The following is a 72,089-nucleotide window of genomic DNA, read 5'->3' on the forward strand; positions in this document are numbered from 1 at the left end:
AAGCTAATAAGGCTAATGACAGAGGATCCTCTGTTCTCCTTTCATGTCAGCCATGAAACAAAAATATCTGCCCTCCTTAGGACCGAATTGAAAGACAAATTTTAGCTTCTCGGGTCGATCGGTTAGCTTTGGAAATCGAGAGGTTTTTTTATCATGAGAGGAAGCTCTTGGAGGCCAAAGAAGCGGGAGGGGGTTGTTTGGCACCGCCTGATGTCTCAAGTCATTAAGGACAAACTCTTCAATCAAATCAACACGTCTGATCTGACACGTTTGTAGGTTTAATAAAATGCAAATAAGTTAAAGAAACAAAAAAGGTTTATTTTATTTTATTTATACCCCCGTGCCCGCGTGGGTTTTCTCCGGTGGTACAGAAATTGCATGGATGGATGGATGGATGAATTCTGTTGGGGAAATTGGGGGACCACAATGTAGATGTAGATGGGAATGTTAGACCAAAGATGTTGTGGATTGGCATGAAGACCAAGTAGGATTTAAAACTGGATGGCGGTATTGTTGTAATTTTAGTATTAATAAAGAGGAGATTGATGGTTGAGACCTTATTGAAAGCCGCATATGACCGTCTCAGCAAACGAGAAAGGACATGAACGGGGTCAGACAAAACTGGGAGATGGCAATGTTTTCTTTGTGCAACACTGACATCTTGTGGCTGATCAAGACATCACAGTTATAATATAACCTGTGCAAAATAACACGTGCATCTCTGAAAGCACATGAGCAAACAGTAGGAATTAAATATATTTGTGTTTTCTTTTATAACACCATTGGTATGTTTTTCCACATTGTAGTGTGAATAAAATGTTCAAAGACAGAGTTTAATGTCTATCTAATGTAAAAACCTATGAGGATATATTGAAAATTGTGGCGGGTAATTGTGAACGTGTTGAGAAATGCTCGCACCCAAACTTCTTATCGAAATCTTCCATGAACTGACATATCTTGCATGTAAGTGAATTGGTTCCTTATGCAGTGAATGAACAAACGGATGAATGAATGAATGGATTAATCGATTCATTAATTAATTACCGTTTTTTTCTGTGTATAGTGCGCAAAATTTAACTAATTTATTGTCCTAAAATCTGGGGTGCGTATTATACATGGGTACAAAAAAAGAAAATGTTTTTTTTTTTTTTTAAATTTTTATTTTTTTTTTAAAAGAAAGTCATGGTACAACAAAACCAACAACAGGACTGACCGACAAAGTCGTGGAACAAAAAGACAGGGTGACATTACCAAAGACAGGAACAGAATGACAGTAACATGCAATGATCCAACGGTGAGCGGGGGCAGACAGGACTTAAATACAAAACACGTTACATCGATTGAGGTGACACAGGAAGAGAGGGGCGACGCGAACAGAAACTATGGCAACCTAGACACATAGCAAAACTGGGGACGAGACATGACAAATCTCCCCCGAAATAAAACTCACCTTTCTTCTTGTTTGTTGTCAATCGCGCATCGCATTCAGCCATCCTGCCCAACACACTTAGTAAAATTCATAATTGACGACACATCGTTTGATGCGATGGTGCAATCCTTGATGGTGTGTTATTGTCAAATATTGTTTGTTTTTTAATCTCCATCGCAAACCGGACGTCATACGGAGGCCGCCATTACAGATGCGCAGAACGGATCCGCAAGACACGTCAGCTATATAAAGAGCGAGAGTTGTTTTCTTCCTATTAGTTTCAATTCACAGTTTAATCAGCAAATAACAAAATGCGTATTACATGTAATATTTTATTTCACAACACTTTGCCTTTTTCCTTTCGTCTCTGCTGTTCACTTCAAACACGCTCCATACGACCGCAATGCTCTTGTATCAGACGCTCGCTCGATCACCTGCTAGTTTGCTGTCTGTCACAATGTACCCTACACAAATCCGAAACATTTGTTGCGGCTCCGAGTCACGACGAGGGGCAAGTTTTGGTTTCCAAGGGTGTTTTTATTCCTCTTCAACGTCTCTCCCATACAGAGCCGCCTCTTTCCCGTGCGCGCACGGAGCGCGGTGGTGCGTTTAGGGGCAGTCGGAGAAATCAACGCCAACAAAAAAAATGACATCCAGCCTAGTTAAGACCATACCAAAGAATATAAAAATGGGACCCATTGCCTCCCTGCGTGTGTGACGATAATTGGGACTTAAAAAAAAAAAATAATAATTTAAAAAAATCATAGAAATTGGGTGCGTATTATACATTATACATTTTCCAGCATCAGCATGCCATTTTTAGGGTGCGTACTATACATGGGGGCGCACTATACACGGAAAAAAACGGTAATTAATTAATGATCCTTAAATCTGTCTGTAAGTAAAGCCAAAAGGAAGCTCCAAAAAAAAATTCATCCGGGGGCTGATGGCTTTTAAAACCCTCTTATTCTAGTTTTGTTTTAATTTATTTTTCATAGCTCTTTTCTTTGTTCTCATTATTTTGATGTTCTGCATCTATACTTGTACAATAAACCTGGAAAAAAATATTTAATATTCAAATAGGTTTTGATTATTGGTTGTATGACAGACAATGTAACTATTTTAAAGGCGTATGATGATTTTCTATCGGCACTATAAATGGACAACAATAATCCTTGCGTCCTCACACAATGGGATGCAGTGACAATTTATCTCACGTTCTTAAATATATTACAATCAAAGCTAAATCGCTACAATTGTGTTTTGTTTGCTTCCGCTGTCGGTAATGAAGTTGTTTGGTATTTTATGTAAATTATTTAATGAAACATGTATTTACTTATCCATCCTCTGGTGTTTGATTTGGGGAGGGAGTGTAGCCTCCACCCACCACCGTAAGAGAGAGCGAGAGCGAGGGGCGGACAAAGCCAGAGAGAGAGAGAGAGAGAAAGAGCCGGAGAGAGAGAGAGAGAGAGAGAGAGAGAGAGAGAGAGAGAGAGAGAGAGAGAGAGAGAGAGAGAGAGAGAGAGAGAGAGAGAGAGAGAGAGAGAGAGAGAGAGAGAGAGATTGTGTAGCGTGCATGTGCGGCGCGTCTCACCTTTCAGTATCGCGCGCGCTCCCCAGCTTTGGATAACGTGCGTCATTTGCATTAACATGGAGGGCTGCATCCGCTGAGAATCAGTGTTGTAGTTTTTGTTATTTTTTTTATTTGTCTTTATTTTGTGGACGCTTTAATTCCACGTCCGGGACAGTGTGAACTCCGCCCCGCCAGCACCTCCACCCCCAAACCTCTCTGGAGGGGATTAGAAACACAAACCTGCTCGGTAAGGTCTTTAACTCTCATTAACAAGACTGAATAACAACTACACTGTAGGAAATTGCAATACACTGTTAAAAATAAAATAAAAATCATTGCGCGGTTGTTCTTAAATTCTGCCAAAATTCTGTCTCGCCTTGAGGTATAAGTAGTACACGTTAAACGGAGCTGATTGCTAAGAAAAAAAGGTACAATACAAATTAAACAGTAATGCATTTGACATTTTATTATGTTGTTTCTTAAATCTTAAAAGTGCAAGGCGAGAGGAGCATACTCCTTTGAGGGTACTCCAGCACAGCAGCCAACTCTCTGACAATCCATTAAATATGTTAATAAACCATATGCCTTCCACCAATGTGTGCAATGGATGCTGTATATTCCTCAAAAGTGTCTATTAGTAGTTACATAACGGACAGCTAATCTACCTCAGACCTAACCAAATAAAAAACAACAGTACCATCAAAGTTGTATTTAGTGATTAAGTAGCTACACCTCCACTCATGGATAACACATGCAGGAAAGTCCTGCCACTGCTCAACTTTACGTATTTAGATACACTAAGTGATATGATGAATGGAATGCACATACATAACGACGATGGCGGTTTATTTGGGGATTTCTAAGATTAGAGACAGTCTGACAGATGGGTGGTGCTGAAAGAACTGGAGCTCTATAAGAAAAATGAACTTAATACCCAAGATGTCTCACTGCTGACAGGAGAAAGAAAACACTCTACATTCTCTAAAAGTAGCCAACGTCTTTATTCAGCAACTTCAGAAGAATTGATGACTACACAAATAAATCACAGTCAGTTACAAATCAATAACTTCATTCAGTGACCGACTGTATCTCAAGTGCACACACACTCTCATGCATTTTATTGGACAATGTTACTTTGAATATTTTGCTGCATCATTCCTCCCTGAACCAGGCAACTTTTATTATTGCTATTCCATGTGCTCAAAGGACGTGTACATTTTTGTGCCACAGCAATGTATATAACTCATGGCCGGATTTGGGATCAAAATTACCATTGAGACTTGAGAAGAGATCAGATGAAATAAGATGAAATGAGTGCTGCCAAGTTCGGAAGGCCTTCTCATGCTTTATTAATTTATGATGTTATTTTTAGGCTCGGATACATTTTTGATGCATTTATCAAGTTTTCTACTCGATGAAGGCTCTCGGTGTGCATATCACTGTTTGCATGATGTTGCAACACCATTTTGCTGCTGATGATGACCATTTTGCAAACATTTATACATAGACACAATACAGCAAGTAGCATTGTTATTGATGGGCAAATTTAGCTCAGCTGAGTGCAAAATATGATGGAAATTTCGGTGTGCTATTGCTTGTGTGAATGTGTTGCGCAGTGTAACGTCGTGCCGCAAGAAGGTTTTGGTACGAATGCAGGTTGCCTCGGTTCTGACTTTTTAAGCTCTAAAATCAGCAGAAAGACTGACGCTAATGATATGAAAACGAGTGCATCATAGATACGCAATAATATGAAAGTGAAATACGGTTGATTATTTTTGTATTCTCAAGCGCACTGCCTTACTGTGTTCGTCGTTTCCATAGATTGAAGGAACTGAACCATCAATGAAATAAAGTCTTTCGGCGAATCCTTCTCTATACTGACAAAAGATTTCTGAAACACTTCTTAACAAGCAGGATTTTGCCCACAAATGTGAAAAAACTGCTTGAAAAATGAAATTTGACTACGCACTTTTTGAGGTTCTGATGCTGGGGGACGGTGCAATGAGTTGTGTGGCTTGATGCATCCAACAATTGAACATTTTGATCGCTCCACTTCGGCATCCTTCAGTTGTTTGGACTCCAAAAATCTCTCCGAGTAATAAAGATGGCGGATTTGCGAAACCATCTGGCCACACCCATTACCTTGCTTGGTAGTCCCGCCCCAACGGATGTGATGTAATAGATAAAAATACGTAATAGAAAACGAAGAAAACTGAATGGAGTAAAAAATAGCCCCTGAACAGATCAAAAAAATATCTCTGCAGCACCTGGAGGGATAGATTACACTTTTCTACAATCTTGGTGACTCCAAGTACACAATAAAATGAGTATAAAAGCAAAAAAAGGGGATTTTCCATGATATGCCTCCATGCCATTCATTTTTAATTAATTTTGAACTTTAATCACAGAATGAAAACACACAGAAAACATAATTATGATTATGAGGTGTGGTTACTGCAAAAAATGTGATGGATTGGATTAATGCGAGCGGCTGGATGGATTTTCGGGTGCTTGCATCACAGGTGCTCAAGTGACGCACAACGCCAAGGATACATTCACATGCAGAACACAAGCACATCCAACCACTTGAACAGAATGATGCGAAATGTGACAACTCATTAGCATATTTTTGACTTGAGTAACTGTTGTTAGAATTATTATTATTCTTTATTCAAGACTGTAGTTTCAATATATAAAATATGTGTTTTTTGACATTTTGTCAGCAGCTGATTAGTTGTTCCTACGCATGGTCTGAGAATGTTTAAAATTTGTTTGCAAAATCCGCACAAATTCAGGTACAAAGATATTGATATACCACTCATTATTACAAATTAGTACAAATTGGAAATAAAAATATTTAATTTGTCGACTTGACCCTCCTGACCTCTTGGAAATTCTTAATAAATGTGAGCAGGCTAAGTCAGTCAGGGGAGGATTCTCCAGGGGTTAGTCACAGTTGACCAGTCTTTTGTAAACACAACTAAGAAATTCAGAAAAAGCACTTGAGAACTGGTCCATACATACATAAGAAATCAGATGGTCACAAACTGGCTGGTCACAATTGCTGCATATGAAAAAAGTCCAGTTACTACATGAAAGTACTTGAATACAAATTAAAGCTAATGGCGCGACACAAAAATATGTCACAGACTTGAAATTATTTGTTGACAGCGCTATACAGCCAGTTCCAAAATGCCATCTGCGCCGATTCTTCAAGGTGACCCTACACTCGTTTCTGCCACGATGATGACCTCTTTGTCACTACTCAAAGCTTGCTAGCATAGATGAGGGTGAGAGAACATATTAAATCTATAAATATGGTGAATATTTCTCTTCACCACAAAACTACAATTGTGATGGCATTTTTTCCTTAATTGTGAAAAAGATGCAAAATATTACAAAACATTACAAATTCCTATGAGCAAATCTCTTCTTTTCTCAATTGTGAAAAAGATCCAAAAGATTAAAACTCCTATTGAGCAAGTCTCCCTGCAAGTTTCAAACAGAGGCAACACATTTGGAATATTGACATTTTTTAACATTTATATTAATTTTTTGTTTTCGTGTGAATGAACGAACGGTTCTTTGGAACCTCATATATAATGTCTCCCTCCTTCATCTCTCAGTCTCTTTCCTCATCTGTACGCTCGCTGACATGTCTGTAAATTGTTGGCAAAGTGAAACGGCCGCATTATCCGAATACATTATTAATGTGTGCAGCCCCTGACGAGGACACACCCACATTGAAACACTCAAACACAAACACACTCTAACTCACCAAACCTACATTCACAAAAAAAAGTCACATACAGCATGGCCTTTTGTGTTCAAATGCTAATGCTTGCTAGATGGATGAGAATATAATTTGTTGAGTGCAGCGTACATGTCAAGTATTATTTTCTGTTAGTTTCCAGCATCCTCACAGCATGATGTTGCCACCACCATCTTTCACTGATTTTGGGGTAATGAGATGATGGATCAGTGTTAAGCCCCCACTGAACTATTTGCTGCTCAACTGATTAATAACCTCCTTTCCTGGTTTATTTCACTTTAACACAGACTTTTTTGTGCATATCCGTCACATAATGTTAAATTGGAGGTTGTAATTTAAGAAAGCCAATTTGGTAAATCATTTTTCAATGTACTGTAAATATTAATTTAAGAAATAGGTTTAAAAAAAAGCCAATTGGGTAAATAATTTTCCATTACACTGTCAAGTCAAGCAATAAAAAACAACAGAAAAATTGACTACAGTGAGAGCTACAGGAAAGAAAAGTCTTGAGTCAGTATTTGACAGTTGGGCTGATGGGACTTTTGCCAGGGCTTTGCGAGGTCCTCATTAAATATGCATGGTGTTTGGAGCTGGGGCAAGTGGGACTCAACAAACAGCACAAAGAGCCTAGCCTGGCAGGACCATCATTTTTTTCCCCCCTTCTCGCTTGTCTCCCCAAGCTGTCTCCTGTTCTTTCTCCAAATTCCGGATTCTTTTCCCTCCCTGATGCCTTTGTTCGTTGATTGGTGGTCTATCCCACTATTTCTACATTAATTTCTGCTGAGATGTTTCCCATTCTGGTTTCTCTTTTAGTTGCTGCTTTTTCCGAATATGTACTGCTGCTGCTCTCTCTCTCTCTCTCTCTCTCTCTCTCTCTCTCTCTCTCTCTCTCTCTCTCTCTCTCTCTCTCTCTCTCTCTCTCTCTCTCTCTCTCTCTCTCTCTCTCTCTCTCCATCTGTGTAAGCACAAAATATTTGAGTAGGGACGTTTGCAAGGAAGTGTTACTATTGTGCAGCAGTATGCAATGGTTTGTAGAGTAAGCGCAATAGAGAGGCAAATTTGAAGAACGTCCGCAGCACGTGTCAAACTCAAGGCCCAGGGGCCAGATACGGCCCGTCACATCATTTTATGTGCCCCCCGAAGACAAATTGTGCATCAAATTCGTGTGTCATGACTAGAATTGCAAATTGTCTTCACTTTTAATAATATCTTTTTTTTAATTATTTGACGAGTTTTTACTCGTCTGATTTGAAAACGAGTTATTTGTCAGTTTGTTTTGTAGCTTTTACTGTATATGATATGAGGTGCTCATACATTTATTTGGGTTGACAGCCATAATGGCCCTCCGAAAAAAGCTATGACTGCAATGCGGCCTGCAAAAAAAATGAGTTTGACACCCCTGACATAGGGAGACAGTTTTCTATGTATGTGGATTTTCCATGCTAGTCGCTAATAGCCTATTCTACATTTAGAATAAGCATCCACCTACTTCACAAAACATTGAATTCATAATCAGTTCGACTACAAGACTGGACCATTTAATGTCTAAATGGGAATATAGTTTTTTGGAAACTAAAAAAGGCACTCCTAAAATGCTGACTTTGTTATTTTGAGTTTTGCTCAAGTCAGGTTTAAAATGGTTATAATAGGTAGTAGCTACACATAAAAAAATCAAAGACTTGGAAGATTGCATTGTTTTGGCGCCTTTTAATTTATTGTTGTTTGATTTCCTATGCACTGTAACTGAGTTTTATGAATTTGTTTGTCATTAGGTGATGAAGGCTGGTCCTCTTCAACATAATGATGGATGAAGAAGTAGGATGGGACTTTAAGTGGCGCCCACGTGGAGCCCTGACACAAAGGGCTGAGAGCAGGTGTGTTGGTCTGTGAACCCGAAACCTTTTATAGCTGTATATAAACAGACAAATGACAAGATTAGACTATTAGCAGAATGTGGGATAAGTACTGCATGGGACAGACAGCAAGAGGGAAGTGTGTAGTGAACCACAGACACTGTCTGTGATCCCGTTTAACTTTGTCCATTGCCCTAGCCAGACCTGTAAGGTTAAGGCGAAACACATTCTAATCTGGCTAAGCGTGGGTGACGCACAAAGTCTCTGTCATTGCCTGCAGACATACACTACTTGGTAATCTCATTTGCCAGCACTGTGATTTTATTGCATTCAGCATATATAGCATAACTTTAATTGCTGGGTTTAACAAATGGTATGATTGCTGAATAGATTTGTTAACAATCTACTGCTGTCATAAATCAACATTATATTTAACTGAAATAACATGCAAGTAAGTAGTATTTTAAATGGATATAAGGACCTCCTGGTTAAATGACAAGGTGTCTGTCTATCAATTGCATTTATTGGTGAATAACACTAAACAACATATCTACAATAACAACAACATAGTATGTACAACAACAAGAACATATTTACACTAGCAAAAAACATACCGTGTTTTCCGCCCTATAAGGCGCACCTAAAAACCTAAAATTTTCTCAAAAACCAACAGTGCGCCTTATAGTCCAGTGCGCCTTATATATGGACCAAATTCCTAAATTTAAACTGGCCCAAAGCATTGTGTCATGAAATCAATCATAAGTGGCCCGCTGAAGACTATGAATCATGACTCAAAAAGACTATGGATCATTATTTTATGATTATAAAGTAATTTGTTCCGTCTGAAGTTGAAATAAAAAAGATAAAATGGAGAATGATTTGATTTGGATTAAAAATCTGACATGATGCATTAATGGTGCGCCTTATAGTCCGGTGCGCCTTATATAAGGATAAAGTTTTAAAATGGGCCATTCATTGAAGGTGCGCCTTATAGTCCGGTGCGCCTTATAGGCCGGAAAATACGGTATATATACTAAAAAATTTTTTGTTTTATAGTAAAAAAGAAAGTAAGTAAGTAAAAAAAAAAAAAGACGAAAGAAATATGACCATCGGCATTTGAAAAAAAAAAAAAAAGGTCTTCACGACCGTGGCGAAAGCGCGCAAAAAAAAAAGTATTCCTCCATAAACGTGCGTTTTCGTTTTGGCATTGTTTTGTATCCACTTGCTGGCAAGCACTGGCCTACTTCCTCCTCATACACACACACGCAATCAGCAAGGCGGCTAGATTTGAGGAGAAGGGTGTGACTTATTTGCAAACGATTACAGAGAAACCTGGAATAGTGTCAAATGGAACGGAGTGGCAATTCTTTTGACAATGTACTATACATGTGAGGGAGTCCAACAAAATCCAATTTTTGAAATTCGCCCCGGACATATTTTTGGGGCTGAAAAGTAGGATTACAAGATTTTAAAAAATGGTCGGTGTTATGAATATAGGTAACGTTGTTGATGTAATTGTTAACTGCCTCTACATGTTTTTTCCCAATTAAGAAGCTTCTCACACCAGTTTGGGAGAAAAGATACATGTGCTCAAAAAAAAAAAATCCTCTCCCACTGAGTCATCTTTTTTTAATAAGGCAGCCAAGGCCATATGTATGTGTGGCTGTCCTCTGTATTACAGGAAGCATGTTTATTACACCCCCCTTCCCCCAGAAAAAAAATATTTTTATGAAAATTAATCAGCTCACCACTTGCCTATCCCTGCTAAATGGTCTTTAAGTGTGAATGTGAGTGTGGATGGTTATTTGTTTTCATATCTACAATGACCTGCTGTCATTTCATGGGTGTACCCAACCTCGTGCCCTGAATCAACTGGGATGGGCTCCAGTTGCCCACAACCCTAATGGCAATAACTGTACAGAAAACAAATGCATGGGAACTCTACATTAAGGCCTACAAGACTATGATCAATATTCTAGTAATATTCATAAAAATGTGATGTCAGGAATAGAAGTAGCTTTGTCACAGAAAATCCATTATAAGAAAAAATATGAGATTCTTCCTCTTCTGTTTTTATTTCTATCACAACATTAATTGGTGGTAATCTTCCATTATGGTGTTGTATTAGTGGCTGAATAATGTAACCATGATAAACACATTTTGTGACTCGAGAGGGGAGTCAGAAAATATTGTGGCTGATATCAAAGGCAATAAAAGATATTTGTCTATGTCTTCTTAACCTGTTACCATATTTTCATTTTCTGTCCTTCTTTCTTCTATGCTTACTTTTTTTTTTTACATTGGCAACTTACCCGCTGATTTCCCGCCTCATCCGCTTGTTCCTTCTAATGGATGGTGCTAATGCCATCATCAGCAAAGCACGTCTGCCAGAGATTGCTTCCTGCAGCTGTGGAATACATCACAGCCTAGATGAGATCGAGTCATCCTTTATTTCGATCCTTTCAAAAATATTATACCCTTATTATAAACTACTATTCATGAGTATAGCATATCCAACATGTATTACTGTGTATGTGCATGTTAGTTTTATTTTATGCCAATTTTGCCTTGTGGAACTTCTGATCAGCATTAGGGAGCTGTTTGATCCTGTTTAACTGACAACAGGGTTTTCAGCTGATCTATTTTCCTCTTAATGTATGTGATGGTCCAGTTCTTTTTTTCTTGATGTCTTGATTAAAAACAAGCGTTTTTTTTATGCATTTGATTTTAATTGAATCAGTAACACATAATTGTGATTCTAGCAAACTTGACCTCTTCTCAGGTAAATGGAAGTGCAAGACAGGAGTCGCTCCCCTTCCCGCAAGACCAGCAGGGTGGAGCAGGTGGTGGGCAGATTGCTGAGACGTTCACGGGAGTTGGGCAGCAGGTCTCATTCGTTGGGCAGGTAAACCTTTGGATATAAAATGTTACATCTGAAACGTATTTCCAACCAGTAGTTCAAATGTTACAACTAATAGGGAGGTACGTACATGTTGGGCCTGGGTGATAAATCAATGTCAGTATGTGTTGTGAGATAAAAAATTAGCAGTAAGAAAACTCTCATCTCAAGCTGTGCTACAATTGCCACAATTACCATCGAAATGTTGAGCACAGAAATGTGCTTTGAGCGCACTTGCAAAGCTCCTTTGAGCATAGCCCGATGGGTGCTTATCTGCTGAGTGCCAACTGGAAGAACTGCAAAGTGTGTGTTCTGTGGCATATGCGTATATACAATCTAAAGTGTGGCTTGACTTTTAAGATAAATGACCTGTCACCTCAATGCAGCACATGCAATAAGTTTATGTATTGCAAAGAGGGTTGCATGACTAATGTAATTAAACTCAGTGTCCGGGCCATCGGGTGCCTACATACTGATTCTTGGAGACTTCACTCTTGGTCCTCTCTCCCATCTACTACTAATAATAAATCCTCTTTAAATGAAACATTTTAGTCTACGGTCTAAAAACTGAGTTGCAGTTCACCGGAGCATTTACTGCTTTTGTTTGTTGTAGAAGTTACAGCTAGCAGTTTGCTCTTTTTTTGCGTGTTTCATTTTGGATGTTGAGCACTATCACTTTAACGTTTTACATACGTACATCATTCTGAGAAGATAAAAAGAAATTATTTTCACATCTCATTGATCTTGTTTCCAGCCTCCAGTTGCTTTTTAAATTGATAGGGAGGGACTGAAAAGGGAAATGAGAAGCAGGCAGTGCTCAAAATTGAAGGAATTAAAAATGCTGATTGTCTTGACTCGCATTTTGGAAAGTCTAGTTTCATTTTCCTACACACAGTTTGTGAGATGCTTCATTTTGCAATAATGTGATAGTTTTTCGCACTCTTAAAGGTGCTAATTAACAACTTGATCACAACTTGAGCACAAAGCACAAAAAGGACAATGGGTACCAAAGTGACAATGACTCACTCACTCGTTTCTGTCCACTTGCAGAGACAGAGTTGCAATAGATGGGAGGCCAGGAGAGTCCTCTGGCACAGAGGAGCGGAACTATCCCTTTCGCTTGAATGTTTTGATCCAGCGGGACTCAAAGCTCAAATCCCATGGCCTCACACTTTCTTCCCAGACACCTATCGTGGTTCAAGAAGTCACCCAAGGTATGAAATGTGAAATGTGTCGCTTTTGCTCTTTGTTCATAAATACAATTGTGTTCAGAGGTTTACTTCCACACATCATGATGATGTCATATCCATTGCCATTCATCAACAGAATAAGATATGGCTTCCTGCTATCAGCTTTGTATTCAGTTAAACATGCCTGCATTTCACACTTTTAATTCCTGGGTTGTTTGCAAATGTCCTTACCTATTTTACTTTCCCCCGAGGATGATTCTTTGCCTCTTCTACTTCCAAATCTGGTCAAATCCAAATAACGTATTTGCAACTGATGATCTTGGCATCTGTAGTTGTTTAGAAATGGCTCCAAACATAGACAACTATTAAGCTGACAATTCTCCTTCTTAAATCTTTAGGTCATTAGACTTTCTTGTTCACAGTATTGGCCAATCAATTATTTGCCTGAGGCGCTTGATTGTTTGTTGTCTGCAATCCAGTGCTGAAGTCAGGAATGCGTTAACTGAAAATGAAACAAACAAATCTTTTCAATGCTATTTCCCTCAGTGTTTGAGGTAATAATTACAATTGAAACAGGTCGCACTTCCTAAATTTCTTTAGTGAAATGAAAGAACCTGAAGTTGTGTACATGATGCTACCTACACAAACTCCCACAATTGTGAACATTTTATGCATTCAGGTGGTCCTGGAGATGGCCGTCTTGTCCCTGGCGACCAGCTTGTGAAGATCAATAATGTTGTTGTCGATGACCTGACACCGGAGCAAGCAGCTGAAATCATCAGGTATGCACTTACACTGGCAACTTCATTCAACCACAACACACAATGCATGCATGAGTAGCAATGTAAACACCTAATTTAAATTGAGTTACCTGTATTTCTTTATTAATGTATGTCTTTCCGTTCTTTTTCATAGAGAGTGTCAAGAGTCATTGTCTCTGACTATACTCAGAACAATGTTGGTAAGTCACAGTGTCTCACCAATGTCATACACACATATTTGTAAGCAACAGGCATTGTTGAAATTTGATTTATCAGTGTGTAAAATTTATGTGAAATTTGTTCTGATTTTAAATTGGGTTTTTAGTGCAAGACAGTCACAAATATTGAGTGGAGGATACCCCATAGAACAAACTGATGATTTAGCATCAGGGTATAAATACAACCATATTAAATGTGCTTTGCGATTGGTCCCCTGCCTACTGCCCAGTCAGCTGGAATAGGCTCCAGCATGCCCGCGATCCTCGTGAGGACAATCGGTTCCGAAAATGGATGGCTAGAATAATTAATATGAATAGTGTGTGAATTGCCAGCAGAGCTAGACTTTAAATTACATATGGACAACTGTCTACGTTGAGTGACAAAAAGGTGAAAAAGATTGACAAAACATATACTGAGGTGGCCAGTTACAGAAATGTTGTCGGTCCATCGTCCATCATTCGTCCACGACTTAGGGACCCTTCCATCCTCATCCGTCTGTCATGCATTCATAGTGGTCCTCATCTGTAACCTGTCATTGTAAAGGGCTTCTATCAACGGTCCGTCCATCCACCGTCAGTCCGGAAAAAAAAGTCTGGGACAGAATGCCCACCTCTGTGCACAAGCTGTATCACAAAGGTTCCGGGACTAGTGTCACAAAACAAAATTTCTAATCCTAAAAATAGAATGCAAAACTATTTGAATGTTAAATCTTCCCTTTCAAAGAAATCCCCCTGGAGTCGAACAAACTTTCCCAGTCTTCTCTGCCTCACATTCATCCGCTCAATTATTCTGGGAATCTCCGTATTGCAGTCATCCCAAACATCTGAAGCAAACGCTGCAGAATGTATGACTTGTTGATTGTCTGCCCCACATTGAAGAGGAACCCACATGGTTTGTAGTTTGCGTTGGAAGACTTTTGTGAAACAAGTCCTTGAACTTTTCTCATTTACTATATACTGCATGTGTGTGTTCCTTCATATCGTGTGGATGCAATGAATAATGTTCAGATGTATGCTCTTATTGGGAACAAACCTATAAATCATCATGTTATCAAGGCTCAGGTTGAACATCTTACTGCACAGCTCTCCTGTCACCAAGGTCCTGCTGCTATATCCCTCTTAATTGTATGTGTGTATGTTGGTTGTACTGTATATGTATGTTGGTGTGCAAGTGTCCAAGCATTGCACTTCAGTCAGTATATGAGGAAGCAAATTTATGTCTTCACTCATGTGAAGGGGATCACTAAATAAATGAGAATGGGCCTCAATAATTCTTTGCTATGCCGCTGCTGATGTTGTAGCAACTCTAATCTCATTTGGTTCATAGCTTTCTACGTGTATAGTATGTTAGAGTCCACGCACTCTGAGTTTCAGTGGCATGTGACTGAAAATATTAAATTGAATTGAATGTTTCACATTAATTGACTGAAGACTATAAAAGTACCGTATTTTTCGGACTAAAAGTCCCTCCGGAAAATAGGTCGCATTAGCCATAAAATGCACAATAACGTGAAAAAAAACATATATAAGTCGCTCCGAAGTATAAGTCGCATTTCGGGGGAAATTTATTCTACAAAATCCAACACCAAGAACAGACACGAACGAGCAACAACAGGCTAAAGGATAGGTATGCTAACGTGACATAAACACAAACAAAGAGCTGAGAACGGGCCTGCCGTAACATTGACAATTATCTAAATACCTATAACGTAAATAACACCTTTATCAAACCATCTGTGTCACTCCAAATCATTAAATCCATCGATCGTCTTTTATGTCAATGCCGGGTGCGAGCCGCTGACGGCGGTTGCACTTCAAAATATTCCGCAGTCCCATATAATTATACACAACAATTTTATCAAAACAATCTTTGTCACTCCAAGTCCTTAAATCCCGTGATCGAATCCTTTGTCCTTTATGTAAAACACCGCCGCATATGCGCCGCGCCGCAGTTGCAGTTCAGATTACAGTAATCCCTTGCTACATCGCGGATTTTTGAATTCTGAAAATTGTGAATAATTTCACATATAAATCGCTCCTGAGTATAACCCACACCCAAACTATGAAAAAAAACACGATTTATAATCCGAAAAATACGGTAATTATTGTTTATATTGTTAGTGTCAATCGCGTTGGTAGCACAGCGGTATCGTCGTTAGCTCAACTGCTTCACAGTTTTGAGGTTGGGGGTTCAAATCATGGCTTCAGCCTCCTAGAGCTTGCATTCATTTTCTCCTGACACTCGGGTTGGCTCCCACATTTTGCAACATGCATGTGAAGTTAATCAAGGATATTTTGCGTAGCTGTAAGTAAGATGTAAATGATTGGTTTTCGATAATGTCCTGTTATTGACTGGAATAGGCTCCAGCACACTCAAAACCCTAATGAAGACAAATGCCATAATGAAAGGTGTGGCTTCACCATAGCAGTATGTTTGCACACAATCCTTGCTGAATGCCCACTTTGAAGAAAACGTCTTACCTCTAAATTTTAGTTTGTTATTCAAAGTACATACTATGACTTGCATCATATTGTCTGCTGATTAAATTATGAAAATATCCCGCCATCGTTTTAGTACCTTGTATATCTTTCAGGGCCCTAAGTCATCATTTATCACGCCTGAGAAGAGGGCCAAGCTCAAGTCCAATCCTGTAAAAGTTCGCTTTGCTGAGGAGGTGGAGTTCAATGGGCACGCTCAGGTTAGCGTTAACACAATCTCCGTTTACAGTACTTTTATGCCGACGCTCTTCTCTGTGAATGTTTGTTTTCGGATCTGTTTTTGCAGATCTGTGACGTCTGCTCATGTGAACTCATCTGAGATATATGGGCAAAGTCAGAGTATATTGAAACACCTGGTTGACAAATATCTCAGTTGATGGTCATGTGGACAGACCCCTGTTGGATCTATTTTTAGCATGAGGATTATATTTTAAATCAACATGTATATCGATGAGCAGGATGTAGCAAGTGTCCTGTAAATTGTTCGTGTTGTTGTGTGAATATGTGCTCAGACATATACTTGCTTGTATTCTGTCCACTCAAGATAAGTGATGTCTTTTTTTATCACACAAGCCTGGCTCTGGCTGCTTCCATTCTGTTACCGGATGTGAAATTAGCTGTATGGGAAAAACCACTGAGGCTGGAGTGCCCATTACTAATCCCGGAGAAAATGCAAGTCGATATTTGCCTCATTGCCCAATAATGACTGTGATTAATGTGCACAACAAGTAGATCCATGTTAGGGAAGGAGCACAACCAGTTCTGGGTATTGTCTACTTTTGCCTGAACTCAGCTGGACAGGATAAGCGGTATTAAAAATGAATGAATGAAAATGACTAAATAGTTCCGCATGTGAAATACTATGCTTTTGTCTAACTCGTTCTTTATTTTCAATCTTTGTATGGCTTGCAGGGCAACTCACTGCTATTCCTGCCTAATGTTCTGAAGGTATATCTGGAGAATGGGCAAACCAAGGCTTTTAAATTCGAGCCCAGCACAACAGTCAAGGTAAGTTTAAACATATACATTCATATTATTACTTGTGTAAATGAGATATTTCCTAAGCAAGAGATAAAAGAACATAATGGCAAATGGTGGCAATGGCCACACCTTGTCAGTCTCGAGCCATCCCACTGGCCGTCCCACATCTAGCCAAGGGCGTCACCAGGGGATGACCATGGTCACCCCTGAAAATGTATTGTTATTAGTCTGTGCATCATTAGTAACAATAACACAGAAACCAAAGTGAGGCCAAATTATCGGAAATGTAACCTATTGCGAAATTAGTGTTGCAATCATGACAAGCCATGTCCAATGGCTTCTGCACCAATGACATTTTATCAAGACACTTTTTTTTTGCCAAGTAACCATCACATAACCCATGCTGGTTCCCCCCCATCACTAAACTTGCAACTGCAAGGTTGATTTTTATTTATAAAGTGCAACAATGTTTATCAACCTCTTATATCGTGTATTTCTATTCCCATTTTTGTTGTTGTTTTCATCAGGATATTGTGATGACGCTGAAGGAAAAACTTTCTCTGAGAAATATTGAACATTTCTCCCTGATGCTCGAGCAGCTGTACAGTGTCACTAAACTCCTTCTGCTACACGATGAAGAGAAGATACAGCAGGTATTGCTACGACACGACACTCTTTACACGCTTCGCCGAATGGATGTATTGAAGTTTTTTGTAGCAACATATCTTTCACCTCTTTGCAGCAGGTTTAATTTCTCATTTCTTTGAACAAGTTGCACATCTTTGGCACATCCATGCTAATTATGTCAAATCTTTGCTATTTCCAACATTATAAATTACTAATTTGCTGTTGCTCAAAATTTATATTATAATTATAATATATTATAATATAATTTATATTAGAATCTCAGTTGAACTGTCTCACGCCCCGCAAAATGTTGGCATTAGTTCATCATATGTCTTTATATGGAAAATGCTTATGTCATTATTGCCTTATTAAGATTATTAAACATAATTGAGATTATTTCTATGCATTTCCATTCGATTTTTTACCCTAGTGAATCTTGACTTTCAAACAAAGGGAAATGTGCGAAGCATTAGCTCACCCAATGATAAAGCAGTTTTCTGAAATAGCTCATAGCAAGTGAAGGTAATGTCATGTGGATGAGAATTTGTGGCCCAAAGGGAGTAAGAATTTCTACAGTGATGCACGTACAATTTGCCCTGGGGAAATTGTCCTATGGTTACATAATGTCTACATTTTCTTTTCTTTTTTATAATTAGTGTGTTCTTTATGCTATGCCGTGCTCTCTTTTGTTTTCTCAATGACAATGGCCTAGTTTGTCAAGAAATTATAGTGGAAAGATTAAAAGTGAAATGTGAATCTTGCCCAGTGTCTTGCAATCAGTTTTCCACCAACCCACACAAAGGAGTCATTTTCAATTTAGACTGTTAATTTTGTCATCAAAACTTAAGCATCAGTTTAAATTAGAATATCCCTCCAGAGCACATTGTACGATGACATAAAGACTTGTTGTTCTGATGGCACTGACAAGAACAGTGACACAAATACTTATTTTCACTTTTGGTTTGAGTTCAGGTGGTCCAGAAGAAGGAGTCCCGTGACTACAGATGTCTATTCCGTGTTTGTTTCATCCCAAAACTATCTGAGACTCTGCTACAAGATGATCCGTCTGCCTTTGAGTATCTTTACTTGCAGGTATATTGTGGAAACAGTAATCTCTACTGCTAGCATTTTAGCTTCTATATGCCCAAACTGACATATTTGATATACATTACTTTGATTTGCTTGTCGATACTTTCTCTCAAATTAAAGGTTCCACGCTAAATATGTTTATAGGTGTGTTGTATTTTGAAGCTCTTCCTTTAATATAACACTCAAGTGTACTCACTTCAACAGTTATTTTCATGACCCTGCCAACCATTGTCCACAACTAGCTGTATGTAATGTATGTACGACATGGTCATGAGAGTCCGTAAAGTGTAAATAGATTTTTTCATAAATGGGAATTAGGATTAAGATGTAATGTTACCATGTAGAACACAGGTGTCAAACTCAAGGCCTGGGGGCCAGATACGGCCTGCCACATCATTTTGTGTGGCCCGCGAAGACAAATTGTGCATCAAATTCGTGTCATGACTAGAATTGCAAATTGTCTTCACTTTTAATATCTTTTTTTTAATTATTTGACGAGTTTTTACTCGTCTGATTTGAAAACGAGTTATTGGTCAGTTTTGTAGCTTTGACTGTATATAATATGAGGTGCTCATACATTTATTTGGGTTGACAGTCACAATGGCCCTCAGCATTTTATCCAGGTCAGATGAGCCTAATAATATGATACAGGGTTGGTTTTGAGGTAGGCAAAAAAAACAAAAAAAACAGGTAGGTAACAGGTTTAACGCCAATTAAATGGGATGAGAAAAGGTGCTTGTAGATTTGGTTTCATGCACATTGAAACAATCCTGCAGGGGTTCACGTATTCTTCAGGTTTGAGCCGGAGACGTGAGAGGAGTATTTTGGAGGAACATAATAGGTCACGTTCTTTTACTAATTTAAAATCAATAGAATGATATTAAAATAAAATTTGTGGGAGGCCATTGTGAGCTTGTTGTTGTTGTACTGTACAATCTACAAAATGATACCTTTCTTCCACTGGACAGAATAGCCTGGCAATAGTCCAGCCTGTTTAGGATAAAAGCAAATGGGTGTAAATCAGAAAATATGAGGCTGACTCATGTGTTTCTGTTTGTGTTAGGGAGTGAATGATGTCCTGCAAGAGCGTTTCGCAGTGGAAATGAGGTGTAACACGGCTCTACGACTTGCCGCACTGCAAATTCAGGAGAGATTGGCGAGCTATGGACTGTCCCCAAAGACCAGCCTGAAGATAGTCACGTAACGATGCACATATTACGTCTTTACATTGTACCACATCCAATTTAACCGCTATATTGTAAATCAACAGTGGAGTTTTAAATTTTATTTGAAACTTTTTTAAAAATCTGTGGAGTATGTATGCAACTTTAATTCTCCTAACTGATCACGTTATGTTTTAATGTGTTTGCTGCAGTAAAACGTGGGGTATTGACAACTTTGTTTCATCTACATTGCTGAGAAACATGCGAGAGAAAGATTTGATGAAGGCCATTAGCTTCCAGCTGAAGAAGAGCCAATCACAACACGAATCCAAACAAAAGGGCCTGACAGTCAATCAAGCGCGCATCAATTATCTGGAAGAACTAAGTGATCTCAAGTCTTATGGCGGGAAAACCTTTAGTGCAACTATGATGGTAAGAATTTTACTATGGTTATTATGTTCCCTGGCCGGCAAGGAGTCCGGGGTAAAGCCCCGTCTTACACAAAGTCACATTGTGGCATAGCCTTCAGTTCACCCTGCCCTTGAACCTAACAAGTGGTGTAGAACATTGATATACAGTACGCATTAAATATGCATCTATATGGTTAACAAGCTCTCTGCCCTCGCTCCAGCTCCAGGACAGAGAGTCCACAGTTACACTGTTGGTGGGCGCCCGTTATGGAGTGAGTCAGGTGATCAACCACAAACTGAGCATCCTTTCCAACCTCACAGAGTTTAACAACATCACACGCCTCGAGCTTGTTCCCGAGTCTGAAAAGGTCGGCTTGGTTAAAATATACCTGCAGGACATTATGGTAAGACCTGGAACATTTACTCACACACATTGCTATTACTATGTGTAAATGTGGATGCGCATACATTGATTCTGATTCTGATCACAATCAAGTCTCAAAGGGCTTCACATGTACAAAAACTGACAATTATTCTCAAACATCCCATGATCCCAGAAGGGCAAGGAAAAACGGAAAAAAAAAACTACTGGGGGAAAAATAAGAACCCTTGAGAAGAGATCGCAGATAGGAGGATTCCCCTTCTAGGATGACCAGGCTGCAATGGATGCAGAGAGGGCACATAGAACACATAATATAAACAATCCAAGAAAAAAAAATAGATGTCCAATTAAAAGTGAAGAGCTGCAGGAGGTGCGCTCAATTGTCCTGGCAGTGTCTTCTACAGCCTTTATCAGCCGTGGAGGGGGGAGGGGGGGTGTCAAAAACCCAAACTCCCGCTAAATTGGCCACCACAGGTTAATTAAAAGGCCCTGGCATAAAAATGTGTCTTTAATTGTGTTTTAAATATTTCTATTGAGGTAGCAGTTCTGATATCTATCGGTGGGTCGCACCCCCGGCCAAACTATAAAATGTACTCCATCCATCCACCCATCCGTACATACATACATACATACATACATACATACATACATACATACATACATACATACATACATACATATTATCATAAAAATCATGAAAAATCCCTAAACAAGCCGCCGCACTGGACTGTAAGCCGCAGGGGTTCAAAAGCCTGTGAAAAAAGTAGCGGCTTATAGTACGGAAAAAAGTGTGTGTGTGTTTGTGTGTGTGTGTGTGCGGGAGTGTGTGTGTTAGTGTGAGCGTGTGTGTGTGCACGTGTGCGTGCGTGCGAGCGTGTGTGTGTGTCTATACGTATATGCATACATGCCTACAGTTAAACATGGAAAGCTTAAAAATACAATACAGATTCTTTAAAGTTCAAAAAGAAGATAATTTATTTAATGTATCTGTATTGTATTGATTATAGGTATTTTTTGAATTATGTAGATCTGCAGCAGCTGGGGAAGAGTGATTGCATACAGCGCACAATGGCTTATGTGTGTGTATACACGTATATTTTTTGTGATTGATCAAGTCTGTCCTTACATTGCAGTTTGTGTTCCTTATTTTTCTAACCCCCCCTACTTCTTTGACCCGTTATTGCTGCTTTCTCTCATCCTCAGCCGATCACACTACTACTGGAGACAGCTGCAGCGAAAGATATGTCATGCCTAATAGCAGGATACTGTCGAGTATTCGTTGACCCCAATGTCAACATCTTTCCCTGGATGGACGTCCTAAAAAAACACAGAGTGTCTGCTGAAGAGGGTACACGGACAGCTCATATAATCAAATGAAATACTGTATATTTCCAAGACGTCCCATTAGGCTTAGCGTAATAAAACCTGGAAGCAATTCAAACAGTATTGAATGCATTCAGCTATTGAATGTCATTTTTCATTTTGGTCCACAGGTTATGTTTCACGTTGTGGTAGCGACTCGGACCACTCGTCCGACTTAGACATGGAGCCGCCTGTCACCCATCCGTCTTTCAATGCCAAACGCCGCCCACGTGTCAGATCCTCTTCAGAGCCAGAGGCAAGGAAAAGGCACGTCAGGAGAAACAAGCATGACAGTGAATGTAGAAATAAATCGTCAGACAAAAGGGAAAAAGACAAGAATGATGCTGATACAAAAACAGAAAATCATCTATCTGAGTATGAGAATGAGTGTAACAAACTGCTCAAGGAGAAAGCAGCTCAAAATGTTGGACAACCAGAAATGGATTATAGGAAACTTGAAAATGAGCCACAGGAATCTAGGTTGGGAAGTGGAATACCAGAGGACCAACCATCACAATCAGATTCATGTCATACTGACTCTCGTGTTGTTACCAGCCCTTCCAGTGATTCTCTCGACCTCCTCGAGGAAGATGACTTGATTTCATGCTCCTCTTCCTCTTTGCTTCCAATTGTGTCAACACAAAATCATGCTCAAATTGATTCACCCCTTGAAATTCATCCCTATGCTCCCCCACACTCTGAAGCCAACTCACTGGTTCCTCCACCTGCTCATTCCCATCCTCTTCTTCACTTGACATCCTACAATAGTGATGAAGGGGACAACAGAAGGCCTGATGACCTAGTTGATGCCCAACATTTGAAAGCTGCCCCCATCTCACTTGACATACACCTTACCAATCAGTCCACCAGCTCTTACACTGAAGAGGACAGGATATGTTTCGCTGAGCTCTCTCGTCTTGTGGACTTCCTGCCGAGCCCTCCGGAAGCCAGTGACGAGGAAGAGGCTGAAGAGAAGAGCTTGAGGAAAAGGAAAAATATGGTGATTGACAACAAAATTTGTGAAGGTTATGTTTCCAAACAAACAGGCAGGAAGAGCAGTATTAAGGGACACCCACAGTCCCCGTCCTTGTCCTCAGCCTCTTCCCACTCAGATTTTGTGTTTAACTTTGACCAGAGAGATGCCAGCTGCTACTACAAACTCTGCTCCAACATCACCCCTGACAGTGCTCGTAGCCTTTCCCAGCCTGTGAATGATACTCAGAAAGGAGAAAGAGAGAAGAGGGTGGAAGAGCAGCGTCAAGTTAACGAACATGAGTCAGCTCCAGTCCTACAGCCACCACCCGGCTTTGGAGACAGCAGCTCCGATGAGGAGTTCTTTGACGCCAGAGATGGCTTCACGTCACCTGATGACCCAACGTCAGGCATGGAGCTAAAAGGTGACGGTTTCCATTATTGGTTCTCAAGTATAATTCAGTGTGTTTGGGGTGTATAACAGCTGATGAGAAGCAAAGTACACCCTCTACCGGTCACCAGTCAATCGCAGGGCATATAAAGACAAACAACCATTCACAGACATGAAAAATGTTGGGTGCTTAATTAACCTGACATGGTCATTTTTGGAATGTGGAATAAAGCCAGAGTTCCCAGAAAAATACTTGAAATTTAAAGGCCGGAGGTATGATTCAAATCTCATAACATCAAGGCAGATATGCTAACCAGTCATGACTGTGCTGTCTGTTCCAATTCTAACTCTTGTTAATAAATAGTACCGTGAATTTTTGATACCAACTGTGGATGTGGATTGGGATAGCATATAATGATTTTGCATGTTTTACTGTGCTTGTGCACAGACACACATATGACAAAATTCATATTAAGATTCTAAATTGTCCCGAGGTGACTCTGTATGAATGCTTGTTTGTCTATATGTGCTATGTCATGGGTGACCAGCCCAGTTAGTACTCACATCTCCCCTCAAGTAATGAGTAATAGGCTACATCTCACCAATGACAATGACGAGGATAAGTGGCAGCGAAGATAAATCGACAGTTAATATGACCCGAAATATTGATTGGCTGATTAATAGCTATCGAGATATCATGTGAACTTCAAACAATGGAAAAAATCCTCAACAATTTTTAAATGGGAATTATCCAGCATGCCAATTATTTTAGTATGTGTATTTTTAACTGTGTATGGCAACTCTGTGGTTTGGTTTATTATCCCATTGATTTTGAATTTGGAAAAACAGTACTGTATTATAAGAGTAGGCTGCATATCTACAGGATTCTGCCATCTAGTGGTTGAAGCTTATACACCGCATGATTATTATTATATACTAGTTATCACTAACATGACAACACACAAACACATACTATGTTGGATGTCGCATGCATGCATTGAGGAGACAATTTTGTTTTGTTTTCAATGAGAAAAGGTTAATTGTGTGAGTTTAAAACTTACATGTAAAATATCTATGGTATTTGGAGTTAAGTAGTTTATGTATAGTAATGGATTGAAAACACTTTATAAAAGTTTGTCTGTTGTTGTTTTTTTTTCTTACAGATAATAGCACTGAGATGAAGTTGGATTCTGTAAGCTCACTCGACCTGAGTGACATCAGTGTCTCTATGGCAGATACAAAGACTGATGAAAAATCAGAGGAGGAGCAAAAACAAGACAAGAAAGGAAGTGGCAAGAAAACATTGTATGACCTGAGAAAAAGACACCGAAAGCGTCGTTCCTTCATGGAAACCGATTATACCTCCAGGGTGTCGTATCCAGAACCCCGCCCAACATCGATGCACGACCAGGCCCATTCCACTCTCAGTAGCAACTTTGTGACCGAAAGTAGCAATGCCCACAGACTGAGTTCTGAGCCTCAACCTTTAGAACAAACTGATAATCCAAGTTCTTCTGTACTGTACTCCATGACTTATTCTGAAGGGGAACCAGCACAGCTTGAGTCAAAACCCATTCCCTCTTATAGTGGAACCAATGAGCAAACAAGTGACCTCCTGGAGTCAGGCACCAGGAACAGGAAACAAGAAATGGAGATGGAACCTGATGCGATGGAATCAAAATCTGTCATAGATCACATTAAAATAGTCGCCCCTTCCATCACTGTTGTGCGATGTCGGTTGGATCCAGAAGCGAAGGAAAGTGCTGACTGTAGAGATGAGAGACCAGAGACTGTAAAAGATCAGGAGGAGGACGGAGAGAAAAAAACTGAGGAAGAAGAACAATGTGTGACAGGGAATGGCCCATCCACTTCAGATAAGCTCTTGTCGAAGGTTACTGAGAACCAAGACAATTCAAATGGTCCAATGAACTGCAGTGAGGTCAAACCTTTCATCATGACTACATGGCTGACAGAGTTGAATGACAAAAGTGTTCACCCGATTGCCCATGTTCAAAATTCACATGCAGAGGATGATGGTACGCTTTTATCATTTTGCCCCCCACCACCTCCACCCCCATCCCCTCTGCCCCCAATGCCACTTTGTCACAATTCCCAAAGTGGTTCCTTACCTAAAGAATGCCCAGAAAGCCAGACCGAAACATCTTCATCCAACTCCGAGGAGAAACAAAAAGTCAACAGCTCACAGTTACATTTAAAAATTACACCAAGTGAAGATGAACCTACTGATATGATTACAGTAGCTATGACTGCTTACGATGAAGTCACTGACAGCATGAATTCTGATGTTTTTGATGATAATAACTTGTCAACTGCTTATATTGGTAACAATGTTGACAAACATGATTGGACAACAGCTATAACTTGCACCATGGGTGTCGATTCACCTACAGGCAAGGATCAATCTGAGATTACTATTCAATGTCGCAACAATTCAACCATTTCCACCCATATGAAAAGTAATGAATACACTCACACTATAAACTCCATCACAACTAAACTCGGAGTTGCAACAAGTGTCATCAATCCTACAATTAATTCAGGGACTGGATTAAAACCTGATATTTCAAATGCTTTATGCATGGCTGAAACTAATAGAGAAGAATACACTTCTCCAAGTGTTGATTCTAGCTCACTTCAAGCTAACACTGCCGTGGCCCATGATCCACCCAAAGAGCCAATTCTGCCAACTCACTTCATCTTCCAATCCTGTTCCCCCAGCATTATGGGCCGTTTGTCTGCCTCCACCCTTCGAGGGAAGATTCAAATGTTACCTCTTTATTTGTCACGTTCCCAAGAGACCCTTAACCAAGTTGGGTTGGAAAATGAAGCCCAAAGTCCGATTAGGGACGGTGAGGGCAACTTTCATATTTCACATACTGTAAATAACATTCATGATGTCAAAGAAGTTAAAGAGACAACAACGGAGGAAATGGAGTCAGATGATTCAGATACAACTGTTACAGGATCAGAGGTTGAGTGTGAGTTCTTTGTTGAAACAGCCTCAGCCAATAACTCGACTGTAGAACTAAAGGAAACACCAGCCAAGGACTTAGTAGATCACGAAACAGCATCCTTACCTGTCCAGGTTGAACCTGAACCACAACATAAAAATATATTTCTCCCTGAAATATACGAGGATACTCTGAATCCAATAACAGAGCCTCCAGTTTCCGCGTTGAGTAGCCTCCGAAGAGATTTTAATGTGGACACTCCTGGTCCTATAATTGTACCTCCAGAATCAAAGATGAGAGATACAAAGCCTGATGAAAGCATACCAGGACAACAAGTAAGCACTCGCTCAACCCGCAGCCCTCCTTCGATTGTGGTGACAACACAAAATCTAAATGGGCCGTGTCTGCATTTTCATAGTCAGTCACAAATTGCGCAAAGGACCAGCAGTGACAGGCCCTTGATGGGTCTTTGTAGGTCAGCAGATCAGACAACAGACTCATTGCACCCACTTTCTTCAGGCTGCAAGGTTTTTACCTTCTGGGAGGATCCATCCCAAGTAGGGGAGGAAGGGTCTACTCCAAACTTGAAACCCGAGATTGGGTGCACATCTGTGCTGACGTCCAGGTGTGAGTCACTAGTTGAAGGATTAAATACGGATGCTTGCGGTTGCCCAGCAGTCTACACCAACTGCTTCAGCAGAGAGGGCAGTTTTGATGAGGACTTGACCGTCTATGAGTTCTCTTGCCAAGGCAGTGGCGAAACGCAAAATTCAAGATTACCTCTTCCACTCATGACCGATCCTCCAACATCATCTCTTCTTACATCTTCTTCCATAAACCCTCCCTACTATCCACACATTCTACCGTCCTCAGCAACGTCTGAGCTCAGTCCCCTCCTCTCACCTCTATCTGATGCAGAGTATCTTCATACTCAAACCCAAAAAGACACCATTAATCGCCTTAGAAAGCAACGTTACCCAGAAGCGCCCGCTGGCTTCCAAGTTTTACGTGCGGATGTAGATCAGCTCCTGTCTGTCCTGGAGAATAGCAGTGCTGATCGATCTGTAGTTGGTCGAGGAGGTTTTCACCCTAGGGAAACGTGCGCTTCCCACTTTACGGAGAACAAGCAAATGCTCCAAACTGAGGCAAGGCGGTTGACAACATACTGCCAAGAAGTGGTTGTCATTGGCCAGAGTCCAGAGAAAATGCTCAACGCTCTGGCTGATAGTTTCCGGACCCTGGTGGAGTTGGCTGGCGCATGCATATGGTTTTCTAGTTGTGACAGGTGTAAACAAAGGAATGCAGAAGCAGTTGCTGGTCTGCAGGACGTGGCCCGCTCATTCAGGGACTTTTGTCTGGCAGCAGAGCGAGCCGGCAGAAAGCATAGCTGCCATGACCTGAGCACCAAGCTGCTAGCCAAACAGTGCACTGCACTCACTGCATCTGTCTTCTGCCTCACTCAAATCTTCCGTACTCTCACTGCACTGTGAGGCGGTAGGTAACAACCCGTGGTGCGAAACCTCAGCTGGCATGGTTATGGGTGGAATGGTGATGTGCATGTTTTTACTGACTGTATGATGTGCACAACCCCAAAGGTTTGCCAGTAACCCACCTGCACTCTGCCTAAGCAAATCTGCTTGCGTTACAGTGTAGATTTGTACTAGAATGTATGTGTCATTACGTTTATCAAATAATTTCCCTGATTAATGCTACGAAAGTGTTTTAAGCAAGGAATGTTTAGCACAGGTGTCAAACTCAGATTGACCCACCACATCATTTTATGTGGTTAAAATACCAAAATTGCAAATTGTCTTCAATTGTAATCATGTTAAGATATTGCAATTTTTATTTTTTTACCAGTTAATCGTGTAAGTGTGAATAGTTGTTTGTTTATATGTGCCCAGCGATTGACTGGCAACCCGTTCATGGTCAGCTGGGATAGGCTCCTGCGTGCCTGCGACCCTCATGAGTAAAAGCAGTTAAGAAAACGGATAAATGGATAATGTCCCTGGATTCTGATTTTAAAAACTAGTTATCCATTAGTTTATTGTGTATACGTAATAATATGTTGTAATCAAAATGTTTAATCTTCCTCCCAAGCTATGATGTGGTCCATGATAAAAAGTCTACCACACTGATAAAGTGTAAGAACATACTGTATTTGTAATTGTTTACATACTTAGATTTACTCGTTGGAGTTTTGGGTTGCTGTAGTGGTGGGCCTTTTACTTTTACTCTAAGAGCCAAAAAAATTCAACAGTGTTAAAAAAACAAATACAACACCAAATGCTTCACAAAATGTATACGCATACTACACATTTTTGGATGTTTTTACGTTGGCCATAATATTTTGTTCAATCTTAGAATTTAAAACTTAGGGCCAAAATATTCATAAAAAGGTGTGTACTGCAAGTTACAGGTAGTATGTGTTTCCATTTAGGGCTTTCGGTAAGACATTTCTAGAATGTTATTGTTTACAAAACCAAAAACAGTGAAATGTGCTTCTGTGAAATTACTACACAGATTAAGCCTACCAGTATTTGTTTTGTGATTTTTTTAACCATTTTGCAAAATGACTGCATTAATGATTAACCTACTATCAAAGTGAGGTTGTACATTTATTTAAATGATCTCTAATTTAATTGGTATGACTTTGGAAAGATTAATATCATCAGTTAAGTAGTGGTTGCTTTTGCTACCTCCAGTTGAAAATAATGATCTTGACTGTCATGTTAGTCAACCAATTTTTGATTAAAATTGATAGCACTTTAGTGTGGGGGCCGAAGGAATGACTATTTGCTCATTTTAACAACAATGTCATTAACACTAAGTGCATTTGTAGGATTGATTTCCTAGTATGGCAACAACTCTTGGCAACCTCGTGGACTGAAAATAGTCAATCGTTGAGCCCAAATAGAGCAAGCAGTGACTATTAATTGTATGCTTTTGCAATATTTAATTAACAAAGAGCTCAAGGGGTTCAGAGAACACCAGTCACACTATTCAGCCACTGGCTGTTTTGTGATCTTGTGATCTTATTTATTTGTCACAAAATTGTATGCAAATTTGACTGGAGCATGCCTAAAGAATGTCTCAGCGCAGAGGGACTGGGAACATAATTGTATACAATGGCTCTTGTACCTGAATACTGTATTTCTATAACTCCACTGTAATATAATAGAGTCTGACTGAAACTGTTACTTTCATATTAAAGACAAAGTTTTTATTGCTATCATATGTGCTCCAGAAGCATGCAGTTAAGCCATACTATGCGTCATTGTATCAGGGATTGTGTCTGAATGGCTGAATGATAATTTATTGCCCTTGCTTTGTACTGCTCTATTGTACTATTAAAATTACATTCAGATGTTTTTTTTGTAAAGTGTTTCTGGCTGTGATTTAATTTAAACCATCAAACAATTTAAAATTCAGTATACCGTATTTTTCGCACCATAAGGCGCACTGGATTATAAAGCGCATTGATTTTTTTTATTTTAGAAATTGTTTCATATAAAGGGTGCACCAGATTAAAAGGCACATAAAATAGAAGCTATACTGCAACAAACTGAGGTTGACTTGGGTTGCGGTATGCATCCACTAGCCAATAACCAATGAGCCCTCTGTAAACAATCGCGTTTCTCAAACTATCTCCTACAAAATGATCGGAACTGACTAAAGTTCGATCTAACACATTGGTACTGCTTACTTATGTTTTCCTTCCATATCGATCCGTAAATTTACTCGAAACATTAACGGAGGAGCCTATTTTGAAATGAAATAGCCTCGTGCGTATAGCCGCTATCATCAGTAGCCACCCGCAAACTCCCATGATCCTCAGCTCGCAGACTCCATGAGCCTCAGCAAAGTGTTGTGGCAGCCCCATGTAAAACAATCACGTTTCTCAAACTCGCTCCCATAAAAGTGATCGGAACCGACTAAAGACTGATTTAACACATTGGTGCTGCTTATTTATGATTCCGTTGGATATTGATCCGTAAACGTACTCGAAAACATTAACGGAACAGCCTATTTTGAAATGAAATAGCCTCACAGGTACAACAGCTATTCAGTGACGCCCCCTGACCACGGTTGCCGTAATGCTGGGAAGCGATGCGACCTTGTAATTTACTAGTTGTACTAAAACGTTTTGGCAGAGCGCTGTATACAACCAGTATGGATCAACAAATTCATCCATTGATCCATATAGTATAAGGCGCTCTGCATTATAAGGCGCACTGTGGTTTTTCAAGTAAATTTCAAGTTTTTAAGTGCGCCTAATAGTGCGGAAAATGCTTTTTTCCTTAGGGTCAATAGGAACCAATCTGAATGCAGTTTCAAATACTCAGTATTTGTTTGACATCTTGATACATTTGATAAAAATGGGTACATGTTTAGACTGCATATTGTGAATGACAAACAGAAATAATATTTCTCTGACATTCTTCATCAGAAGATGGCCAGAGAGTGGCCACCATGGATCTGCAACTGAATATGGACCACTGGAGACTCTGAGACTAGCTCCAGACCAGATGTTTCCATCCACTGTCCTTTCAACAAATAAATTGTACTTGCACAAAGCCACCACTACATAATTTAACCATATTCTAGTCCCAGTGAATTTTCACTCATGAGGGTAGCACAAAGCCGCCAAATTACACTTATCAATTAGAGTAATGTGAAATATATTGCAGACAATTAAAGAGACACAAAAGCCAAGATAGTTCATTTTTCACTAATTTGCCCAGTTTATGTATTTTTTTTTTTTAGAATGAAAATGAAAAAGGTTAGACTTAGACAATCACTTATCAATCAGAGTGATGCATCTGGAAATGTGACATATATTGCAGACAGACAGACACAAAAGCGAAGATAGTTCATTTTTCACTAATTTGCCCAGTTTATGTATTTTTTTGCTAGGAAAATAAAAAAAGTTAGCATTTTCTATTTCCCCCATTCATTTTGGAGAAACAAGGAAATAACAAATGCCTTTTGAAACGTCCACTTTTAATGTGGAATTGGGCAACACATCCCTCCCCTCCATGTCTTGGTTGATGATGTCACAGAAGGAAGCGATCACAATTGCCCCATTGGAAATTATTGTACAGACTATCGTTTAAAATGTGCGAAAACAGCTATCATTTGGCACCAAAAGGTACATGAACATGGGCTACTTATGACTACTTCAACAAATCACAAGGTTTAATCTCTCTGTGGCTGATTTAAGAGATATGATCAGCCTCTCTGCAGCTGAAGTGCTCTGTCACATCTGTCTGTTTCCTTTCACCAGTCACCAACATACACAAACACAACGCATTCCGAGAGGCTTTACATAAGCTGAATTGCTTATACGTCGTTACAGTATATTCAATTGAAATTGGTAAGGGTTCATTTGACTTACGTACATTTCCCCAGAAGTCCACGTATAGGGTACCACCTCCGCCGCCAATCCGAAAAATATGCGCTTCAAACGGCCACACTCAGCTGAAGGGTCGGCCTTCTTGCTGGAAGTCCGGTGCTCCTAATCAATAAGTCCACTGCCACTCTGTTCCAAAATACCATTAAATCACTTGAGTTATTTTTTTCCAGGGGGAAAATACTCAGCATAAGCAAATTCATATGAGTGGCTAATCTCATGCATGGATAATCGGTATTGGCAGCATAAAAACTTAATTGGAACCCCTTTAATTTGTCTAAAAATACCAATGCACTCCATACTATTTTTTGGTATCTCACAACATGTAAAAAGTTAGACAAAAAGTCAAGGTCACATTTTTGACCTCATTATGTCTAAACATTGTGACATTTCACCTGTTGACTTCCGGACCCTATTTTCATGCCTGTGAGATGAGTCTCTTCACAGGAGAACTGCTCTTTTGTATTTCTTTTATATATAATTCTCCCCTCAAACTTAGATTGGGAGATCAATGGCTTGCTCAAGGGTACCTCAACAGTAGTCAGAAAGCAGACTAGCATCTCTTTTTTTTTCCTCGCAAGGGTTATGGTTATTTGTCTAGTATCTAATGCGGGGGTAGCCAATTAGTTTTGCAAAAGGCCACGTGAGAAAGTCAAGTGAGAAAAAGCATGTTGCAATGTCCCGAGACCCAAGTGAGGATGAACAATTCAGAAAATGGATGGATGTTGTGTTTCAATAAATTACTATATGCGTAGATTTGATATCTATTGTTACAATTAGTAAATTAATGTTTTTTTTTAAAAACAATATAAGCAGGCGTTTAAAAAACAGCTGTACACTTTGAAAAATTATAACGTTAATTTTGTGTCCTAAACGCCAAATCATATTAGTTGTTCTTAATCAGGAATCCCAAACATAATAAGTAGAACATTTTGATATATTGATTTGCAGCGTTAGTAGTCCAAATCATGTTGGCCTTGTTTTCCCTCCAACATGCAGGAAATAAGAATGTTGCTCACATTTTGGACACAATTTTGTTTGTCATATTTGAGGGGGGAAATTGTTGCTTGAGCTGTCGAAAAAAATCGCAAAATCCAGCCAAAACGTCATTAGGTTGTATTGCAGACACAATTTGTAGCCTTGCTCACGACCTTGCTTGTACTTCTGTTCACATGCGTGAACTTAAAATAAAAGTGCAACTTTTAAAATACAATCACAACCCAATTTGCACTTTTCTTTCACTGTGGCTGGTGGACACGGCGTATGTGTCCCCCGTGGCTGCACTTTGTCCAAGTCTGGCCTAATGGGACAGCCTTATGTTCATTTGATTTATGTTTCTGGGCAAGGCATATTTTTCAGGACAACTCTGGTTGAAGTGAGTTAGGTGGGTCCAGTTTCCGTTCATACACATGTAGTTGAAGTAAAACAATTTATTATTATCTTGATTATTTTTAGATAATCTTAAAATATGCTTTGGAAAGACTTCCTCCTCTCTGTTATCGAGTTTTCCCATAATTCAGCAATGACTGTGTACCTGTTTCCTGAACAGATCGTCTGTTTGTTTGCATAAATCATTCACAGCACAGTAAATAGTTTGCTCACTGAAGGATGGGAAGTGAGCAACCAAAATGAGAAACCTGAGAGTCTAGGGATTGATTTATTTATAAAAAGCTTCCGTAGCTCATTCTCAGAACAGCATCCTCAAATTTCCTCTTAGATTTAATATTTACAGTACAGAGAAAAAACAAAAGGGGAAAAGGCTCAGGTAAATTTAAGCTTGCTATTTAAGTCTTTAGGCCAAGCATCACACCTATTAACATTCGTTTGAAATGATTATCAACAACAGACTAAACTAGACTTAATATAGTGTGTATAATTTTAGTAAATTATTCTCCTGCGTATCAGCCGCGCTGGATATGTAAATCAGCCCATCTAGCTGCGGTGAATATCTGATGGCACTTGTGCTAAAAATCCAGACAAATGTCACTTGACCAATGAGCAAATCTGCATTAGATGAGATCATAAGTGCGTGTGCAGTGTGTGCAGCGTGTGCACTGTGCGGTGTGTTAGCAAGAAAAATGCAAATGATGGACAAAAACATGCTCGTGACAGAGTTGATGTGCATTAATGATATTTGTCGCATGTATACCTGCACATAAATGGTTAGTAACACATGAGTACTGTAGAATATATCTTTTATTCAGCTAAATTGAGAGTGCCATTGCATTCATTGGGAGCAGTGATGCTCACTTTCTAACTTTCGCTTCTTTGGTTCTGCCATGTTTGATATCTTGGGGTACATTTCTTCTTTGTCTACTTTTGTCCTTTTTTGGTGGAGCAACTGCCTTGATCAACAGTAGTACGTAATAGAGGGGTAGCTCTCGCTGGTGTTAAAATTAAAAAGTACACACTAAATACACTCATGCAAGCATTGAAGTGCGAACCATATCCTATTCTATAAACTTTTTTGTGAGCCAATTAAAAATTGACCAATTGCGGCCCATGGCCCGTAGTTTAGACATCCCTGTCATTTTACAGCAGCGCCAGTCCAATTTCCTCATTTCAACAAGGACTTTGCCCTCGACTGTTGTTTCCTTGTCAGCTGTCTGGAATGTTTGCTTGGCTTCATTATGTCAAGTGAATGGAGCTGGGCAACCAAATGAGGCTTGGACCAGGGTTTATTGAACAAACTCAAAAGACAAACTATAGATGCTCGACTAGGGACGTGGATAACTGAACAGAAAAACTAGAACAGAACAGACTGGAGACTAGAAACAAGAAGACACGAGACAAGAACAATCCGACAGGGAGTAACATTCAGACAGGACTTAAATACATGACATATATTGTGAGCACAGGAGGGGAAGGGCGGGAAGAGACATGTGAACCAAAACTATGACATTAAACAAGGAAACAAACTTTGACAGATCTTGACAGTACCACACACACCCCTCAAGGGACGACTCCCGACGTCCCAGAAAGAAAAAATCCAAAACTGTCCAACAAGGGGCGGGAGGGAACGGGGAGACGGCCGCACGTCACATGCCGCCAAAGGTCGACTGGGTGACGCTGGATCCGCGCCGCCGGAACTGGTGACGGCCGCAGCATCCGTGCCGTCGGAACTGGGTCGGGGGGCGGCCATGTGCCTTGCGCCGCTGAAGGCCGACTGGGTGACGGCCGCTGGATCCGCGCTGCCGGAACTGGTGGCGGCCGCAGCATCCGCGCCGTCGGAACTGGGTCAGGGTGGCGGCCGCATGTCACACGCCGCCGAAGGCTGACTGGGTGACGGCCGCTGGATCCACGGCGTCGGAACTGGTGACGGCCGCACCATCCGCGCCGTTGGGACTGAGTCGGGGGGCGGCTGTGCGTCACGTGCCGCTGAAGGTCGACTGGATGACGGCCACTGGATCCGCATCGCCGGAACTGGTGGTGGCCGCAGCATCCGCGCCTTTGGACCTGGATTGAAGGGCAACTGTGCATCTTGCGTCGCTGAACTGGGTCGGGTGGGGGCCGCTCGTCACACACCGCCAAAGGCCGACTGGGTGACGGCCGCTGGATCCGCACCGCCGGAACTGGTGGCGGCCGCAGCATCCGCGCCGTCGGAACTGGGTCGGGGGGCGGCCGTGCGTCTTGCGCCGCTCGAGCCCAGCTCTGTGGCGACCATCCGACAGTTGCGGGAGTCGGCAACAGTTCGTCCAAGCGCTGGCCGCTGAATTGGTCAAATTGTTCTGTCATGAAGTGAATGGAGCTGGGCGACCAAATGCAGCTTGGGCCATGGTTTATTGAACAAACTCAAAAGACAAACTATAGATGCTCGACTAGGGACGTGAATAACTGAACAGAAAAATCAGGACATAACAGACTGGAGACTAGAAACAAGAAGACATGAGACGAGAGACGAGAACAATCCGACAGGGAGTGACACGCAGACAGGACTTAAATGCATGACAGGTATTGAGAGGCAGGTGACGGCGATTGCATAGATCGTGAGCACAGAAGTGGAGGGGAGAGCACACAGACACCCGGACCGAAACTATGACGTTAAAACAAGGAAAACAAACTGTGACAGATCTTGACACATTAATGAGGAAATACCAAGGCAAAACTTGTGAGGCATGTAATTTTAGAGTTAGATAACCTTCATCTATGCAGAGCTGCAGAGCTTTTTTAAATTATGTATTATGATGTACAGGAAAACTGGTCACCTAACGTGTGAGTAGATGAGACATTCAGTACATGTAGTTGTTTGTAACAACTGATGTAATTGGTAGTAAAACACAAGACTGATACAGGCCAATCCCACATTGTTTAATATTGAAAACATGATCTGCTTTGTGTTTGTATGTCATCATGTAATTTGTGATCGCAACCCAGTGTTGGGATTTTGTCAACTGTATGTAATCCGCCCCTACTGTGGAGAAGACTTGTGTTACAGGTCTTTCCACATGCCCAAAGACCAAAAACCACACATGCGCGCACACGCACGCACACGCACACACACGCACACACACACACACGCACACACACACGCACACACACACACACGGTCGCGCATACTCTACACTTGATTTGCTATAACACCTGACGAACACCTAGTGGGTGTGGAGAGACTGTGCCTTTCTATATCATTGGCCTGCCTCTTTCTGTCTCATTGTTCTTGTCTTGTTCTAGTAATGAGTCACCGAGCAGCGGCAGCCGCCAGCAGACATTGTTGTTGATTTATACGACACAATCATGATGGCAGGAGAGTGTGTGCCCAATGGGCCTGACTTGAAGGGAATGGGTGAAGAGGAACTCTGGGAACTTATCAATGACAACCGCCATCGGCTGTCCCTGGGGGTACGGCCGTGCATTCTGATCCCGTACCTTAGGCAAGCCAGGGTTCTCACTGAGATGGACGAGGATGAGATCCTCTCCAGCCACAACCTCACCAATCGCTCAATGAGAACAAGTAAGATGCTGCTGTTGTACAATATACTATAATATATACATATATATTTATATATATATTATGTAATATGTCTTGTCACCGTGGAATAGTAGGAAACACAATTTTGATCTCTTTGTGTGTCTTGACGTGAAGAAATTGACAATAAAGCAGACTTTGACTTTGACTTGTATTACCTGGTAAACATTGTGCTTCATTTTTATAAAATGAACCTTTCACCTCCTCCCTACTTAAAACTTAGACAGACTTACTGTAAACTTATGACTTGTAAGTGTAGTTATTGCAAATACATTCTAAAATTGCTCTCTTTTTTCAATTAAATTAAAACTTTATTTTCATCTATTGTCTGCTGCCATGAGAATTTATTCTCAATTGCCTGACCTGTATAACAAAGTTCAATAAAGTCAATCAGTAATCATTATGAACCCCCCCCCCCCCCCCCACACACACACACACACACTGTTTGCTGTTTCCAGGCCATATGATGGATCTGTTGCGGACCCAAGGTAGGAACGGTGCAGTGGCTTTGCTGGAGAGCTTGATGATCCACTACCCAACACTCTACACTCAAATTACTGGACGCAAACCAAGCTCAGAACCCTCAAGATTCAGTGGTTTGTCAAATGTCCGCTAGTGCCAATGAGTTTTATATTCCATATTGCTTACTTACCCTATGTCTTGGTTTTCTGCGCAGGCCTGATAAAGTATTCTGAACTGACTGAATACCTTATCAGAGCAGTAAGCGGGATGCAGAATGAGCTTTCGGAAGCTCGCTCTGATGCTGGAAGAAAGGGTGCTCGCTGTGCCTCACTTGAGTCTCAGCTTCAGAAGATAATGGAGCGCGAGGAAAAGTCCAGATGCCTTCAGTTGGAATATGAACGCATACATAGACACTTGTCTTCACTGCAGGATGAAGTTACACAATTGAAGGACGAAAAGTGTGATTTATATGTCCGCTATACTGCAGCCATTGAGGAGAAATCAGCTGTGAGCATGCGCCTCCATGACCTCAACTTGCAGGTTGGTAGTCATCACTGTTTTTGGTTAAAATAGACCAACCCTATCATACACCTGATCAAGGTTTGTGATGTCACTGGAAAGTTATCAAGTATTTGCCTCCCACAATTATGGTCTAAGAATAGCTTTTTGGTTTTGGGCCAATTCTTCTGCATTGTAATCTCAATAATGTTGCATTTGTGTATAAATGCTGTAGCAGTACAAATTTGAGTAGTGGCTCAATTAATGATGAGTTATTTAACATGATGACAATGTTGTTTTTCTCAAAATACATGGCATCTAAAAAAGCAAATGAAAGTATGTTCACAACACTACCAAGAGGGCAAATAATCAACACAATATTATTTAATAATTCACAATAAAACTCCTATTTTCCGGACTATAAGATTTTCCGGCTACTTTTTGCACAAGCTTTGAACCCTGATACACTCTTTGTGTAGCCCGTATCGCATTGCCAACCTTAACCCTGTAAGTCAGGGGTGTCAAACTCATTTTTTTCGCGGGCCGCATTGTAGTCATAGCTTCTTTTGGAGGGCCATTATGACTGTCAACCCAAATAAATGTATGAGCACCTCATATTACATACAGTAAAAGCTGCAGAACAAACTGACAAATAACTCGTTTTCAAATCAGACGAGTAAAAACTCGTCAAATAATAAAAAAAAAGATATTATTAAAAGTGAAGACGATTTGCAATTCTAGTAATGACACACGAATTTGAAGCACAATTTGTCTTCGCGGGCCACATAAAATGATGTGGCGGGCCATATCTGGCCCCCGGGCCTTGAGTTTGACATCGGTGCTGTAAGTGATCCCAACATAATTAGTTGTGTGTTGCTAGTGTTCCCTGCACATAAAGTTTATTATAATCTTTGCTGAGCTTTATACATGTTTGTATGTTTGCAGAGCTCCTTCATCTCTGTCAATAAATGTTATCTTGATAAAAGGTATGCGTCCCCCAAAGAACCATCTCTTTCCTGACAATCCTCTTTGTGTATATTCTCTCACAAATGGTAATTAAACATTAAAACACCTGCGGCTTATAGTCCAGTGCGGCTTATTTGAGCGAAACAAGATTTTCCCCTAATTTTAGCTGGTGCGATTTATAGTCCAAAAATTACGGTATGTTTTCACTACCCGAGTCTGATAGTCAAAATCCTGAGGGAGTATTCGCCAGTAAATAATGAATTACGACGATTTAATGTAAAACTAAAAACAATGCACTGACAGGTTGTCATTTTGCCTTGCTCAATAGCAAAAGTGCTGTATAAACCTACCTATGGGCGTTCTGTCATTTAAACATCACACCTCAAACTCGAATGTCGAGCAAAAATGTACACTTCTGAAGCCAAATCTGTCCAAAACTATTCTGTGTTTTATCATTTCAGTCAACCTTTTACTCATGTCTGAAAAAGTGTTTTCAACAAAGTGGCTCTTCAGAAATTTTTGCTGTGCATAGCAATCCGCGCACATCATCTTTTGTGGTTGCCCCAGATTACATACTGTGATAACAAGGTCTCTTTAATTACAATGTATTTGTCTTGCATGGGCTTCCCTACTTGCATGGGTTTCTTGTGGGTACTTCAGGTTCCCCAACATTCCAAAAATTGTTGTTTGATTTAACGTCGCTCGGATTGGATAGCAACCAGTCCAGGGACTCCCCTGCCTTTTGAGTCATTTCTTCCAAATGATGTCAAATCAAAATTTACTACAATTAAGCTGTAGGAACCTTCCATATATGATCAGTGGAAGCACAATAAGCCTCCGTGGCAAGAGCTGTGAATACTTATGCGCATACAGTTCCTTAGTATTTTTTTTATTTTATTTTAATAAAGAGACAATTTGCTGAAACAAATGTAGTCATGTAGTAGAACAGTTGTTCTTCAAAAGAAACCGATAAAACTTCTTACAGATGCAGTCTGGACAGTACGTGTCGAGTGGATAATCACATTGAAAAGTCATTTGCGACTACCACTGCTGTTGTTGTTTTGTACCTTGAGATGTAACAGTGATGTATCACAATTGTCAATATTTTGTCTCATCCCTACTTACAACAGATATATCAACTGCAAACAGAACTGCAAAAGGCCAAAACAGAGAGTGACTTGCAGAAGCAGCGCTCTCTGAAAGCTTTCCCTGTAGCTGAGGAGTCTCAGCTGCAAGAGGAAGTCAGGAGTCTGCACTGCCAGTTAGTCAAGATTGAGAAACTGAACCCAGTGAGAAAAATACTCAAAGATTCTTTTAGAAGCCATCATTATTTTTATCTGCAATGTTGGTGTTTCATCGACTCTCACTCTGTCAGGCTCATCAGGATATTCTGGCTCAGGACCTGGCTGAGGCGAAAGATAGCCAAGTGGAGCTCGTAGATCAACTCAAGCGATATACGGAAGAAAATGAACAAATGCACAGAGAAAAACAAGAGGTGAGTTCAATTGCTGTGACTGGAACTAGTGTTTAGAAATTTGATGCCTTCAGAGGTTTCTTGTTCCAGCTAACAGGTTGTTAGTAGATATTTTGTGGCTTGTGAGATGGAATATGTCAGTCAGGATTCTAGGAGTTCTTGCTTAGCAGCTACTATGTTTCCTCGAGACAGACAATGAAGCTGACAGACAGACGTAGCAGCTTTCTGTTTTGAGGTAGGCAGTGAACACTTGACTCTGCAGTAATGAAATGGAGGAACTTGTCCTGCAAATACATTTGTCACCAGTTACGTTTCGTTTATTTATTTCAAACATGTGAAAAAAAGAAGAATAAGCTTATTGTACACAATAAAGGACATGACAAAATACATGCATATACACATACAGACGTACCTACATTCATACATATAACATATAGCCGCAAAAGAACCATAAGTCACATTCACATGTCTGAAAAGGAGTAGGAAGAAGTATAACTTATACACAGTTATACACGAATGAAGTTTCTCTTATCAAATGTTATGTCTCTATAAAGTGACAACTACATTTTGTGTATCATTGTTCAGCTTCTGGATCAGAATGAGTGTCTGACCCTCCAAGTGAAGCAGCTGACCCAGGACTGTAACGTGCATCAACAGACGAGCACTACGATCCAGAACCAGATGAGAGAGCTGCAAACAGAGAGAGACCAAGTAAGCAAGACTCAACAATGTAACTATTTATTGGACACTGTAAATTAAGCTGAAATATAGATGACACTTCCCAGCTCACCCGGCACACAAAGAGTTTTTAACACTATTCCTTTTCTCAAATACAAATTAAATTGATTTCTTTCCTTTTTTAATGTTTTTTGTTTGTTTGTTTGTTTGTTTGTTTTTGCTTCATTTGCTCTCACTGTTTACATGTTCAAAATAAAGGCTTATTCAGCCAATCAATCAAAAAACACACTAAATTAACATGTGTAATTGCAATTGGTAAAATGTTTCCTACATGAAAGAAAGCAGAAAGAAGCAGCCAACGACAGCTTCAGATTTCTGACAATTATGTTTGCAGGTTTGAATAATACAACACTTAAAATCACCCAAGAATTACTCAATTTTCCAATTTGATACTGTGAATCAAAATACAATAACTAATTGATGCAGCAGTCAAAACCATAAACTAGCAGTCTTCATTAAATTCAACCATTGTGAAATCTGTGATTTCCAGCAAATAATCAACTACTCACTTCAGTCAGGCGAGGTTCACTTGAAAGTAGCAGCCATTAAACAATTTCTAAATAAGAGAACACTGGTTAACAAATTGTAGACCCATCTCAAATCATCCCTTCTTAAGAAAGATTGTCAAGAAACTGTTCAACTCTGAATTTTTTTACAACTCGAATGGGCTTTTTATCAACCTTCAATCTAGTTTCTGTCATCATTGTATGATAAACGATTAAACACTGACACTGGGAAGGTGTCAATGCTAGGCTTATTGAATGTTGTTCGATACTGCTGATCGTAGGTTATGGTTGAAAAGGTTGGAAACCTTGGTAGGATTGAATGTAACTGAGTTGCATTGGTTTCCCTGCATCCTAGGCATACCTTTCCAGAAACAAGGCCCAGACCCAGATCGCCCGCATCCTGGCTGAGAAGGACATCTTGAGGTCTCAAATGATGGGTCTCCAGGAGAGAGTCTTTTATGTGAATGCCAAACACAACATAGAACCGCAGAGCTCTAATGTAATTTTGGACTAAAAAAGCACTCGCAGAGCAAAATAACTTCTAATGACATGCCATTTTCTTAAGCAGAGTGCTGTTGGCTGGAAGCATCATAGAGTCAGCTCTGAAGAGTCACCGTTCCGAAACAGACGAAGACTTTGTCGCATGGATGCAGTTAGTCCTTTACCTTTGGCTTCACTGAATCCCTTTACATTGGAGGTACAGTATGTGAATGAAAGTTAAGTTACTGTCAGAATTGGTGTTCAAAATTACCCAAGAGTTGTCAATAGGGTAAGCAAAGGGTAGTAAGTAGATTCCTTAAGTAGATACCTGACTTTGGTGTGCCTTTAATTAAGCATATATATCAGAGTTTTAAAATGTTTATGTTTATTTACACTACCGTTCAAAAGTTTGGGGTCACAAAATTGTTTGGGTGACCCCAAAACTTTGAACGGTAGTGTATATATTTATTTAGATAATTATTTATAGATTATATATATAATCTTCTGTGTAAATTTTTTCATAATATATATGTATACTTATATTCATAGATTATATATAATCTTATACAAATATAAGATATAATTTATAATATTTCATTCATAATATTTTATTATAATAATATTTACACTACCGTTCAAAAGGGAGTGTATATGTGTGCACATATCAACATTTATCTTGAAGTGTGAAGATGCAGTGGCAAGCGTCCGATCCCGAAATGCAGAGCCTCCCAGTCCTCAGTCTCTCCGCAAAAGAGAAAGATCTCTTTTTGTAAACAGCAGGTAAGTCTGCGTCTGTGAGTAAAATCTTACTGGGTTTTGGTTATTTAAAAGTAAACTATTAGCTCAAAGGCCCCTGGCAAAGTTTTACAAACACCTGACAAATGGCAGGAGTTCAGCATGTCTTCGTTATATAATGACAAAGCAACGTGTCAATGACGTGAGAAGATAATTTATTTTCCTCTGCAAACAATGTGATCATCTTGGCCAGTCAAACCTGTCTGAGTTGCTGCAAATGCCTCAGACTCAGCACGCACGTGTTTACCAAACTGAATTCAGTTTTACATCTGGAGGGCACTATCTGAACATCTCAATTCAAATTGTTTTCAAATCCGCTCGCTTTCATGTGTAGTAAATACATTTTTTCATCACATTTTATCTGCAGTCTTTACGAACTCATTGCATAAAGAATCATCAAATGCAGAGTCAGAAACTAAGTACAGACTGCAGGGATATCTGATTCAAATCAGATTCCTTCTCAAATTCAATTTTTAGGGCTGGCTGTCCGCATAATTTTTAGCAAATATCCAAATTGGATTTGACTTGGTTCAGACTGGGTCAAATAATAGAACCATTTGACGGGCTGTTGTTCCAACGACTTTTGAACGGAGGCGTCGTTCACCATGCAAGGTGTTTGACGTCATATAATTGTGCCTGTAAAAATACTTTCGGGACTTTTTTCAATACATACCCTTGAGGTTTGCTTGTATGTTGCAATCTACCCACAGTCCGATAAGGCAATCCTCCTCTTTCCAGGGACCGATGTTTTCTAATTCTGCTATCTGCGATATACTTTATATTCTCCGCTGTTTGATTGTTGCCTATGTGACAATGTGTAACTCCATGGTCAAGTGGAGTCAACGTGTGAGCCAAGAGTGCTATATATAAGGATAGCCAAACAAGGAGAAAACTCTCAGTAGCACAGTGGGCTAGCTTGAGTCACCTATTTAATTGTGTGCCAAAGTGGCCTAATCTAACAGTATGAAGTTGAACTTCATTGTGTTCGTGTGTTAATATGTGTGGGTCTGTGAAAAATCTGATATCATCTCATGTGTTTTATTATTTTGCAGCCCGGATACAGTGGAGACTGATGATTCTTCATTGGACGATTTTGAGTTTCTTCCCACAGGTGTGTTTTGTGTTTACATTGACATTCCTTTTGTAACGCATGTGATTTTGCATGGACAATATCAATCCTGTTTGGAAAGTATCTCATTCTTGAACCTTGAAAGTTTTGTTAGACTTGTGGTTTTTCGACTTACATGCAAGAACCATATTTCGAAACTAAAACCTGACTACTTACCCCCTCCCTTCTACTGGCCCCAATGTCCATGCAATATTTCAGAGGCACGTCAATCAGGACATCCTAAGGTGGATCACAACCACCCCCAGTTACTTGCCACCGAGGAGATTTTTACCTTTAGACCCCAGACTCTGCTTCCTCATGGGATGGCATAACAGGGGAATCGAGGAGCTCTATGATAATATTTTCCCCACGGATTCACAAATGTACTATCTTGAGGTCAGCAGCACCCAATGCACCAAAATAGTGGGTATTCCGAACTGCATTTGTTGCACAGTCAACCTATCCACCCACTTGAAGGCAATGGAAGGCAACCCTTTGTTCACTCACGGTAAACAGCAATCAATGTACATATTAGCGCTAAGTTGTGGGGCAATAAGTATGCTCACACCTGCTGAATGTCTCTTACCTTGAGCAACTCCAGAGTGGATGAGAGTCCAACCTCTCTCAAGAGAACTGGTACGAGAGCCCAAGCTGTGTATGGACTCAAGCTCGACTGTAGCTAGTCGCATTTTTTCTGCCTCGCACACCAGCTTCCCTGTCAAAAAGATGACATTCCACACCCCTAGAACCACCTGTTTTTGATGGATGACCCTTCCAGGGTTATCAAGCCACAACTTCTAGGATCACTGAGACACAACCCTTCCACCAATACATGCAAAGTGTACAAACATGAAATATAACAGCACGGTGGATCCTATCGCTTCACATGTCTGCCTCACATTGACGACATCCAGTTTGTGGGAATGTCTCTATGGAGTTTGCTCGTCATCCCTGTGCTTGCACATGTTTTCTCTGGATACTCCAGCTTCCTCCCACATTCCAAAGACAACATGTTAGGCTCAAGTCTTCACGAAGTGACATAATATTAAGGATACATTTTTTGTCCCCACATTGAAACAACATTGATGTCAAATCTTTCAACACCATCTCTTCTGTTTAGTGCTGACAGAAGAAAAAACTCCAACAAGAGACAACCAAGAGACATCAAGACAGTGTGCGTCTGCTGGGAACAAAGGCACATACAGGTGAGGCAGTCCTACAACAGTCACATGACTCTAGGCATCTTTTAACCATTGATTTTATTGGTCAGTCACCCAACTACAAAATATATTGTAAGAATTGAAATCTAAATTTTGAATCTTGAAACATGGGGTAATAAATAAACACTTCACAGTTTGTTAAAAGGCAATTCTCCCCAGTAAAGGTTTTCACAGGGATTATTGAAATGATACAGTAGTCAGAGCGGAATAACGACGAGGCTGACGTCAGGGCGCACGCGCGGCGATGTTGACAAAGGACGAGGAATTTGATCGATGGATTTAATGATTTAGAGTGCACAGATGGTTTGATAACATTATTGCTTATATAATAGTTATTTGTTATATAATATTTATATCGTTATATGGGCCTGTGGAATATTTTGAAGTGCAAGAGCCGTCAGCGGCGCGCACGCATTGTTGACAAAGGACGATTGATGGATTTAATGAATTGGAGTGACACAGATGGTTTTATTAACGTGTTATTTATGTAATAGTTTTTTGAATAACTCTGAATTTTACGTCAGGGCCGTTCTCAGCTCTTAGTTTGTGTTTATGTCACGTTAGCATACCTATCGTTTAGCCTGTTGTTGCTCACATGTTGTTGCGACGCTGCGTGAGCAGCGCGGCGGTTGTTTACATAAAGGACAAAAATTGACTCGACAGCTGCTGCTGACACGACGTTGCGCTGCTGTCGTCACTTGAAATTCAAATTACAGTAATCCCTTGCTACATTGCGGTTTGTTTATCGCGGTTTCACTTTTTTTTTTTTTTTTGAACATATATAAGTCGCTCCTGAGTATAAGTCGCCCCTACACCCAAACTATGAAAAAAAATGCGACTTATAGTCCGAAAATTACGGTATATGAACTATATATAGTAATCCCTCATTGATTCCAAGACCAAAAAACAAACCCGACCTACTTATGAGACACTGTATGAGTGTCAACCACGCATCCGCAGTGCTACCTCGGAAAATGGATGGATGATGGACATCTCTGGTTGCACGATGTGCCTCAGAAATAAATTTTAGCCTCTTTGTCAAAGTTCACAATTAGCAATTTTGCATCTTAGTTTGTGAGTCAAAATTCACATTTTGCGCCTCAAACAATCACAATGTTCATGTGGCAAAACACAGAGACCTAATTGGGCATGAATTCCCCCATTTGTGGAACAGCCTTCCGGAGAACCTCAGGGCTACAAAGAATGTACTCATTTTTAAGAAGAGGCTCAAGACCCACCTTTATGAATGGATGAATTAATGGATGATTGATTGATAGATTAATTAATTAATTAATTGATTGATTGATTGATTGATTGATTGATTGATTGATTGATTGGTGAATGTGCTTTACTTTTTCTTATTTTCTCTAATCTTTCAACAGCCTGGATAAAAATGCTGTACCTCCATTCCTCATGCGTTCACGTCCAAAAGCAATGCGCATTAGTGGCCGCATAGTCACCATTGCCTTCCAGGGAGAGGCACTGCTAAGTCAGATTGCAGTGGTAGGAGGTAATAAGACTGGAGTCTTTGTGCATGAAGTAATAGAAGGGAGTGCGGCACATACTGTTGGTATCACCCATGGAGCACAAATAGTGGAGGTGACAGATTTAATTTATTATTTTAATTATTATTAAGTATTTATTATATGTTTATTCTTATTATTATTATTATTATTATTCCATTATTATTACTGTATCTGAGGTGTTTAACAACACACTGATCTAATTTATTATTTTAATTATTATTAAGTATTTATTATTATTATTATTATTATTATTATTATTATTATTACTGTATCTGAGGTGTTTAACAACACACTGATTTAATTTATTATTTTGATAATTATTAAGCATTTATTATATGTTTATTATTATTATTATTGTTATTATTATTATTCCATCCATTATTATTACTGTATCTGAGGTGTTTAACAACACTGATGATTTGCAGGTGAGATACCAACAGGACGAGAAAGCTCTAAAGATGGTGTTGGAGGATTCCACTTTAGAAGAAGCTCTGTGGGCACTTGGTCAGGTCACTGGTCTCTGCCATCTCTCTTTGCGTCCAAGGCAAGATGGTATGTCCCACAGCATGTGCTTGAAACCCGTGGCTTGGCATTGTCTTGTTTGCCTTTTCGGTAATAATTGTCACGGATACGGGGTGGAAATGGAGCAGGGCGACCAAATGCAGCTGGGACCAGGGTTCATTGAAGCAACTCAAACGACTCGGAAAACTGACATGACTTACTGACAAAACCAACGACAAGACTGACCGACAAAGACGTGGAACAAAAAGACAGGGTGACACTACCAAAGACTGGAACCAAAAACACATGACAGTACACATCAATGCTCCGACAGGGAGTGACACACAAAGAGGACTTAAATACAAGACAGGTAACAAGAGGCAGGTGAGAATGATCGCACTGATCATGGGCACACAGGAGGGCAGGGGCGAGCACACAGACACACGGACAAAACTATGACAACATGGACGTAACCGGGGACGAGTCGTGACAAATAATGATGCCTTCATAGATGTGCAAAGCAATGCAATGCCACTCTGGAAGTTCATTGTGACCCATCATCACCAACCCTTGCTTGTTTTGTTGAATGTACAACCCAAATGTATTCTGACATTTATAGTATTACTACACAAATCTGGATCTGGTACAAAAGTTAATCCACCAAACGGTGGGTACATCCGTGACACAGTCTCAAGTACAGTGTTTCTGCCATTATTTTTTAGGTACATAGGTAAGTATAACAAACACTATGGAGAGTCACTGAAACGTCAACAATTCCATTAATTAGCTTCGACTTTGTTTGACATTTTTTTCACAACTCAGCTCACTCATTTTATAGAACTTTGTTTTCTTTCTGCATTTTCTCCAGACTATGAGGCATTGCTTCAGCAATTGCAGGACAGTGAGATATCATCAGGTGACTCTTTCTACGTGCGCGTCAACGTGACCATCCCTGCAAGTCACAAAGGGACACTGAATGTATCTTGCAACGACATTCTACATGTGACCAACACAAGACCGACAGACACCGAAGACTCGTGGTATGCGAATCAACTTCATCCTTGCCAGATTCTGCCCCTCCACAGTGGATTAGTACCCAACTACTACAGGTATTTATGAGCCATATGCAAAGGTTCTAGGGATCAAGCGTCATTATCAGTCACAACCTTCTTGATTTTCTGATATCACAGAGCACAACGACTTCTTATTCGAGCTATTGAAGAAATGACCTTTCAAACATCTAACTCTCAAAAGGTAAGAGTGATTGAATAAGGGGTAAAACTGCACAGCTCACTAATATATACTACTTCCCTCTTCAGCAAAGGCACATGATGGATCAGAATACTCAGAAAACAGTGAGGATTGTCAGCACGGGTCGCCAAGGCCGAAACCCTCTCTGGGTCAGTGTAGAGAATGAGAAGAGCAAGAGCACAGAGTCGGGTACAGAAACACAACATTTTACATTTTATAACAAAGGAGAATTTATACACTCAAAGTTTGTAATAAATGTTTGCATAAAAACACTGTATACTCCCTTACACCTAGATAAAACATCAGCACCCAGAAGTCTAACCCTCATGCCCTACACACCGGTCACACCCCACTTTCCACCCATCTGTCGACCAGTCCTGTTACTACCATCAATCCTGGGGCGCATCCTGGATAAGAAGATGGCAGAATGGCAGGGCTTTGAGATTTGTGAACCTGGTAAAAGCCATTTATTACATAATTCATTAAAAAAAAATCGAACAAACTCCGATTCCCGAAGATCATCGTAGACGGGGGACTGGCCCTGAACCGGTTGCTAGCCAATCGCAGAGCACACAGAGACGAACAACCATCCGCACTCGCACTCACACCTCGGGGCAACTTAGAGTCCTCAATAAGCCTACCATGCATGATTTTGGGCAGTGGGCAGAAACCGGAGTGCCAGAAAAACCTACGCAGGCATGGGGAGAACTGGGGGTGGAATTGCATCTCTGTCTATACATTTAATTAATGTGTTTGTTGCAACTTGCAGAGATGTTGAGTCCCACTGAACATTCAGCCCGAATGCAAAAGTCCGAGCTCCTGGAGGAGTGTGAGCAGGGAAGCAACTGTTGCTACACTTTGCAGTGTGTGGAAAAAGTCATGAAGAAGGTTAGTGTTTGTCTGTGTATACAATATGTATGTATGTATGGAGACTTTTAGGCTGACTAAATTGCGTGCATTTACTATATCTCCGTCAAAGTTTCCCTGCTGGGTCTTAGATGTATTTAAAAAAGTAACTGGTGAACAAACTAATGATGACTAGTGATAGTAGGAAGAGCATAGGCATGACAACAACTCGCTTGACTGACTTAACTTCCCTGAGTTTTCAGAGGGTGTTAATAATGAATCTTTTAGGAGGGTTTGTGACCCTGTTGAAGAAACTGCTTACACACAATATATCAGTAAACACACATATGCTAGACTCCAAGAAAGGTATAAAGATCCATCCAAAGAATCCTTCATTAGCCAATGTTCCATTGTTTGTTTCTTTTTTCCTTCTTAGGGTATACATTGCGTCTTACCTCTTGGGCTGGATTGTGTACGTCGTCTGCACAGGGCAGAAATCTTCCCTATCATCATCTTCATCGGCCAGTCAGCACGCAGCGCACGCAAACTCAAGTACCGTTTCTTCCTTCTTCATCCAAACTAAGAGTATTTAAGAAATGACGTTAATGACTAATTGATACCATTACACTGGACATGGGTTATACTAAAGCCAGATATTCAAATGCATATTTACACAATTGAGTGTTTCAAGGTCATTTAAAGTTCATCCATCCCTCATCCTTTTGACAGCCAAGGTCACACCATAAATTTGTGTGTTAATTATCTGGCTGAAGCCTCCACCTCAACTAAAAAAAGAAAAATCATCTGATGAACATGATTTTAGCATAGTATCAACATTCTATGTTTAAAAACCATGTAAATTCAATCTATTATCAGCATGTAATTTTAAACGGTATACTGTATACTTTAATACTAATGTTAACTATGATCTTGATTGATTGATTGTGCACCTTCTAGGTCAAAGCTTCACCGTCTCAACTGGTCTGAGGAGCATCTGCTGGAGTGTTCCAGAAGTGAGGAGACGCTGTTGGACAAACTGCCGTGTTTATATCACCGGGTGGCTCCTGACTCATGGTGTGACCAAACTTCACTACTGGCCAGGTTACGCACCATCATCTGGGAGGAGCAGAGGAAGATTGTGTGGGTGGAGCCTGATCTGTTGTAAATGAAACAATAAACAGGAGAAGATTTTAAATTTGCATTTGCTAGTTCTAGATAATTACAAAAATATATCAGAGGTACAAAACAAGGTGTGCTTCTCAAATGAGCACTAGACAATTTTTTTCCTCAAGTCACAAATTTCATGAATAAACTATTCTGCCATGTGTATGAAAGGCCTGGTCTGTGCAGATTCTCCAATCGACTTCAGCGTATCACTTACGCACTCATGAAATATAAGAACTCTGGATGGAGCAAAGTCCCCTGTCAAATGTAGCGGTGCACACATTCTCCGAAAGACTTAAGCATCTTTCCGCTTCTCTGTACGCTCGTCAGGGGGTTGTGCTCAGAACTAGCACCCCTTCAAACATAATGCACGTAATGTATTCCTTTTGTGGTCCATTGATGACTGCCAATGCTGACTCGTGCTAGTCGTTTGGAGTTTGTCTGAAAGCACAGTTCACAACATCTGTAGTCATTCTAATAGTGGCAATGAGTTACATTTTGAATAACTTAGTTTCGTTTGACTGATAAGATGCCAGACATGAAATCCACAGTTCTGTGCTCGCATGCGTGGTGGGAAGCATCGGCAACGCTTAAAACAATGGCAAGCTCACTAACTGTAAAACTAAACGGAACAGCTCCAAATAAAATGTATTATGCCAAAAGGTTAGAATTTTTGTGTTCACGCAGTGTGCAGCCACTCAGAGGAGTAGGTCGGGCTAGGGCTACGTAATGTAGAAATATGTACTATTCTCCATTCACCAAGTTTAGTGGGCATTTTGTATTTTACCTTCTGATGTATCGCTGTACAGTATATTGTTCATTTGTGTGAAATAAGTGTACCCTACATTTAGTAAATGTTGATTTTTTTGTATGAGTTGTATTTGCTTAAACTGTAGTACATACCACAGAAGTGTCAGTGTGATGTTATCAAAGAGCGATTCGTCTCAAAACTTACTATCATCTATAACTAATATATATTCTTCATTGTATTTTTTATTTATACATGTTGGTATTATGGGTTTGATACCCCACCCCCCTTGTAGTGTCCCCGACGACCTTCTTGCTTGGGGCCCCAGGGGACTCCTGCGACGCCACTGCACATGCTCCTTCAATGTAGCTCAACCACGAACCACATAGTCAATAGGGACTATCGCTATATAACTTCCGAATCCATACACGTCAGTTTCAAATTTAAAGTAAATTTATTCCAAATAGTAATTCTCAATGTTTGAAAATCTATACAATTCGAGATTTCCGTTCACAGAATTCAATGGGTCACACCGGCTGTGTGTTTTCGCTGGTTCCGCAGCTCAGTTCCTTGAAATTGCGTGACTGAATAGAGGCGTGTGCCCCTCAGTGACACACACAGCACATCCGGGCAAAGTAGGGCCCACGGGCCACATCCAGCCCGTCTCTAATCCCTGCAGCCTTTAAAGTGTATATATAATAATTCAAACAAAAATCAAATGAGTACTGTTTTTCCCCCAATGTACGTACGGGGCAACAGTGCAAGCAAACAAATAAGTAGCGAACTGTCTTCAGTGTTGACAACTTGGATATTGTCACTGTTAAGTGCCTTTTCTAACAATTATAGCCACTATTTAAAAAGACAATACATTTAAAAAAAGAAGACCCCCAAGGCCAAGTGTTGTCCTTTAGTTACCAGGGATCTTACTTTCTGCACAGTAGCGGAAAGAGACGAATTTATTCTGGTAATGATTTGTGAGTTCACTGGTTCTTGATTTGTGCTCATGTCAGCATACTACAAACATATGGTACACTTTGATAGTGATTTATCAAAACAAATATTTCCCAATTACAACAACATTCTCTATGTATACCAGGGTAGCACGGTAAAGTACATTCCGAAAATATGCACGGTGAGCACTCCAAATTGTCTGTAGGCGTGGTTGTGGGTATGAAAGATTGTTTGTCTATATGTGCCCTGCGATCGGCTGGCGACAAGTTTGGGGTGTACTGCACCTACCTGCCAAAGACTGCTGGTATGGGCTCTTGCACACTCGCGACCGCCGTGAGGAAAAGACAAGTTTGAGCGACAAGTGTCTACATCTTTCTGACAAGCAAGTCATGGTCACCAGCAAGCCAGGGAACATTGGCGTTGGTAAGCATAGATAAAACAGTGTTAAAATGATTGGTGTCATGTGATTAGCTTACTCAATTTGATAATTCAAATGAACATAAAGCTTGATCAAATCTGAATGTTTACTTCAACAGAATGGGCCATGGAAAAATATTTTAACTGGGTCACTAGAACCTTGCAGTATAAGTGCAAAACTAAGTCTTAAATGAGTGGAAAGCCATTAGCCGTGCCTCGCTGAACCCTGAGGTTGCGCCCTTACAAAAAAACCCAACTTTAAGGCCGTGTGCAAACCCTCGCTAACCTCCGCTGCTCAGTTGTAGCTGTAGCTTGGAACACCTAACCACAATCCACAGAAAGTGTTACAATAAATCATGTTTTTATTATTGGTTTACAATAGTTTGATATATTGATCAAGCCCTCATTCTCCTGTTGTACTGTTGTTCATTTTATTCCACTCTGTTGATGCCTCCTTCAAGGTCTGTAAATTCTGACAGTGACCGCAGCACCTTCCAGAGTGCTCCCTGGTACTTGGGCATTTCCACCCAGACACGGTGGATTATATTGTTGATCTCATGTAATCGCTCTGTCTCACCCTGCAGAGCAGCTTCAAGCGAAGTAGTGGTTGATGGAGTGCCATCAATCATCTCCTGAATTTTCTTGGCCTTGTTCTGAAATTCATCCTGTGATGGACAATTGTACACAATCATAGGAAAGCTGACAGGACCAAAAATCTTTCACTTCCATCTTATAATGTAAAAAAAATCATTAGAACAATCCAGTCTTTACGAACAGTGAAAACAAAACGCTGTAATTTCAGTCTAGAAATAATCTGAATAATTTATGAAAAACAAGGGATGCTCTGACTGATTTACCTGACCCTCTTGAAGCTCTCTAATCTCCTGGTCATACTCTTTCACCAACTGAAAGATTTAGACTGTACGTTAGGTAGTGGTACAATGGCCCTCAATGTATACAATGTAGTATTCCTCAATTCACCACCTTGTTTGTATCTTTGATCTTTCGCCGCAAGCCATCATTCATCAGATTGAGCTCACCCTTAACGGTGGGCTTTTGAGTACTACGGGCCATGACCTCGTTGCGCTCAATGATGTAACCCCTCCTTTCCACAACTGCTACACTGTCTCGTAGTAGCTGCTCACGCTGCTTCATCAGCAAACTGAGCCAACGCTGTAATAATAAACACATCCACGGTACAGTACTCCACAAACAAGCATCTCAACATTTGGAATCCAGGTTAGCAAATCCCAGTAAGTTTTAGCAAACTCTGTGGCCAAAACAAACATTTAGAAGTTGAACGCTGAATATTAATCTTTCATTTTATTAAGACTTTTCTGGGCATTTTTTTATTCCTACATTTTATATTGATTTGAGGGGATCAGTAAAGTATCTCTCGCTATCCATCCATCCATCCATCCATCCATCCATCCATCCATCCATCCATCCATCCATCCATCCATCCATCCATCCATCCATCCATCCATCCATCCATCCATCCATCCATCCATCCATCCATCCATCCATCCATCCATCACGATGCTAGCCGCGACAAAAATGACTGCATGTTCTTATGGAGCCGTTTTTAAAAGAGGCCTTTGAGCTGCACGTGAATATTTACAAGTGGTCAAAGTCATACATGAGAAATACACAAACAACAATAAAATAACACTTGAAAATAATTTTGATGCATTGGGTTTATGTTGCACTTTTCCATAGAAACCTATACTCAAAGGCTCACAGATGATGCAAAATGCTCACGCATTCGCACTCTGGTGGTGGTTAACTACGTGGAGTAGCTATAAGTGCCTTGGGGCAGGCTGACAGAAGCAGTTCCATGCCTACGGCTCTTCCAACCACCATAAACATTCATACACCAGTGTGAGTGGCACTGAAGGCAAGGTTGGGAAAATGTCTTGCCAAAAGACACAACGACCAAAGACTCAGGTAGAGCGGGAATCAAACAGCGCACCCTCTGGTTACTGCCCGATTCCTCTACTGGTGAAGAACAGATACCCATGATCGCGAATGTATTTGTGTATTAGAAAAATGTGATATATATATTTGTAGATCTCAAAAACACGCAATAATCACGGATGTGTTTGTGACCTGCCCTAACCACACTGCAACTCCACTTGTTTATATGGAATATAGAAGACACTGGGACAAGTGAGAAATTTGAAACTTGACACACCTTGATGATTACAGATCTCTCAGAAGAAAAAAAGTGTCTGTACCTCCATACGGTGAACATCATCTCTCATTATTTGGACTTCTTCTTGACCCTCTTGTACAACTAAACGTGTCTCTTTCATAACATGCGTCTTCTTTTCCCACAGCATAATCTGACGCCTGTCACATCAAACTCAGGCTTAGTTGCATGCAGTGTTGACTAGGGCAAAATAGGAATTGATATTGAACAAACAACTGACTCAGCTTCCACCAGACTGCTGATAATTCTCTCTTTTTCCTCCTGGGTCTTCTCCAGTTTGGCCTCCATCTCTATAGACTGCCGTTCCGCTTCCTAAACATTATGTTAGATTACATAAGAATCCAGCAACAATATATTAGAAGAAACTGAGAAGTAAGCGTATACTCTGAGTTTGTGAAGGAAGTCAGTCTCCATCACAGAACTCTCCTGCTCCAAAGCAAGGCGCAGCTCTGAGTTCTTGCTCAGAAGAGTATTGAGCTTTAGCAAATCTCTTTGCAGCATCTTTTTGCTCTTCTCCACCTCATTTTCCTCACGGTGCAAGACTTCAAGCTGGCCTGGAAGCAAGCATGCCAACTCGGGAATTATGTTTGGCAAATATCTATAGCTGTGTACCTGACAATTTATAAGTCTTTGCTTCATTGAAGATGTAACATACGTTCCAGGTAAAGCTTCTTCTGACAGATCACAGTGTACTTTGCCTGCAGTGTGTTATATTCCTTGTTGTGTGACTGAATCTCCAGGGTTATTCCTATAAGTGTTCCTTGATGCTTTAGCCACATCTGTTGATCATTCTTCATTTTCTGTGCTAATGCCTCAATCTGATTCTTTATCGCTTGTACCTTGATTTGCAGCGGACTGAGATCTTCATGCTGAAAACACATGTGCACACACACGTCTTTACTGGATGGCAAAAATGAACTGTAACATGCAAAGGAGGGTCCCAATCAATCTGTGGGCATCATCTGGGTTGTTATGACACATCAGGTATTTTAGATCACTTTCCAGAAAGTATGCAGATGTAAATATAAATATTTATGATGCTAAGAACTTGAATTCGATGCGAGGCTGAGCTCATTTGAATCATAAGGAGGTAAACAAGATTCCTTACCCCAGTTCGAGCTGCAATGAGCTCAATTTTCTTGTTGATGTTTGCAATGGTGGTCTGCTTCTGTCCGATGAGTGCATCAATCGATGAACTGTTAGTCTCGTTTGATGCGATCACCTTGTTGTACTTTCTTATTTCCTCATCAAGCTCCTTCTGCGTTCGGGCCAAATTTTCCAGTTTCTCGTTGATCACATTGCTCTCCAGGGCAGCCGTCATTACGGAACTCTCCAGCTGCCACAGGTGGAAGACCTGGATGACGAAAGGGAATCAAGAATATAATACTGCCATTTTCCTCACTGCTGTTTGCATAACAAATATCAAATGACTGTGGGAAGGGGAAGTGCAAATCAAATAATGTCCTAGGCTAACTGTAATTCATTATTCCAATGCTAATTTTGCAGCAGTTTGTCATACATCAAGCTTTATTGTTTGGTCATGATATAGTGCGCTGCCTATACTACTAACAGAAAATCAATCACCAATCTCAAACTGCTAAACTGCTGTTAAACTGCAAAAGATTGTCTTATGTAGACTTTCTAGTGGTACTTGGATGTGATACTTGATTATTGTTATGCTCGCTAGAAATTCAGTTTACCTTCTCTTTCTTGAGCGCGGCTTTTTTGTTAGTGAGTCGCTGGTAATACTGAGCGGCCTTGTTGTCCATGATCTTCTGCAGCATTTGAGTCATGATGGAATTCTCTATCTCCAGGTGCCTGTTTTTACTTTTCTCCAACATTCGTCTCTGAGCAGTCGCATCATCCTGAAGGCCGTTATCCGTCTGAACACGTAGAACCCATATACACGTATTAATAATAATAATCTGTTTAATAAGATCATATCTGCATCCTTGGAAGTGGTCTGTCAACCTTAGTGAGTTCTTCGAGTGTCCGCTCTGTCTCCCCCAAAGCACGAAGGAAGATGCTGTATTGCTCCTGCAGAGCTTCATGCTGCGCCTGCTTCTGAGCAATCATCTTTTTTGTCACATCACAGTCCATCTCCGCGCAGTTCAGCAACATGGTCAAAGTCTCACTTTTCTCTTGCAGTTCAGAGAGATATTTCTTGTTGCCATCAATCTCTCTGTCCATCACGATCACTTGATGCTCAGCGATGCTATGGGACACATGGCTAACGTGACTGTATTGACCCAACACAGCTATCATTTAATGTTCTTTAGTTGCTGGGCTTTAATATATAGCAGAGGAAATTTAAATGTAATTATTTCTTCATTGTGGCACTATTTCAAAGCAATGTCTGAACTAAATGCAAATTATAACAACTGCAAATGTTGTGCAGAGAAATTGAAAACACTTGTGTAGTTCACGAGATAAGGCTACATTTTTTTAGAACTGGACTATAAAAATGAATCAATAACTGAAGCAATCTTCGCAAAGACTGAGGAGATATGAAAAAACTGTGTCTGAGATTCTCGTTTTCTTTCCTTATGAACCGGATCATGTATTTCCAGCGTTTGTATAACATCCTTACTTAATAGCCTGCTGCAATGCTCCAAATTCCTCATCTTGCTTCCTCATATTAAGCAGGCTGCTGTTCCACTGCTGCAGCAACTGTTTTTGTGCCATTGCCAGAGACTCCATTTGCATTTCAGCCTGAACACACATTTGCATAAAGACAAAGGAGTTACTCCTTCACGGGAATAATGAAATTCCGTACATCTATCGAGCCATCCATTTTCTACACCGCCTGTCTTCATTAGGGTAAGAACATTCCCCTGCTGAGTAAAGGAGAGAAGCTGGAACACCCTGGACAGGTCGCCGGTCAGTCGCAGGGTTAATACAAGACACACATTCTAAGACTCACATTCACAATTACAGTGAAGTAGCAGTCTTTGGCCAACCCTCAAAAGCATATTTTGGGATGTTTGAGGACTGTGGGTATTATGTGCAGTACACACCTCAGAAAGAGCCTCTTTGGTTGCTTGTGTTGTCTCTGCCTGGGCATAGGTTTGGACCTCATATAGGTCCTTCTGTTCTTTCAGTTTGTCCAATTCCGATGTGAGGCGCTCCACATACAAATCCTGTTGGTACAGCAATTTGTTAATTATAATCAGCATCTGTTGAATAAATCCTTTGAACAATAAATAAAGCCTTTGTTAACCTGGAAATAAATTGCTCCTCAAAATGAGAAAGTTGGTTCTCTATTGAAGTCATTGATTAGCAAAACTATTCCCCAAAGAAAGAAAGTTATTTAAAGCCTTGGTGCAATCTATGTGTCTTCTGATGGCAGAAATCTTACCCTTGACTTATTACTTCCACAAATTATAATTAGAAAAACTATCTTATATACCTGAACATACTGAAGGTCAAAAACCTTCATAGAACAGATTGTGGTGAAGTCCTCTGTATTTCATGAGCCAGTTTACCTGCTTGAGTTTCTGGTCTTCAACTTTTGATTTCTCCGTTGAAACTTTTTTTGTCATATTCTTTGTTGCTTTTACATTAGCTTGCAGATCTTCACTGATTTGTTGTGCGAATGTAACATGCAAATTAAGTTTTTCTAATTCGGTCTGCAGCTTGGATGCTAAACAAAAAAAGAAACAGACATGTTGAAGCAGACTCTGACATTGATGTTCAATATCTGATACTTAAATGCACAAGAAAATATAGTTGAGTCCCACCATATTGTCTTGCATATTAGGGAGGGAACAGTTGGCAAAATCCACGGTTCAGTTCTTATCTCGGTTTAGTGCTTACACTTCACGGTACATTTGCATATGCATTGACTCTTTAAAACTATCAATGATGTTTCCCATCAGTAGGTTAAAAGTGAAACTACATGTACACTGAATTATTATGAATTCATTTACTATCATTGGATGGATGAATGGATGGGGGGGGGGGGTCTCACCATTGACCCTGGTCTTGGCGCTCTTGTCCTTAATGTTGGAATTGCGAGCCCTCATTGCCTTCAGTTCCTCTTGTGCTAGTCTTTGGTTTTCTTCGCCCAACAGCTTAGACTTTTGTTGGTCATCTAGTCGAGCCTGGAGTCCTTTTAGCCTTTCCTGTTCCCTGAACACCTGTACATATAAGTCTTCTGTTTGGCCTGCTTCTATCCTCTCCAAGCCCACCTGGACAGATAGCACAAAGAGCAACATGATTAGACTTCTACCTGATTGTACGTGTGAGCAAGGGCAACACAGCATCTTAGATCTTGAGATTTTGGAATTGGAAAAAAATACTAGTGTCCCACTTCTTGTCTTAGTTGCATGGTAAGCCTTTCAAGTTCTTTGTCGAGTTGATTCTTCAGTGCTGCTTGTTTCTTTGCCACCAAAGGCTGTCAAAAAATGAAACAAAAACATCTGAGCCGTTCTGGTTTGTACACGGAATTCAATAACACGCTTTGCTTTTATCATTGTTATTTACATCCCACATACATCTGCTTCAATACTAGACAGTATGTGCAAATGTATAACCAGCCGTTACAATATCTTATGTATCACAAATAATAATTGGGAAAAACGAAAGAAAAGCCACACACATGTTCAGCATCAAGAACGAGAAATTCATCCTCGTCCTCATCTGTAAATGTCTCCCCATCCTCCTTTTCCTCTATTGTATTCATTAGATGGGGTGGAAAATGTTCCTGCTCTGAAACAAAGAGAGGGAGGGGGGCATTTAAGCCTTATCAATATCCATAAAACCCAGTGGATTTTGTAATAAACAGACCAGAAAGTGTGTTCACAACAGGGTCTCCAGCACCACTGCTGTCTGGCTGTGAGCCCACATCAACTGGATCAAATCCAGGCTGATCCTGTGAAAACAACGACAATGACGATTAATCTGGCAGTGATGTTTGTGGTGGTTTGGTTTAAAAATGATTAAAAAAAAAGAAAATATCCCAGCGTGTCCAAACCTGTCCCTCAATGGTTTCAGCTGTTTCCTCCTCTAACATACCTGATTCAAAATGATCAGGATTGTTATCGCTTGCAGATGAGCTGATCATTTGAATCAGGCGTGTTACATGAGGGAAACATTGAAAACGCGAAGGATAGTGCCTCTTAAGGACTGGAGTTAGACATCTCAGGTATTTTGAAAGTCCCATTTACCTGAGGAAAAGGGGACACATTTGCAGTTTGGTCATTTTCATCCTGCTGTTCCATTTCTCCCTCTTTTGCCTCCATTCCATCCACATCCTCTAACTGGTCTACTGAGGCTGGTGAAATAGTAAAATTTCAAAACAATCAGATTGTGATTCCATGTACAGTTGGTTGTATAATTCATGCTAACATGTAAGAAAATGGCTGTCTGGCTGCGAGTCGATATCAACAGGGTCAGGTCCAAGCTCATCCTGTGAAAACAGTGAGAGTAATTCTAATGGTGAGTTTGTGGTCATCATTTGTCTTGAGAATGAAAAAAAAAAGACAAATTTTGACAGTACGATACATTTACCTGCGGAATAGGAGTCACATTTGGTTCACCATAATTTGCAGCTTGGTCATTTCCATCCTGCTGCTCATTTCGTCCCTCTTCTGCTTCCATGTCCCCCACGTCTTCAGCTTTGTCCATTGAGACTAATAAAATATTCAAAACAATCAGATTCTCATGTACAGTCGGTTGTATTCATATTCAAGCCATAATAAAATGAATGTATCCTGCATATGTTTTATAAAAAGGCAAGAATTACAAAATCCAGAACCGACTGCCTTATTTTGAATCCATTGTGAAAATTCAAACTTCTATTAATTCTGTATGGTGACGTTAGGATAGTTATTATTTACGACAATTTAAGATAATTATCTAACGTCTAATTATTTCTTTACCTACCAGTGTATTTGTTGATGGTTCGATTAAAAAGTTCAAATTTTTAATCTTCTGATCTCGGGCTGCAATATTGTACAAAAGGCACACATTTAGGGGACATCATAAAAAGAAAGAGAGAGAGAGAGAGGGGGGGGGGGTTCTTTGAACGCAAATCATTTTCCATTGATTATGACTGATGACTAATAGGAGCGTTATCAACAGTCATAACACATCACGCACCTACGCAGCTACGCCATTGAAGGGCGTTCATACCACTAATCACATACAAGGCAACGCAACTCTTTGTCAATCGTGTCCTAATTCAAACGTGTATTCGTGCTGACGTGGGTTGTGAGATGAATTGAATTCCTTTATTGTCACGTTAACGCAGTGATAACTGTGAAAATGAGTTTGGCAGCTCCACATGGCAGATCATGCACATACATATATATAACAGTATAAAATACAGATAACATGCAATACGAAAATAGAATAATAAACTAGAATGAAGATGTTGCTCTTGCGTCTCCCTACCTTCAAGTAATTTAGCGTTGCACGCTGCTGATTGCCGTCATAGCAGTCATAAAACGCAAAGACATGATGTGTCGAGCTGATGTTGTCTAGTAGGCTTGGCCCAAGAAATACATTTTACATATCTCATCTCACAGGTAACCTCAGACAAAACATATTTATTGTTTTCGATTAATAATACTGCTCATACGTTGAAGAGCACATTTATAACACAAATCACATCACAATCAAGACATCTATTACATTCCATAATTTTATTATTTTATTTATTGATATATATATAGTTTTTTTGTTTTGTTTTTTATTCTTTAAATCATGTTCGAAATAAAGATTCATTCATTCATTAGAGTCGCCCCTTCCTAAAATGAAAATGTGTAATTTAGTCCTGCATCAATTAAATGTAAAGCATACATTTTTGCAGAATACGAAGGAAGGATAAAAAAAATACCTTTGAATCATTTTTATTTGTTGTTGTTGAGGAACTAAATTGCTAAATGGAAAGCCGTGACATTCAAATGCCACATCGGGGCAGCAGAGGGACGTGACTGCGTGAGTGAGAGTGGTTGAGTCGCTTCAGTATGGTTCCATTTGGAAAAATAGGCAGCAATGGCCTGTTTTGTTGCCTTACTCATATTATGTGCAGCAAAAAAGAGGGCAGCCAATTCTTTGATGAAGGCCTGGATTGAATCACTAACCTCCAGTTTTATATTGTCAACTAGGTTGCAAAACAATATCCAATGTAGGTCGCCAGGCATGTATTTCCACATCAACCACCATGTGTACCTGAGTGTTTTCATTTGATGTATTATTGTTTGATTTTTTTTTATTGTAAGTGTAGAACTGGCGAATGAAAATAATTTCCTTTGCTCCAGATAAGTAAATTCGTTTCTTAAAGTTTGAGTATCAAAGATTTGGGTATATTCAGGGTTTAATTACTAATATTGGCAACAATAAACACTTATGGGGCGTGCATTATAAGTAGGCGGCATGGTGATGCGCTGGTTAGCACATCCACTCCACAGTTTGATTCTGGATTATGTGACGTTTCCATGTTCTACTCATGCCTGTGTAGGTTTCCTCCAAGTGCTTCGTTTTTTTGCTCCTACAAAAATATGCATGGTAGGCAGTTTGACCACTCCAAATTGTCCGGGTGAGAATGTTTTTTTTCTCTGTGTGCCCTGCGATTGGCTGACAACCGATTCAGGATATCCCCTCCAACCCGGTCAGCTTGTATAGACTCCAGCATCCCCGCGACTCTCGTGAGGATAAGCGTTTCAGAAAATGGAAGGATGGATGTATGGACATGCAAAGAAGCTTGCAATTCGAGTCCCTAATCCCTCCAAATAGCAAGGATTCACAAGATAGTATCTTGGAAAAAGGTTTTTCTTATTAAACGACTTTACCTTTGTTTGAATTTATTGTTGTCATACGCTGAAATCCGTTACAGATTGGTCCTTTTCTATTGCACAAGGTCGTACACAAATAACGATACTTGTTGTCAGACTTACATTTGATGGGCACATCGGCTACCTAATTGATCTTCTCTGTGGAAGTTGTGTGGGTCGAAAGCTTTCTCCTACCTCTAAATGTGGAAGCACCATCTATTAGCTGACCTGCTTCGCTCAACTAGAAGACAATCAATACCCTCCGGTAATGATGTCATTTAATTGCCATGGAACTGACAAGACTGGAGGTTTCCTGTTATGACCCCATTTAATGGGGTTTGTCAAATTGCAGGTGTGAACATGATTTTCCTAAAATATGTCAATCTTCTGAAAAATCACGTGGACTATTCATTGTGATATATGGTTTTTAATTACCAAGACAGGAAACAAAATGGAACAGTCAATAATCATATTGTCAACTTTATGGAAACATGCAGAATAATAAGAAATAATTGCCTCAAAACAAGTTAAATGCAATGATTGTCATGTTTCTATTTTATAGTGTGCCATTCTCATGTGGAATCTTTGTTAATGTTAAAAGGGTGTTCAGGCAGTGCAAATTGAGGCCACACCAGGTTTCTCTAAGGTTCATCTAATTCTAAGCACCCTATTTTGGTAGACTGGCAACCATTTGATCGACATAAAAACGGGCGAAACATCATTTTCGTGCCAGTGCAAATCCAGTTCAGTGTTTGTGGATTTGGTATATGAGATATGCCTCACTGGCATATGCAAATTGGGTTACAAAAAATAGACTAAATTTTAGACTCACTAAAATCAAGTCTAATTGGATGCAAAGGTGGTCTAATGTGATTTTAGTGTACGGTATTCACTCGAGGCACAGGCAGACAGATTGTGCTACAGCTGCCAGCTTCCTCCAACATGCCAATAACATGCATGTTGGGTTGACTGGGGACTCTAGTAGATTACCCCTAAATCTGGATATATGAATGGTTCTTTTATCTATACGTGCCCTTGAAATGACTCGTGACCAGTCTATTTACTCTACATATACAAATCTGCAACTCTTAAAATTGTGGGGCATGTGAAAAGAAATGGAAAATTTCCACAAATTGAAACCTTTCATATAGTTAAACTGAAACACTTCCTAAAGTTTCATGTCTGTGGCGTGCTTTGTACATGTCTTTCTTTCTTTCTTTCTTTCTTTCTTTCTTTCTTTCTTTCTTTCTTTCTTTCTTTCTTTCTTTCTTTCTTTCTTTCTTTCTTTCTTTCTTTCTTTCTTTCTTTCTTTCTATCTTGATATTTTTTCTTTCAGAGACAGTGCATATGAATTAAAAAAAAAATCTATAAAAACGCCATCTATACAAGTGCTATTTTTCATCTGCAGCCCTTAGAGGCCTAGATAGATGGAGTCACCCTAAAAGAAAAAAAGAAATATACATAATAACAATACATTTATTGAAACTACGTTTCGACTAAAAATGCATGTTTACATAAAACAATGTTTACATATAAAATACTAAAAGGTTTCTAAAATGCTATAATATACAATATAGACACGACAGTAAAATAACTATACAAACAAACAAACAAACAAACAAATATGAGAGCATTCAGATGAAAATATGCCAGCAAACCAGTGAGAGCAGGTTTTGTTATTGTTAACATTTCTGAGTAGTCAATTCTTTATTTGAAATCTAAATAAGGTATATGTATATTTAAATGTCAGATGGTGATGAGGTGAGATTCCACTAACAGAAAATGCAGCTTTATGAATTTTTAAGGAATACTGTAAGCTCATATTTAAAAAAATGAGACAAGACAAAATAAAGACACACAGCAACATAAATGCAAGAATCTGAGCAGAAGATTGATTTGAAGATCTCTTTCACCCCAAAAATGTCTTTATCGCCATACTCAATGCGGTAACGTAAACAGTCTGACCTGTGCTAAAGATTGGGTTGCAGTGGTTCCTGATGTGTTAGGCTTATCTTAGCATGGTGAGAATTTGGGGCCAACGCAGCGCGGTACTTTGCAAATTCTGCGTCCTCTTGGCGTGCCCTCAGGACACAGAAGCAAGTTTGGCTGCCACCGAAACCACAGTATGCTCAGCTGCCAATCCCCCCCCCCCCCCCCACACACACACAAACAAAACCAAGCAAACCCGTCGTCCAGGTAGCTCCTGCAAGTCCTAAAAACAAGCTTAACTCCAATTAAGCTTGTCTGTATTATCATGTATGCATTTACTACAAAATATAGTCATCAATGCAGAGGATAAATATTTTTAACAGTTTCTGTGCCTGGATTTTATTGTAGCAATGTAGCTGCCTGTGTGTGTGTGTGTTTGTGGGGGGTGATGTGTGTACGTGTGTGAGCGTGGGTGGATTGGTATGTATGTGTTAGAAAATCATGAGGAGGTGAGGTCTTTGCCGGAGGTTGATCTCTGGCAAGAAGCGCAGGGTGTCAGTGTGCCTATCTATCTGCCTTAATCCAACTGCACCCTCTTCATTCTCTTGTACAGAAATACACACACGAATGCACACACACACGCTCACGCAAACATACACACACACACACACACACACACACATGCATAGTATCTAGTTCATGCCCCCATGTCTTTCCCCCCTCCTCCACATCCCCTTTTCTCTCCAGGATCCAGGTAAAGAAAGACAGGCAGCCTGAAGTGGATGTCAGTGGGAATTAGGTACTAGCAGAGAATTTGATTTCTTTGTCTCCAAGACCTACTTATGCTCCATACCGACATTAGTAAAACAGGTCCAAGACCGAAATATACCGCCAGACGGAGAGGATATAGGACAGTGAAAAGTATTTGTCACCTTTCTGTTTGCTGAAATATTTTATCGACATGTTTACACTTAAATATATCTGCTTGTTAAACCAAGATTAATTCACAAAAACAATCCAACTGTGTTTTAAATGCATTATATGGGGGGAATCAAAATTGATCTGACCTCATGTGAAAAAGTGTTATAAGTGCCACCCTTGACAGAAACTGAAATCAAGCATTTGCATTAACTGCTGTTGAGATTTTGCTAGATTCTGACCCACCTGTATGTAAAGATTTTCAATTTATTAATAGAATTCATTAATATAACTCATTGATGGTGGCTCGGTGGCGCACTGGGTAGCACGTCCGCCTCACCGTTAGGCGGGTGCTGGTTTGATTCCACCTCCGATCCTTCCTGCGTGGGTTTCCTCCCACATCCCAATAACATCCTTGGTAGGCCATTTGAGCACTCCAAATTGCCCCTAGGTGTGAATTCGAGTGCGAATGGTTGTTAGCCTTTGTGTGCCATGCGATTGACTGGCAACCAGTTCAGGATGTCCCCCGCCTACTGCCTGATGACTGCTTGGATAGTCTCCGGCACGCCTGCAACCCCGTGGGGACAAGCGGTACAGAAAATGAATGGATGATGTCAGGCTAGGAACAAGGCGAGGACTCGGATGCAGAGTGACAAACAGGAATTTATTTCGACAGGCGAGCTCCGGCAAAAATCAAAATCACCTCGGAGGGAAATCCCGGCAAAAAACAAACAAACAAACAGTTCTCTGGGCAAATCGAGAATAATGAGGGTTCATAAATTAAAAAAAAAAAAAAAACTAGACAAGATATTCAAAAGTATCTCTCAGCTTACGTGCTCGCTAGTTCTCCTGACACGGCAAGACGCACTGGCACAAGACAAGAGGAAGACACTGACTACATACAGAAGGGTAAGGGCACAGGGCCACACAATTAGGATCAGGGAAGACAATCAGATTGATGCACAGAGGAAGGGCCTACGAACTGAAACCAGAGTTACTTGTCAAAAAAAACAGGAAGTGAAAATACACCAAAAAAGACTAGCTAACAACCCACAAACCCTAACGGTATGACAGTCTTTCATCTAAGATTGATGTGACTACAATTCAGGGCCTGTTTTTCGGGTGCCGAAATGGAATGAAGCCACCCCTCGGGTATGGTGGAGCCGGGAAAGGTCTCAATGGCGCAATCATATGGGCGATGGGGCGGTAGAGAGGTTGCCTTCACCTTACTGAATACATCTGAGAGTTGGTGATAACAAACTGGCACTCCGGTCAGGCCTGGGGTTTCTGGGTCTATGGCGGAGGAAGCATAAACATGGTCAGGTTCACTTTTAGAGGCCAACAGGAGGTTAGATATGAGACATGAACTATTGCAATGTAATCCCCACCCCCTTACCTCTCCGGTCTTCCAGTCAATGGTTGGGTTGTGCCGTTTTGCCCATGGGTATCCGAGGATGGGTTCATGGGAGTGTTTACTACATACAATTCTAATTTCTCATGATGGTTGCTAAAAGACAGGGTGATGGGCTCAGTTACGAGAGTGATATCAAAAAGCGCTTTTCCATTGAGTGCCTTAGCTTTCACGGTAGTGTTTAACAGTTCAGACTTGACCCCCAATTTGAGCAAACGACCAGTCAATCAAAGTCTCATCGGCCCCAGAGTCTATTAGCACCCCAATGTCAGTGTCTTCCCAAGTGAGTAATAGTGCCAATGGGTTGGTCCCGAACCTTCTGATTGGTGGGAGAAAAATTACTCACCATTAGGTTTTTCTTCAGTCAGCAGGAGGGGAGGTGTTTGGGGGCGGCGCAGGTGCGTATCTGGATGCGCGCTGCCTCTTCCATTCCTGTAGGCGATACTCGGTGCGAATGGCTAGGGCAATGAGACAGTCGAGGTCGGTGGGGAGGTCGAGGGGGATGAGTTGATCTTGGATGGGCCCCGAAAGCCCTCTGAGAAAGAAGTCACACAAGGCCACGGAGTTCCACCCGCTTTCTGCGGCCAGAGTGCCGAAGCGGATCGCATAGTCCCCAACAGACTCACTTCCCTGGGTCAGCCGGCATAGCTCTCGAACCTTCTCCCTGTCTGAGGAGATCGGATCGAACACCATACGCAGGGCCTCGATGAAGGCGCTGAGGGAATGACATGTGGTGGAATCCCTAGCCCATTCGGCGGTCGCCCACGCCCGGGCCTTTCCCGTTAGGTAGGAGATCATAAAGGCCACCCGGGAGCGATTCGTGGGGAATTCGCCTGGAGAACGCTCAAAATGAATTTTGCACTCAGTAATGAATGACCTACAGCGCCCGGTTTCCCCGGAGTAGCGTTCAGGAGGAACCAGTCTGGAGCTTACGACAATGGGAGCGATGGCAGAACGGGCCGCAGGGGGGGAGGCTGGTGGACTGGGTGCCGCCGCCGCTGATCCCGGGGTTAAAAGCGAGAGAACTTCTTGCATCTGTTTGCTCAGCAGGCCCAGCTGAGTAGCCATCACCCCTCTGAATTCTTCCTGACTCTTCACGAATTCTTGGACTTTAAGACCCAGAGCCTCCACTTGCTCCTGGTGGTGGGCGAGCTGCGACGACTGGGAGCGTAACGCAGCGGTCAGATGCTCCAACTCTGCCGACGCAATGCCTGGTCAGTGCGTACTGTCAGGCTAGGAACAAGGAGAGGACTTGGATGCAGAGTGACAAAAAAAGGCAAAAATCAAAATACCCTCGAAGAGGGAAATCCAGGCAAAAAGAAAACCCAAACTAATAAAACAGTTCTCTCGGTAAATCGAAAATAAAAAGGGTTCTTCAAAAAAACTAGACAAAAAACAAAGCAATTATTTTTCAGCTTGCGTGATCGCTAGTCCACCGGACACGACAAGACGCACTGGCACAAGACAAGGGGAAGACGCTGACTAAATACACACAGAAGGGTAAGGCCTCAGGTGCACACAATTAGGAGCAAGGGCACAGCGGTACCCAATTAGGATCAGGGAAGACAATCAGACTGATGCACAGAGGAAGGGCCCACAAACTGAAACGGGAGGAGAGTTACTCATTTTAAAAATAAAACAGGAAGTAACAATACAACAAAAAAGACAAGACAGTAACAACCCACAAACCCTAACGGTATGACAGATAACTCATTAATATGAAGGTTTATGAGCATAAAGTGCCCTGCGGAAAATGATGGTCGAAGGTTTACCTACAGTATCTTCTAGTACACAGCTGAGTACATTGTTCCATGAATCACAGCAGGTTGTCCAGGATCTGGAGTAGACTCCTTGACCGAGGCCAATGACGTCTGTATTTCTTTGGACCTCACTGTGGGTTCATTTGTGATAAGTCATTATTGCAATGTTGGTAATTTTGATTGGTTGACAACTCCAAGGAATGTTTGCGTAAGTACCAAAAGCCTTGGAAATACCATTGTACTTTTTCCCAGATTGTAGCCTAGTTCTTACTTTTTACTGAAAGGTACTACTAAAGAATTATTGATTGAATAAATCCGAGCATAATCAGGCCTTGGTGTGGCCAGTTATATTGAACTCGGCTTTTCGATAACAGTGGTTTACCACAGTTGACCAAAATCTGCATTTTGTACTTGCTTGGGTTGTCTTTGTGAGATATCAAAATCGACCAAATTAATGATTTGAAACATTTAAGTGTAGTAAAATAGCAAAATAACTTGGAAATGGGGCAAATACTTTTTCATAGCACTGTAGGTACCATGCGTAAGAAAATGGTAGATAAGAAATAAAAAAAGCAGGCAGTTCAGTAAGCAAGAAATTGAGCAAGACAATAGCAGAGCCCATCCAGTCCATCCACTTAATCCACCCACTTGCTGCTGTCCAAATGGGCAGATTGATGGCTGTTAGCTCCTTTAATAGCTCCTATAATGGACCACAGTCAAGGTAGGTGGCATGAGTGGGACACAGGCTGTCCAAAGTAACTCAGTGGTCTTTTTCAGCGCATTTTCTGCTTCTTCGGGCTTATGCTGATGCCAGTGTTACATGTGTGTGTGTGTGTCCACACTTACATAGCAGTCGACGTTTTTGACGCAGACGAATGATGTATTATTATTAATTAAAATGTATTAATTTATACTACCTAACTAATTCATACCACGTTCAAAACTAGATTGAGACATTGTGGCAAAATTCAGATTTTTCTGTGCAGCCTGCAAGATATCTGCTTCATACATGACTGCTTTTTTCGCAAGTTGGTTTAAAGCAGGGGTGTCAAACTAATTTTATTTGACGGGTCGCATTATAGTCATAGCTTCTTTCGGAGGGCCATTATGACTGTCAACCCAAATAAATGTATGAGCACCTCATATTATATACAGTAAAAGCTACAAAACAAACTGACAAATAACTCGTTTTCAAATCAGATGAGTAAAAACTGGTCAAATATTTAAAAAAAAAGAAAAAAAAAAGATTAAAAGTGAAGACAATTTGCAATTCTAGTAATGACACGAATATGATGCACAATTTATCTTTGCGGGCCACATAAAATGATGTGGCGGGCCGTATCTGGCCCCCGGGCCTTGAGTTTGACACATATGGTTTAAAGCATTGTTTTGCAGTACTTTTCTGTGGCTACTTCTGCATGAAGTATGCTTGGTGCTTTGAGCTTAACTCCATGGTGCTGTAAAAACATAGATTCATGAACATAAAGTAATACATGTTGTCTCATGACTGACTAAAATCTTATAGTTTGTACATTTAACCAAATGCATGCAAACACACTGTCAGTGTCTGTGTGCTCGGCCCTCCCTTCCTGTGTCTACTCTCAAACTATGTACTTATCACAGTCACCTGCTTCTTGTTACCTGTCGCGTATATAAGTCCTGTCTGTGTGTCACACCCCTGTCGGATTGTTCTTGTCTCTCGTCGTCGTTCTTGTCTCTATCTTGTCTTTTGTTCAGTTAGTCTTGTTTCTGAATACACAAATTAAAATTTGCATACTTTGGCTCTCCAAGTTTTATATATTTGTGTATTGAAATTTGTTCCCAATTTTATACTGCTCCACATTATACATACATCTATTAGCATACAAGTTATGATTTATGATTTTTGGATATTCTAATCAACAGTCGATTTGTAGTGTACATATATTATCTAAAATGTCAGATAACTATAGTACACTAAAATGTGTTTGCTTGTGGAAAGTGTGGTGTCACTAACAGTATACTGTATATGGCTTTGATAGAGACCTGGAACCAGCTAAGAAAAAAATACACTCGTCTTAAGCGCACAGATTAAAGGTTGACTTTTTTTTATTATTATGGTAGTTATCATATGACATAGACGAATGCAAGCTATGGTCTGTATATGGCCAATATACCTCTCTGGAGTATGATTTCCACTTAAGACAATCCTCTCATTGGAAAACTGGCAACAAAACATGTGACCTAATATTTTTTGGGGTTTATTTCTCATATATCCATGTTATGATTCTGCATGGTGTCATATTTAGTCATACACTGTTAGGCAAATAAACATAGATTGGACTTACAATTTACATATTAATGAATACTGTCACGACTCGCCCCAATCTACTGTCACGCCCGTGCCAGAGCACGTGCTGCCTGCACTTCCCTCGGCCACACCCCTTTCGTTATCGTAATGTCTGTCACCTGGTTCCTCTTGTTACCCTGTGTATTTAAGCCCTGCCCGTGTATTGCTCCCGGTCGGTGTCTACTGTTGTGATCCGTCCCTGTCCGCGCCCAGTGTTCCTGTCGTTTGGTTTTCCACGGTCTGTCTGGAGGCTCACGGTCAGAATTTTATCCTTGTCCAAGTTTCCAAGTGTCCAAGTATCCAAGTGTCCAAGAAGACTTCTGTCTGTTTGCTGGCCGTGAGTCTCTATCCCGTTTGTGTCTTCGTTTCCCCACCTGACTCCCTTCCCACTCCCTTTCCCTTCAATAAATCCTAGTCCAAGCTGCATTTGGTCGCCCTGGCTCACCTCATTCCTGACAGAATACAGTACTATATACAGAATAATACAAACTCTGCAAGGCTGTCTCTACTGCCCAGTAAATTTGACATGCCAAGGCGCACAATCTGTACCCAAAAGCAACAATGCAGTGGTTACATGTTGGCTTTAGCACCAATTTATAGTCACTCCTAGTAGGGAGCTTTCCTTGTCTCTACTCTCTAGTTTGTTGTCTGTCAGTGGTTTTGTAGAAGCAGGGAGTGGGGGGGGGGGGGGTTCTTGAGGAGAGATTGCATTTGCCGCATACTGCAAACCCCCACACAAAAATGAGTTTTTCAGTGTTAGTGTGCCCCAAGCCCAGAGGCTTTACTTTGCACAACACTATCTTGTTTACCTGCTTTCCCAGATGTAGCTTGCCAGATCGTGGAAAGCACATGCAGCCTAAAGGAGGTCTGAGGCTCCAGCAGCGGACTGCTGCCATGCTGGGTCGACTTATTATCTCCAGATGACATCAGCCTGAGCAGCAGATGCCTTTTTGGCCATAGGGACGGCAAGAAAGAGCAAGTGATATATGCGTGTGTGCGCACATCCGTGCATGTACGTGTGTTTGTGTGTGTTTCTCTGTTTACGTGCTGTTTATAATTTTTTTTAAAAAAGACTGTTTATTACCTCATCCTTATTAAGGCACCCCATGCTTTGTAGTTAAAAGACTGCATAGACACACTGGGCCCTATATTTGTGTCGAGTCCAGAAATACTTTTTTC

The 72,089-nt window shown here is 40.5% G+C and overlaps 3 protein-coding genes across 7 annotated transcripts; 2 read left to right on the forward strand and 1 right to left on the reverse strand.

Annotated features, from left to right (window-relative positions):
• The first annotated feature begins 2,966 nt into the window (after nt 1–2,966).
• LOC133151857 (FERM and PDZ domain-containing protein 1) lies at nt 2,967–29,914 on the forward strand. Of its 2 annotated transcripts, none has more exons than XM_061275245.1 (16): nt 2,967–3,249; nt 8,547–8,648; nt 11,390–11,532; nt 12,577–12,740; nt 13,396–13,498; nt 13,632–13,677; nt 16,290–16,394; nt 17,107–17,202; nt 17,703–17,828; nt 18,775–18,894; nt 19,955–20,091; nt 20,267–20,486; nt 20,686–20,868; nt 22,050–22,194; nt 22,340–23,605; nt 24,735–29,914. In XM_061275245.1, the coding sequence occupies exons 3-16, from the start codon at nt 11,414–11,416 to the stop codon at nt 28,031–28,033; spliced, it is 6,129 nt and encodes a 2,042-aa protein (XP_061131229.1). In that variant the 5' UTR covers nt 2,967–3,249; nt 8,547–8,648; nt 11,390–11,413; the 3' UTR covers nt 28,034–29,914. The 2 variants fall into 2 exon arrangements, with proteins under 2 accessions (XP_061131229.1, XP_061131228.1); XM_061275244.1 differs by having other exon boundaries at nt 11,410–11,532.
• Nucleotides 29,915–36,586: 6,672 nt separating this feature from the next.
• On the forward strand, nt 36,587–51,331 carry card14 (caspase recruitment domain family, member 14). Of its 3 annotated transcripts, none has more exons than XM_061275006.1 (20): nt 36,587–36,907; nt 37,381–37,518; nt 37,599–37,924; nt 39,979–40,137; nt 40,224–40,343; nt 40,908–41,033; nt 41,922–42,026; nt 42,132–42,263; nt 42,729–42,826; nt 43,894–43,952; nt 45,070–45,154; nt 46,552–46,768; nt 47,121–47,247; nt 48,065–48,305; nt 48,387–48,450; nt 48,516–48,636; nt 48,742–48,903; nt 49,217–49,335; nt 49,730–49,845; nt 50,251–51,331. In XM_061275006.1, the coding sequence occupies exons 1-20, from the start codon at nt 36,691–36,693 to the stop codon at nt 50,456–50,458; spliced, it is 2,940 nt and encodes a 979-aa protein (XP_061130990.1). In that variant the 5' UTR covers nt 36,587–36,690; the 3' UTR covers nt 50,459–51,331. The 3 variants fall into 3 exon arrangements, with proteins under 3 accessions (XP_061130990.1, XP_061130991.1, XP_061130989.1); XM_061275007.1 differs by having other exon boundaries at nt 42,135–42,263; XM_061275005.1 differs by having other exon boundaries at nt 36,588–36,907; nt 41,922–42,065; nt 42,135–42,263.
• Nucleotides 51,332–52,950: 1,619 nt separating this feature from the next.
• LOC133151524 (coiled-coil domain-containing protein 40-like) lies at nt 52,951–61,384 on the reverse strand. Of its 2 annotated transcripts, XM_061274637.1 has the most exons (22): nt 61,182–61,383; nt 60,672–60,730; nt 60,297–60,418; nt 60,135–60,195; nt 59,954–60,060; nt 59,574–59,658; nt 59,386–59,495; nt 59,098–59,181; nt 58,756–58,975; nt 58,271–58,428; nt 57,803–57,925; nt 57,376–57,497; nt 56,757–57,000; nt 56,486–56,668; nt 55,894–56,139; nt 55,441–55,654; nt 55,170–55,339; nt 55,006–55,097; nt 54,811–54,925; nt 53,558–53,746; nt 53,431–53,478; nt 52,951–53,238 (listed from the first exon to the last, which is right to left on the reverse strand). In XM_061274637.1, the coding sequence occupies exons 3-22, from the start codon at nt 60,411–60,413 to the stop codon at nt 53,005–53,007; spliced, it is 2,922 nt and encodes a 973-aa protein (XP_061130621.1). In that variant the 5' UTR covers nt 60,414–60,418; nt 60,672–60,730; nt 61,182–61,383; the 3' UTR covers nt 52,951–53,004. The 2 variants fall into 2 exon arrangements, with proteins under 2 accessions (XP_061130621.1, XP_061130622.1); XM_061274638.1 differs by lacking the exons at nt 54,811–54,925; nt 55,006–55,097; nt 55,170–55,339; nt 55,441–55,654 and having other exon boundaries at nt 61,182–61,384.
• Nucleotides 61,385–72,089: the final 10,705 nt, after the last annotated feature.

This window comes from Syngnathus typhle, linkage group LG3 (assembly GCF_033458585.1).
Source record: "Syngnathus typhle isolate RoL2023-S1 ecotype Sweden linkage group LG3, RoL_Styp_1.0, whole genome shotgun sequence".
Classification (NCBI taxonomy): domain Eukaryota; kingdom Metazoa; phylum Chordata; class Actinopteri; order Syngnathiformes; family Syngnathidae; genus Syngnathus; species Syngnathus typhle.

Coding starts and splice junctions, on each gene's coding strand:
- LOC133151857 (XM_061275245.1), top strand. CDS start 11,414: ATGGAAGTGCAAGACAGGAGTCGCTCCCCTTCCCGCAAGACCAGCAGG. Junction 12,741..13,395: donor GGTTCAAGAAGTCACCCAAG/GTATGAAATGTG, acceptor TTATGCATTCAG/GTGGTCCTGGAGATGGCCGT. Junction 18,895..19,954: donor TTGAGTATCTTTACTTGCAG/GTATATTGTGGA, acceptor TGTTTGTGTTAG/GGAGTGAATGATGTCCTGCA.
- card14 (XM_061275005.1), top strand. CDS start 36,691: ATGATGGCAGGAGAGTGTGTGCCCAATGGGCCTGACTTGAAGGGAATG. Junction 40,138..40,223: donor AGATTGAGAAACTGAACCCA/GTGAGAAAAATA, acceptor TCACTCTGTCAG/GCTCATCAGGATATTCTGGC. Junction 49,336..49,729: donor TGGAAAAAGTCATGAAGAAG/GTTAGTGTTTGT, acceptor TTTCCTTCTTAG/GGTATACATTGCGTCTTACC.
- LOC133151524 (XM_061274637.1), bottom strand. CDS start 60,413: ATGGACAAAGCTGAAGACGTGGGGGACATGGAAGCAGAAGAGGGACGA. Junction 59,496..59,573: donor TGTTGTGAACACACTTTCTG/GTCTGTTTATTA, acceptor TCTTTGTTTCAG/AGCAGGAACATTTTCCACCC. Junction 58,429..58,755: donor CGCCAAGACCAGGGTCAATG/GTGAGACCCCCC, acceptor TTTTTTGTTTAG/CATCCAAGCTGCAGACCGAA.